The following is a 72,089-nucleotide window of genomic DNA, read 5'->3' as shown; positions in this document are numbered from 1 at the left end:
GTACCGGGAGACAGTTCCCTGTACACTCCAACAGGAGTGGCTGAGGGAAAGACAGCTGGTTGTCCCCTACCAATTCAGGGATGAGTTGTTGCGGATCGCCCATGAAATTCCACTCGCTGGACACTTGGGGGTCAGCAAAGCCAAGGCCCGGCTGTCTCATCACTTTTATTGGCCCAAAATGAGGACAGATGTGGTGAACTACTGTCGCTCCTGTACCACGTGTCAAAGAGTGGGAAAGTCAGGGCCGGCCCCCAAAGCCCCCCTGATCTCTTTGCCAGTGATAGAGGAGCCTTTCCAGAGGATTGCTGTGGACATTGTGGGACCACTGGCCATGCCTAGCAGCTCTGGAAAACGTTTCATCCTTACCGTGGTAGACTATGCTACCCGGTATCCGGAGGCAGTAGCCCTGTCCTCAATTAGGGCGGATAAGGTGGCGGACGCCCTCTTGGCCATCTTTTCGCGAGTAGGATTTCCCAGGGAGATGCTTACCGACCAGGGGACTCAGTTCATGTCACGCTTAATGGAGGCTCTATGTAAGAAAATGCAGGTGCAGCATTTGGTATCGAGCGCGTATCACCCACAGACCAATGGTTTGTGTGAGCGATTCAACGGTACCCTCAAACAGATGTTAAAAATGCTGGTTGAAACCCAGGGTCGCGACTGGGAGCGTTACCTCCCACACCTGCTATTTGCTTACAGAGAGGTTCCACAGGCCTCAACGGGGTTCTCCCCCTTTGAGCTCCTGTATGGCAGGCGTGTCCGAGGACCCCTTGGTTTGATAAGGGAATTCTGGGAAGAAGAGCCGAGCTCCCCAGGAGTGTCCATCGTGGAGTATGTCATGCGCTTCCGTGACAAGATGCAGACCTTGACGCAGTTGGTGCATGACAACATGGCGCAAGCCCAGGCTGACCAGAAGCATTGGTACGACCAGAACGCCCGAGAACGGACCTACCAGGTGGGTCAGAAGGTGTGGGTGCTGGTCCCCGTACCAAAGGACAAGCTTCAGGCGGCCTGGGAAGGCCCGTACGTCATTCACCAACAGCTCAACCCGGTCACCTACGTGATCACACTTGACCACGAGCAGGGTAGGCGGAAGGCGTTTCACGTTAATATGATGAAGGCTCATCAAGAACGTGGAACCTGTGTCCTACCGGTCTGCAACCTGCCCGAGGATGGGGAGGATGACCCCCTCTTGGACATGCTCGCCCAAGCGAAGGCCAGCGGGTCCCTAGAGGATGTAGAGCTAAGCGACTTGCTATCCGCAGACCAGAGGTCTCAGATGCAAGCAGTGCGGAAACCCTTCCAAGCAGTGTTCACCAACCTGCCTGGCAGGACTGAAGTGGCGGTCCATGAAGTGGACACCGGGAATCATACCCCACTCCGGCGGACAGCCTATCGAATCTCCGACGAGGTGCAGCATGTCATGCGCCAGGAGGTCGAGGAGATGCTGCAGTTGGGGGTGATTAAGCGGTCCAAGAGCGCGTGGGCCTCACCTGTAGTCCTGGTGCCTAAGAAGGACCGGACCACCCGGTTCTGTGTGGACTACAGGGGGCTCAACGCTATCACCGCCTCTGACGCACAACCAATGCCACGCATTGAGGAGCTGCTGGAGCGGTTAGCCAGCGCGAGCTATCTCTCCATTATGGATTTGAGTCGGGGATATTGGCAGATTCCCTTGAGCCCCGGGGCCCAGGAGAAGTCCGCCTTTATCACCCCCTTCGGATTGTATGAATCCACGGTCATGCCCTTCGGCATGAAAAATGCCCCTGCCACGTTCCAGCGAATGGTCAACCACCTGCTCCAGGGACTGGAGAGGTACGCAGTGGCGTACCTGGATGACATTGCCATCTTCAGTCCCACCTGGGAGGATCACCTCGAGCATCTGCAGCAGGTGCTCGGGCGCATTCACCAGGCGGGCTTGACCATCAAGCCGGGAAAGTGCCAGATGGGCATGAACGAGGTCCACTACCTGGGGCACCGGGTAGGTGGGGGTACTCTGAAGCCAGAGCCTGGGAAGGTGGACGCTATCGTGTCCTGGCCCACCCCCAGGACCAAGAAGCAGGTGCAGTCCTTCTTGGGCACCGCAGGGTACTATAGACGCTTTGTGCAGGACTATAGTAGCCTTGCGAAGCCCTTGACAGACCTCACCAGGAAGAGCCTACCCTATTCCGTCAAATGGACGGATGAATGCGAGGTGGCCTTTAGGGCTTTGAAGACTGCCCTGAGCAGCTCTCCTGTACTAAAGGCGGTCGACGGCACACGGCCACTCTTAGTACAGACCGACGCCAGTGAGTTTGGCCTCGTTGCGTTACTCAGCCAGGTCGACTCGGGGAACCAAGAACACCCCGTGTTGTACCTAAGCCGGAAACTGCTGCCAAGGAAAGTGGCCTATTCCACCATAGAGAAGGAGTGCCTGGCCATTGTATGGGCCCTTAACCGCTTACAGCCTTACTTGTACGGGCGCCCCTTCACTGTCGTGACTGACCACAACCCCCTGAGTTGGCTGCACACCATGTCAGGTGCCAACGGAAGGTTGTTACGCTGGAGCCTCACCCTCCAGCAGTACGACTTTACCGTTCAACACCGCAAGGGCAGCGAGCATGGCAATGCCGATGGGTTGTCCCGGCGAGGGCAGCCTCCAGACATACGCTTGGAGGAGTACCAGAAGGTCCTACCTCCATAGCGCAGTCTAAAAGGGGGAGGTGTCAGGCAAAAGGTATTTTTGCCCGAGTTTTAAAAAATGAGAGATGTTTTAAAAAGGAAAAAAAAAAAACCCACCCCCTATCTGTTTGTAAGAGAAGACATAGAACTCACTTTTGCTTTTCCCCAAACCAGGAATCTGTATGACCCGCCATAAAACCTCAGTCCAGGGCAAGCACTGGTACAAACCGGAAAATCCGTCCAAAAAATCCCATTGTTTAATTGTACAAACGTTTTATGCCAATTTTAATCATGCACAGGTCTGACAGAAACCTCGGAACCACGTTTTTTGAATGCTTAGCTTTTTCCCATTACAATAGTATAACTTGCATAACTGAGGAATGACCGGGAACTGAGATAATGGATTCTGAGCTTCTGAGCGTCATAGAGGTTTCATATTTAATATCTATCTTCATGAATATTGGTGACGGTCAAGATGATGTCTCCCTCTTGGATGTGGGATCCCCCCACACCAAGATATGGAATCTGAAGGATTTTTTAGGTCTTCTGCAGCTGGGTGGGCTCGCAAAGCCGAGCCCCCTTGTAAGGTAAATAAGGGGTGTTCCCCAGAGTTTTGGCTGCTTGCTAAAAACCAGATCGGCCATTTTTCAAGCCATTCCAACCTGGGATGCCAGACGCATGCACTACACGCTGCGTGAAGGAATCAAGTCTAATTTCCAGGGAGCCGTCCCCCCCACAGAATCTGAGACCATCACCTTGTGAAGCAGGTTTTGCTATTACTTATCCCTTTTATTTTAATAACTGTTTATGCATACATGTAAATTGTCTCCTTTATAATATCTTGTATATATTTTGTAAACACTGCCCCCCTTTGGGAGTAAATCATTAATTATTTACCAGTTTCTTTCTTCTTGTCCTATGTCGAGCAAACACGTTCCTCACTCGCTAATTCACGTTACCTACCAGGTACCCGATCCACCTGTTAAGCGATCGGTGGTGGCAGTATACCAGTATTTATGTGATATTGTGGTTTAAGGGTGGCTGGTCGGAGGTATATATACGTTCCTGGAAGGAACTGGTGGTATATATACATCCTGTCACATCACATGCCGCAATAGTCGACATAAATTAGAGCAGCTGCACCCGTGCTTATCCTCTGTCAATACCGTGTTTGACCAGCAGGATAAGGGGGCGCCAGAGAGCTGCAAGGTCTGACCCAAGAGTGGGTGTTGTTTTCATGACAATATAGCACAATATAACTATATAGATATACAGCACAGTGTATAGAGCACAGTATAACTATATAGATACACAGCACAGAGTATACAGCACAGTATAACTATATAGATACACAGCACAGTGTATACAGCACAGTAGAACTATATAGATATACAGCACAGTGTATACAGCACAGTATAACTATATAGATACACAGCACAGTGTATAGAGCACAGTATAACTATATATATATACAGCACAATGTATACAGCACAGTATAACTATATAGATATACAGCACAGTGTATACAGCACAGTATAACTATATAGAAACACAGCACAGTGTATATAGCACAGTGTAACTATATAGATATACAGCAGTGTATACAGCACAGTATAACTATACAGATATACAGCACAGTGTATACAGCACAGTATAACTATATAGATATACAGCACAGTGTATATAGCACAGTATAACTATATAGATATACAACACAGTGTATACAGCACAGTGCAACTATATAGATATACAGCACAGTGTATACAGCACAGTATAACTATATAGATATACAGCACAGTGTATACAGCACAGTATAACTATATAGATATACAGCACAGTGTATATAGCACAGTATAACTATATAGATATACAGCACAATGTATACAGCACAGTGTAACTATATAGATATACAGCACAATGTATACAGCACAGTATAACTATACAGATATACAGCACAGTGTATACAGCACAGTATAACTATATAGATATACAGCACAATGTATACAGCACAGAATAACTATACAGATATACAGCACAGTGTATACAGCACAGTATAACTATATAAATATACAGCACAGGGTATACAGCACAGTGTAACTATATAGATATACAGCACAGTGTATACAGCACAGTATTACTATATAGATATACAGCACAGTGTATACAGCACAGTATAACTATATAGACATACAGCAGTGTATACAGCACAGTGTAACTATATAGATATACAGCACAGTGTATACAGCACACTGTATACAGAACAGTATAACTATATAGATATACAGCACAGTGTATACAGCACAGTATAACTATATAGAAACACAGCACAGTGTATATAGCACAGTGTAACTATATAGATATACAGCACAGTGTATACAGCACAGTATAACTATACAGATATACAGCACAGTGTATACAGCACAGTATAACTATATAGATATACAGCACAGTGTATATAGCACAGTATAACTATATAGATATACAACACAGTGTATACAGCACAGTGTAACTATATAGATATACAGCACAGTGTATACAGCACAGTATAACTATATAGATATACAGCACAGTGTATACAGCACAGTATAACTATATAGATATACAGCACAGTGTATCTAGCACAGTATAACTATATAGATATACAGCACAGTGTATACAGCACAGTATAACTATACAGATATACAGCACAGTGCATACAGCACAGTATAACTATATAGATATACAGCACAGTGTATACAGCACAGTGTAACTATACAGATATACAGCACAGTGTATACAGCACAGTATAACTATATAGATATACAGCACAGTATAACTATATAGATATACAGCACAGTGTATACAGCACAGTATAACTATATAAATATACAGCACAGTGTATACAGCACAGTGTAACTATATAGATATACAGCACAGTGTATACAGCACAGTATAACTATATAGATATACAGCACAGTGTATACAGAACAGTATAACTATATAGATATACAGCAGTGTATACAGCACAGTGTAACTATATAGATATACAGCACAGTGTATACAGCACAGTGTAACTATATAAATATACAGCACAGTGTATACAGCACAGTGTAACTATATAGATATACAGCACAGTGTATACAGCACAGTATGACTATATATACAGCACAGTGTATACAGCACAGTGTAACTATATAGATATACAGCACAGTGTATACAGCACAGTATAACTATATAGATACACAGCACAGTGTATATAGCACAGTGTAACTATATAGATATACAGCACAGTGTATACAGCACAGTATAACTATACAGATATACAGCACAGTGTATACAGCACAGTATAACTATATAGATATACAGCACAGTGTATATAGCACAGTATAACTATATAGAAATACAGCACAGTGTATATAGCACAGTATAACTATATAGATATACAGCACAGTCTAACTATATAGATATACAGCACAGTGTATACAGCACAGTCTAACTATATAGATATACAGCACAGTGTATACAGCACAGTGTAACTATATAGATATACAGCACAGTGTATACAGTACAGTGTAACTATATAGATATACAGCACAGTGTATACAGCACAGTATAACTATATAGATATACAGCACAGTGTATACAGCACAGTATAACTATATAGAAACACAGCACAGTGTATATAGCACAGTGTAACTATATAGATATACAGCAGTGTATACAGCACAGTATAACTATACAGATATACAGCACAGTGTATACAGCACAGTATAACTATATAGATATACAGCACAGTGTATATAGCACAGTATAACTATATAGATATACAACACAGTGTATACAGCACAGTGCAACTATATAGATATACAGCACAGTGTATACAGCACAGTATAACTATATAGATATACAGCACAGTGTATACAGCACAGTATAACTATATAGATATACAGCACAGTGTATATAGCACAGTATAACTATATAGATATACAGCACAATGTATACAGCACAGTGTAACTATATAGATATACAGCACAATGTATACAGCACAGTATAACTATACAGATATACAGCACAGTGTATACAGCACAGTATAACTATATAGATATACAGCACAATGTATACAGCACAGAATAACTATACAGATATACAGCACAGTGTATACAGCACAGTATAACTATATAAATATACAGCACAGGGTATACAGCACAGTGTAACTATATAGATATACAGCACAGTGTATACAGCACAGTATTACTATATAGATATACAGCACAGTGTATACAGCACAGTATAACTATATAGACATACAGCAGTGTATACAGCACAGTGTAACTATATAGATATACAGCACAGTGTATACAGCACACTGTATACAGAACAGTATAACTATATAGATATACAGCACAGTGTATACAGCACAGTATAACTATATAGAAACACAGCACAGTGTATATAGCACAGTGTAACTATATAGATATACAGCACAGTGTATACAGCACAGTATAACTATACAGATATACAGCACAGTGTATACAGCACAGTATAACTATATAGATATACAGCACAGTGTATATAGCACAGTATAACTATATAGATATACAACACAGTGTATACAGCACAGTGTAACTATATAGATATACAGCACAGTGTATACAGCACAGTATAACTATATAGATATACAGCACAGTGTATACAGCACAGTATAACTATATAGATATACAGCACAGTGTATATAGCACAGTATAACTATATAGATATACAGCACAGTGTATACAGCACAGTATAACTATACAGATATACAGCACAGTGCATACAGCACAGTGTATACAGCACAGTGTAACTATACAGATATACAGCACAGTGTATACAGCACAGTATAACTATATAGATATACAGCACAGTATAACTATATAGATATACAGCACAGTGTATACAGCACAGTATAACTATATAAATATACAGCACAGTGTATACAGCACAGTGTAACTATATAGATATACAGCACAGTGTATACAGCACAGTATAACTATATAGATATACAGCACAGTGTATACAGAACAGTATAACTATATAGATATACAGCAGTGTATACAGCACAGTGTAACTATATAGATATACAGCACAGTGTATACAGCACAGTGTAACTATATAAATATACAGCACAGTGTATACAGCACAGTGTAACTATATAGATATACAGCACAGTGTATACAGCACAGTATGACTATATATACAGCACAGTGTATACAGCACAGTGTAACTATATAGATATACAGCACAGTGTATACAGCACAGTATAACTATATAGATACACAGCACAGTGTATATAGCACAGTGTAACTATATAGATATACAGCACAGTGTATACAGCACAGTATAACTATACAGATATACAGCACAGTGTATACAGCACAGTATAACTATATAGATATACAGCACAGTGTATATAGCACAGTATAACTATATAGAAATACAGCACAGTGTATATAGCACAGTATAACTATATAGATATACAGCACAGTCTAACTATATAGATATACAGCACAGTGTATACAGCACAGTCTAACTATATAGATATACAGCACAGTGTATACAGCACAGTGTAACTATATAGATATACAGCACAGTGTATACAGTACAGTGTAACTATATAGATATACAGCACAGTGTATACAGCACAGTATAACTATATAGATATACAGCACAGTGTATACAGCACAGTATAACTATATAGATACACAGCACAGTGTATACAGCGCAGTATAACTATATAGATATACAGCACAGTGTATATAGCACAGTGTAACTATATAGATATACAGCACAGTGTATACAGCACAGTATAACTATATAGATACACAGCATAGTGTATATAGCACAGTATAACTATATAGATATACAGCACAGTGTATACAGCACAGTATAACTATATAGATACACAGCACAGTGTATACAGCAAAGTATAAATATATAGATATACAGCAGTGTATACAGCACAGTATAACTATATAGATATACAGCACAGTGTATACAGCACAGTATAACTATATAGATATACAGCACAGTGTATACAGCACAGTATAACTATATAGATATACAGCACAGTGTATACAGCGCAGTATAACTATATAGATATACAGCACAGTGTATACAGCACAGTGTAACTATATAGATATACAGCACAGTGTATACAGCACAGTATAAATATATAGATATACAGCAGTGTATACAGCACAGTATAACTATATAGATACACAGCACAGTGTATGCAGCACAGTATAACTATATAGATATACAGCACAGTGTATACAGCACAGTATAACTATATAGATATACAGCACAGTGTATACAGCGCAGTATAACTATATAGATATACAGCACAGTGTATATAGCACAGTGTAACTATATAGATATACAGCACAGTGTATACAGCACAGTATAACTATATAGATACACAGCACAGTGTAACTATATAGATATACAGCACAGTATATATATATAGATATACAGCAGTGTATACAGCACAGTATAACTATATAGATATACAGCACAGTGTATATAGCACAGTATAACTATATAGATACACAGCACAGTGTATACAGCACAGTATAACTATATAGATATACAGCACAGTGTATACAGCACAGTATAACTATATAGATACACAGCATAGTGTATATAGCACAGTATAACTATATAGATATACAGCACAGTGTATAGAGCACAGTATAACTATATAGATACACAGCACAGTATAACTATATAGATACACAGCACAGTGTATACAGCACAGTATAACTATATAGATATACAGCACAGTGTATACAGCACAGTATAACTATATAGATATACAGCACAGTATAACTATATAGATATACAGCACAGTGTATACAGCACAGTATAACTATATAGATACACAGCACAGTGTATACAGCATAGTATAACTATATAGATATACAGCACAGTGTATACAGCACAGTATAACTATATAGATACACAGCACAGTGTATAGAGCACAGTATAACTATATAGATATACAGCACAGTGTATACAGCACAGTATAACTATATAGATATACAGCACAGTGTATACAGCACAGTATAACTATTCAGATATACAGCACAGTGTATACAGCACAGTATAACTATATAGATATACAGCACAGTGTATACAGCGCAGTATAACTATATAGATATACAGCACAGTGTATACAGCACAGTGTAACTATATAGATATACAGCACAGTGTATACAGCACAGTATAAATATATAGATATACAGCAGTGTATACAGCACAGTATAACTATATAGATACACAGCACAGTGTATACAGCACAGTATAACTATATAGATATACAGCACAGTGTATACAGCACAGTATAACTATATAGATATACAGCACAGTGTATACAGCGCAGTATAACTATATAGATATACAGCACAGTGTATATAGCACAGTGTAACTATATAGATATACAGCACAGTGTATACAGCACAGTATAACTATATAGATACACAGCACAGTGTAACTATATAGATATACAGCACAGTATATATATATAGATATACAGCAGTGTATACAGCACAGTATAACTATATAGATATACAGCACAGTGTATACAGCACAGTATAACTATATAGATACACAGCACAGTGTATACAGCACAGTATAACTATATAGATATACAGCACAGTGTATACAGCACAGTATAACTATATAAATATACAGCACAGTGTATACAGCACAGTATAACTATATAGATACACAGCATAGTGTATATAGCACAGTATAACTATATAGATATACAGCACAGTGTATAGAGCACAGTATAACTATATAGATACACAGCACAGTGTATACAGCACAGTATAACTATATAGATACACAGCACAGTGTATACAGCACAGTATAACTATATAGATATACAGCACAGTGTATACAGCACAGTATAACTATATAGATATACAGCACAGTATAACTATATAGATATACAGCACAGTGTATACAGCACAGTATAACTATATAGATACACAGCACAGTGTATACAGCATAGTATAACTATATAGATATACAGCACAGTGTATACAGCACAGTATAACTATATAGATACACAGCACAGTGTATAGAGCACAGTATAACTATATAGATATACAGCACAGTGTATACAGCACAGTATAACTATATAGATATACAGCACAGTGTATACAGCACAGTATAACTATTCAGATATACAGCACAGTGTATACAGCACAGTATAACTATATAGATACACAGCACAGTGTATAGAGCACAGTATAACTATATACACAGCACAGTGTATACAGCATAGTATAACTATATAGATATACAGCACAGTGTATACAGCACAGTATAACTATATAGATACACAGCACAGTGTATACAGCACAGTATAACTATATAGATATACAGCACAGTGTATACAGCACAGTATAACTATATAGATATACAGCACAGTGTATACAACACAGTATAACTATATAGATATACAGCACAGTGTATACAGCACAGTATAACTATATAGAAACACAGCACAGTGTATATAGCACAGTGTAACTATATAGATATACAGCACAGTGTATACAGCACAGTATAACTATACAGATATACAGCACAGTGTATACAGCACAGTATAACTATATAGATATACAGCACAGTGTATATAGCACAGTGTAACTATATAGATATACAACACAGTGTATACAGCACAGTGTAACTATATAGATATACAGCACAGTGTATACAGCACAGTATAACTATATAGATATACAGCACAGTGTATACAGCACAGTATAACTATATAGATATACAGCACAGTGTATACAGCACAGTGTAACTATATAGATATACAGCACAGTGTATACAGCACAGTATAACTATATAGATATAGAGCAGTGTATACAGCACAGTGTAACTATATAGATATACAGCACAGTGTATACAGCGCAGTATAACTATATAGATATACAGCACAGTGTATACAGCACATTGTATACAGCACAGTATAACTATATAGATATACAGCACAGTGTATACAGTACAGTGTAACTATATAGATATACAGCACAGTGTATACAGCACAGCATAACTATATAGATATACAGCACAGTGTATACAGTACAGTGTAACTATATAGATATACAGCACAGTGTATACAGCACAGTATAACTATACAGATATACAGCACAGTGTATACAGCACAGTATAACTATATAGATATACAGCACAGTGTATACAATACAGTGTAAATATATAGATATACAGCACAGTGTATACAGCACAGTTCAACTATATAGATACACAGCACAGTGTATACAGCACAGTATAACTATATAGATATACAGCACAGTGTAACTATATAGATATACAGCACAGTGTATACAGCACAGTATAACTATATAGATACACAGCACAGTGTATACAGCACAGTGTAACTATATAGATATACAGCAGTGTATACAGCACAGTGTAACTATATAGATATACAGCACAGTATAACTATATAGACATACAGCACAGTGTATACAGCACAGTATAACTATATAGATATAGAGCAGTGTATACAGCACAGTATAACTATATAGATATACAGCACAGTGTATAGAGCACAGTATAACTATATAGATATACAGCACAGTGTAACTATATAGATACACAGCACAGTGTATACAGCACAGTATAACTATATAGATATACAGCAGTGTATACAGCACAGTGTAACTATATAGATATACAGCACAGTATAACTATATAGATATACAGCACAGTGTATACAGCACAGTATAACTATATAGATATACAGCACAGTGTATACAGCACAGTATAACTATATAGATATACAGCAGTGTATACAGCACAGTGTAACTATATAGATATACAGCACAGTATAACTATTTAGATATACAGCAGTGTATACAGCACAGTGTAACTATATAGATATACAGCACAGTATAACTATATAGATATACAGCACAGTGTATACAGCACAGTATAACTATATAGATATACAGCAGTGTATACAGCACAGTATAACTATATAGATATACAGCACAGTGTATAGAGCACAGTATAACTATATAGATATACAGCACAGTGTATAGAGCACAGTATAACTATATAGATATACAGCACAGTGTAACTATATAGATACACAGCACAGTGTATACAGCACAGTATAACTATATAGATATACAGCAGTGTATACAGCACAGTGTAACTATATAGATATACAGCACAGTATAACTATATAGATATACAGCACAGTGTATACAGCACAGTATAACTATATAGATATACAGCACAGTGTATACAGCACAGTATAACTATATAGATATACAGCAGTGTATACAGCACAGTATAACTATATAGATATACAGCACAGTATAACTATATAGATATACAGCACAGTGTATAGAGCACAGTATAACTATATAGATATACAGCACAGTGTATACAGCACAGTATAACTATATAGATACACAGCACAGTGTATACAGCACAGTATAACTATATAGATATACAGCACAGTGTATAGAGCACAGTATAACTATATAGATACACAGCACAGTGTATACAGCACAGTATAACTATATAGATATACAGCACAGTGTATACAGCACAGTATAACTATATAGATACACAGCACAGTGTATACAGCACAGTGTAACTATATAGATATACAGCACAGTGTATACAGCACAGTGTAACTATATAGATATGCAGCACAGTGTATACAGCACAGTATAACTATATAGATATACAGCACAGTGTATAGAGCACAGTATAACTATATAGATATACAGCACAGTGTATAGAGCACAGTGTAACTATATAGATATACAGCACAGTGTATACAGCACAGTATAACTATATAGATATACAGCAGTGTATACAGCACAGTATAATTATATAGATATACAGCACAGTGTATACAGCACAGTATAACTATATAGATATACAGCAGTGTATACAGCACAGTGTAACTATATAGATATACAGCACAGTGTATACAGCACAGTATAACTATATAGATATACAGCAGTGTATACAGCACAGTGTAACTATATAGATATACAGCACAGTATAACTATATAGATATACAGCAGTGTATACAGCACAGTGTAACTACATAGATATACAGCACAGTGTATATAGCACAGTATAACTATATAGATATACAGCACAGTGTATAGAGCACAGTATAACTATATAGATACACAGCACAGTGTATACAGCACAGTATAACTATATAGATACACAGCACAGTGTATACAGCACAGTATAACTATATAGATATACAGCACAGTGTATACAGCACAGTATAACTATATAGATATACAGCACAGTGTATACAGCACAGTATAACTATATAGATATACAGCACAGTGTATACAGCACAGTATAACTATATAGATACACATCATAGTGTATATAGCACAGTATAAACTATATAGATATACAGCACAGTGTATAGAGCACGGTATAACTATATAGATACACAGCATAGTGTATACAGCATAGTATAACTATATAGATATACAGCACAGTGTATACAGCACAGTATAACTATATAGATATACAGCAGTGTATACAGCACAGTGTAACTATATAGATATACAGCACAGTGTATACAGCACATTGTATACAGCACAGTATAACTATATAGATACACAGCACAGTGTATACAGCATAGTATAACTATATAGATATACAGCACAGTGTATACAGCACAGTATAACTATATAGATACACAGCACAGTGTATAGAGCACAGTATAACTATATAGATATACAGCACAGTGTATACAGCACAGTATAACTATATAGATATACAGCACAGTGTATACAGCACAGTATAACTATTCAGATATACAGCACAGTGTATACAGCACAGTATAACTATATAGATACACAGCACAGTGTATAGAGCACAGTATAACTATATAGATACACAGCACAGTGTATACAGCATAGTATAACTATATAGATATACAGCACAGTGTATACAGCACAGTATAACTATATAGATACACAGCACAGTGTATACAGCACAGTATAACTATATAGATATACAGCACAGTGTATACAGCACAGTATAACTATATAGATATACAGCAGTGTATACAGCACAGTGTAACTATATAGATATACAGCACAGTATAACTATATAGATATACAGCAGTGTATACAGCACAGTGTAACTATATAGATACACAGCACAGTATAACTATATAGATATACAGCAGTGTATACAGCACAGTGTAACTACATAGATATACAGCACAGTGTATATAGCACAGTATAACTATATAGATATACAGCACAGTGTATAGAGCACAGTATAACTATATAGATACACAGCACAGTGTATACAGCACAGTATAACTATATAGATACACAGCACAGTGTATACAGCACAGTATAACTATATAGATATACAGCACAGTGTATACAGCACAGTATAACTATATAGATATACAGCACAGTGTATACAGCACAGTATAACTATATAGATACACAGCACAGTGTATACAGCACAGTATAACTATATAGATATACAGCACAGTGTATACAGCACAGTATAACTATATAGATATACAGCACAGTGTATACAACACAGTATAACTATATAGATATACAGCACAGTGTATACAGCACAGTATAACTATATAGAAACACAGCACAGTGTATATAGCACAGTGTAACTATATAGATATACAGCACAGTGTATACAGCACAGTATAACTATACAGATATACAGCACAGTGTATACAGCACAGTATAACTATATAGATATACAGCACAGTGTATATAGCACAGTGTAACTATATAGATATACAACACAGTGTATACAGCACAGTGTAACTATATAGATATACAGCACAGTGTATACAGCACAGTATAACTATATAGATATACAGCACAGTGTATACAGCACAGTATAACTATATAGATATACAGCACAGTGTATACAGCACAGTGTAACTATATAGATATACAGCACAGTGTATACAGCACAGTATAACTATATAGATATAGAGCAGTGTATACAGCACAGTGTAACTATATAGATATACAGCACAGTGTATACAGCGCAGTATAACTATATAGATATACAGCACAGTGTATACAGCACATTGTATACAGCACAGTATAACTATATAGATATACAGCACAGTGTATACAGTACAGTGTAACTATATAGATATACAGCACAGTGTATACAGCACAGCATAACTATATAGATATACAGCACAGTGTATACAGTACAGTGTAACTATATAGATATACAGCACAGTGTATACAGCACAGTATAACTATACAGATATACAGCACAGTGTATACAGCACAGTATAACTATATAGATATACAGCACAGTGTATACAATACAGTGTAACTATATAGATATACAGCACAGTGTATACAGCACAGTTCAACTATATAGATACACAGCACAGTGTATACAGCACAGTATAACTATATAGATATACAGCACAGTGTAACTATATAGATATACAGCACAGTGTATACAGCACAGTATAACTATATAGATACACAGCACAGTGTATACAGCACAGTGTAACTATATAGATATACAGCAGTGTATACAGCACAGTGTAACTATATAGATATACAGCACAGTATAACTATATAGACATACAGCACAGTGTATACAGCACAGTATAACTATATAGATATACAGCAGTGTATACAGCACAGTATAACTATATAGATATACAGCACAGTGTATAGAGCACAGTATAACTATATAGATATACAGCACAGTGTAACTATATAGATACACAGCACAGTGTATACAGCACAGTATAACTATATAGATATACAGCAGTGTATACAGCACAGTGTAACTATATAGATATACAGCACAGTATAACTATATAGATATACAGCACAGTGTATACAGCACAGTATAACTATATAGATATACAGCACAGTGTATACAGCACAGTATAACTATATAGATATACAGCAGTGTATACAGCACAGTGTAACTATATAGATATACAGCACAGTATAACTATATAGATATACAGCAGTGTATACAGCACAGTGTAACTATATAGATATACAGCACAGTATAACTATATAGATATACAGCACAGTGTATACAGCACAGTATAACTATATAGATATACAGCAGTGTATACAGCACAGTATAACTATATAGATATACAGCACAGTGTATAGAGCACAGTATAACTATATAGATATACAGCACAGTGTAACTATATAGATACACAGCACAGTGTATACAGCACAGTATAACTATATAGATATACAGCAGTGTATACAGCACAGTGTAACTATATAGATATACAGCACAGTATAACTATATAGATATACAGCACAGTGTATACAGCACAGTATAACTATATAGATATACAGCACAGTGTATACAGCACAGTATAACTATATAGATATACAGCAGTGTATACAGCACAGTATAACTATATAGATATACAGCACAGTATAACTATATAGATATACAGCACAGTGTATAGAGCACAGTATAACTATATAGATATACAGCACAGTGTATACAGCACAGTATAACTATATAGATACACAGCACAGTGTATACAGCACAGTATAACTATATAGATATACAGCACAGTGTATAGAGCACAGTATAACTATATAGATACACAGCACAGTGTATACAGCACAGTATAACTATATAGATACACAGCACAGTGTATACAGCACAGTGTAACTATATAGATATACAGCACAGTGTATACAGCACAGTGTAACTATATAGATATGCAGCACAGTGTATACAGCACAGTATAACTATATAGATATACAGCACAGTGTATAGAGCACAGTATAACTATATAGATATACAGCACAGTGTATAGAGCACAGTGTAACTATATAGATATACAGCACAGTGTATACAGCACAGTATAACTATATAGATATACAGCAGTGTATACAGCACAGTATAATTATATAGATATACAGCACAGTGTATACAGCACAGTATAACTATATAGATATACAGCAGTGTATACAGCACAGTGTAACTATATAGATATACAGCACAGTGTATACAGCACAGTATAACTATATAGATATACAGCAGTGTATACAGCACAGTGTAACTATATAGATATACAGCACAGTATAACTATATAGATATACAGCAGTGTATACAGCACAGTGTAACTATATAGATACACAGCACAGTATAACTATATAGATATACAGCAGTGTATACAGCACAGTGTAACTACATAGATATACAGCACAGTGTATATAGCACAGTATAACTATATAGATATACAGCACAGTGTATAGAGCACAGTATAACTATATAGATACACAGCACAGTGTATACAGCACAGTATAACTATATAGATACACAGCACAGTGTATACAGCACAGTATAACTATATAGATATACAGCACAGTGTATACAGCACAGTATAACTATATAGATATACAGCACAGTATAACTATATAGATATACAGCACAGTGTATACAGCACAGTATAACTATATAGATACACATCATAGTGTATATAGCACAGTATAAACTATATAGATATACAGCACAGTGTATAGAGCACGGTATAACTATATAGATACACAGCACAGTGTATACAGCATAGTATAACTATATAGATATACAACACAGTGTATACAGCACAGTATAACTATACAGATATACAGCACAGTGTATACAGCACAGTATAACTATATAGATATACTGCACAGTGTATATAGCACAGTGTAACTATATAGATATACAACACAGTGTATACAGCATAGTATAACTATATAGATATACAGCACAGTGTATACAGCACAGTATAACTATATAGTTATACAGCAGTGTATACAGCACAGTGTAACTATATAGATATACAGCACAGTGTATACAGCACATTGTATACAGCACAGTATAACTATATAGATACACAGCACAGTGTATACAGCATAGTATAACTATATAGATATACAGCACAGTGTATACAGCACAGTATAACTATATAGATACACAGCACAGTGTATAGAGCACAGTATAACTATATAGATATACAGCACAGTGTATACAGCACAGTATAACTATATAGATATACAGCACAGTGTATACAGCACAGTATAACTATTCAGATATACAGCACAGTGTATACAGCACAGTATAACTATATAGATACACAGCACAGTGTATAGAGCACAGTATAACTATATAGATACACAGCACAGTGTATACAGCATAGTATAACTATATAGATATACAGCACAGTGTATACAGCACAGTATAACTATATAGATACACAGCACAGTGTATACAGCACAGAATAACTATATAGATATACAGCACAGTGTATACAGCACAGTATAACTATATAGATATACAGCACAGTGTATACAACACAGTATAACTATATAGATATACAGCACAGTGTATACAGCACAGTATAACTATATAGAAACACAGCACAGTGTATATAGCACAGTGTAACTATATAGATATACAGCACAGTGTATACAGCACAGTATAACTATACAGATATACAGCACAGTGTATACAGCACAGTATAACTATATAGATATACAGCACAGTGTATATAGCACAGTGTAACTATATAGATATACAACACAGTGTATACAGCACAGTGTAACTATATAGATATACAGCACAGTGTATACAGCACAGTATAACTATATAGATATACAGCACAGTGTATACAGCACAGTATAACTATATAGATATACAGCACAGTGTATACAACACAGTGTAACTATATAGATATACAGCACAGTGTATACAGCACAGTATAACTATATAGATATAGAGCAGTGTATACAGCACAGTGTAACTATATAGATATACAGCACAGTGTATACAGCGCAGTATAACTATATAGATATACAGCACAGTGTATACAGCACATTGTATACAGCACAGTATAACTATATAGATATACAGCACAGTGTATACAGTACAGTGTAACTATATAGATATACAGCACAGTGTATACAGCACAGCATAACTATATAGATATACAGCACAGTGTATACAGTACAGTGTAACTATATAGATATACAGCACAGTGTATACAGCACAGTATAACTATACAGATATACAGCACAGTGTATACAGCACAGTATAACTATATAGATATACAGCACAGTGTATACAATACAGTGTAACTATATAGATATACAGCACAGTGTATACAGCACAGTTCAACTATATAGATACACAGCACAGTGTATACAGCACAGTATAACTATATAGATATACAGCACAGTGTAACTATATAGATATACAGCACAGTGTATACAGCACAGTATAACTATATAGATACACAGCACAGTGTATACAGCACAGTGTAACTATATAGATATACAGCAGTGTATACAGCACAGTGTAACTATATAGATATACAGCACAGTATAACTATATAGACATACAGCACAGTGTATACAGCACAGTATAACTATATAGATATACAGCAGTGTATACAGCACAGTATAACTATATAGATATACAGCACAGTGTATAGAGCACAGTATAACTATATAGATATACAGCACAGTGTAACTATATAGATACACAGCACAGTGTATACAGCACAGTATAACTATATAGATATACAGCAGTGTATACAGCACAGTGTAACTATATAGATATACAGCACAGTATAACTATATAGATATACAGCACAGTGTATACAGCACAGTATAACTATATCGATATACAGCACAGTGTATACAGCACAGTATAACTATATAGATATACAGCAGTGTATACAGCACAGTGTAACTATATAGATATACAGCACAGTATAACTATATAGATATACAGCAGTGTATACAGCACAGTGTAACTATATAGATATACAACACAGTATAACTATATAGATATACAGCACAGTGTATACAGCACAGTATAACTATATAGATATACAGCAGTGTATACAGCACAGTATAACTATATAGATATACAGCACAGTGTATAGAGCACAGTATAACTATATAGATATACAGCACAGTGTATAGAGCACAGTATAACTATATAGATATACAGCACAGTGTAACTATATAGATACACAGCACAGTGTATACAGCACAGTATAACTATATAGATATACAGCAGTGTATACAGCACAGTGTAACTATATAGATATACAGCACAGTATAACTATATAGATATACAGCACAGTGTATACAGCACAGTATAACTATATAGATATACAGCACAGTGTATACAGCACAGTATAACTATATAGATATACAGCAGTGTATACAGCACAGTATAACTATATAGATATACAGCACAGTGTATAGAGCACAGTATAACTATATAGATATACAGCACAGTGTATACAGCACAGTATAACTATATAGATATACAGCACAGTATAACTATATAGATATACAGCACAGTGTATAGAGCACAGTATAACTATATAGATACACAGCACAGTGTATACAGAACAGTATAACTATATAGATACACAGCACAGTGTATACAGCACAGTGTAACTATATAGATATACAGCACAGTGTATACAGCACAGTGTAACTATATAGATATGCAGCACAGTGTATACAGCACAGTATAACTATATAGATATACAGCACAGTGTATAGAGCACAGTATAACTATATAGATATACAGCACAGTGTATAGAGCACAGTGTAACTATATAGATATACAGCACAGTGTATACAGCACAGTATAACTATATAGATATACAGCAGTGTATACAGCACAGTATAATTATATAGATATACAGCACAGTGTATACAGCACAGTATAACTATATAGATATACAGCAGTGTATACAGCACAGTGTAACTATATAGATATACAGCACAGTGTATACAGCACAGTATAACTATATAGATATACAGCAGTGTATACAGCACAGTGTAACTATATAGATATACAGCACAGTATAACTATATAGATATACAGCAGTGTATACAGCACAGTGTAACTATATAGATACACAGCACAGTATAACTATATAGATATACAGCAGTGTATACAGCACAGTGTAACTACATAGATATACAGCACAGTGTATATAGCACAGTATAACTATATAGATATACAGCACAGTGTATAGAGCACAGTATAACTATATAGATACACAGCACAGTGTATACAGCACAGTATAACTATATAGATACACAGCACAGTGTATACAGCACAGTATAACTATATAGATATACAGCACAGTGTATACAGCACAGTATAACTATATAGATATACAGCACAGTATAACTATATAGATATACAGCACAGTGTATACAGCACAGTATAACTATATAGATACACATCATAGTGTATATAGCACAGTATAAACTATATAGATATACAGCACAGTGTATAGAGCACGGTATAACTATATAGATACACAGCACAGTGTATACAGCATAGTATAACTATATAGATATACAACACAGTGTATACAGCACAGTATAACTATACAGATATACAGCACAGTGTATACAGCACAGTATAACTATATAGATATACAGCACAGTGTATATAGCACAGTGTAACTATATAGATATACAACACAGTGTATACAGCATAGTATAACTATATAGATATACAGCACAGTGTATACAGCACAGTATAACTATATAGTTATACAGCAGTGTATACAGCACAGTGTAACTATATAGATATACAGCACAGTGTATACAGCACATTGTATACAGCACAGTATAACTATATAGATACACAGCACAGTGTATACAGCATAGTATAACTATATAGATATACAGCACAGTGTATACAGCACAGTATAACTATATAGATACACAGCACAGTGTATAGAGCACAGTATAACTATATAGATATACAGCACAGTGTATACAGCACAGTATAACTATATAGATATACAGCACAGTGTATACAGCACAGTATAACTATTCAGATATACAGCACAGTGTATACAGCACAGTATAACTATATAGATACACAGCACAGTGTATAGAGCACAGTATAACTATATAGATACACAGCACAGTGTATACAGCATAGTATAACTATATAGATATACAGCACAGTGTATACAGCACAGTATAACTATATAGATACACAGCACAGTGTATACAGCACAGTATAACTATATAGATATACAGCACAGTGTATACAGCACAGTATAACTATATAGATATACAGCACAGTGTTTACAACACAGTATAACTATATAGATATACAGCACAGTGTATACAGCACAGTATAACTATATAGAAACACAGCACAGTGTATATAGCACAGTGTAACTATATAGATATACAGCACAGTGTATACAGCACAGTATAACTATACAGATATACAGCACAGTGTATACAGCACAGTATAACTATATAGATATACAGCACAGTGTATATAGCACAGTGTAACTATATAGATATACAACACAGTGTATACAGCACAGTGTAACTATATAGATATACAGCACAGTGTATACAGCACAGTATAACTATATAGATATACAGCACAGTGTATACAGCACAGTATAACTATATAGATATACAGCACAGTGTATACAGCACAGTGTAACTATATAGATATACAGCACAGTGTATACAGCACAGTATAACTATATAGATATAGAGCAGTGTATACAGCACAGTGTAACTATATAGATATACAGCACAGTGTATACAGCGCAGTATAACTATATAGATATACAGCACAGTGTATACAGCACATTGTATACAGCACAGTATAACTATATAGATATACAGCAGTGTATACAGTACAGTGTAACTATATAGATATACAGCACAGTGTATACAGCACAGCATAACTATATAGATATACAGCACAGTGTATACAGTACAGTGTAACTATATAGATATACAGCACAGTGTATACAGCACAGTATAACTATACAGATATACAGCACAGTGTATACAGCACAGTATAACTATATAGATATACAGCACAGTGTATACAATACAGTGTAACTATATAGATATACAGCACAGTGTATACAGCACAGTTCAACTATATAGATACACAGCACAGTGTATACAGCACAGTATAACTATATAGATATACAGCACAGTGTAACTATATAGATATACAGCACAGTGTATACAGCACAGTATAACTATATAGATACACAGCACAGTGTATACAGCACAGTGTAACTATATAGATATACAGCAGTGTATACAGCACAGTGTAACTATATAGATATACAGCACAGTATAACTATATAGACATACAGCACAGTGTATACAGCACAGTATAACTATATAGATATACAGCAGTGTATACAGCACAGTATAACTATATAGATATACAGCACAGTGTATAGAGCACAGTATAACTATATAGATATACAGCACAGTGTAACTATATAGATACACAGCACAGTGTATACAGCACAGTATAACTATATAGATATACAGCAGTGTATACAGCACAGTGTAACTATATAGATATACAGCACAGTATAACTATATAGATATACAGCACAGTGTATACAGCACAGTATAACTATATCGATATACAGCACAGTGTATACAGCACAGTATAACTATATAGATATACAGCAGTGTATACAGCACAGTGTAACTATATAGATATACAGCACAGTATAACTATATAGATATACAGCAGTGTATACAGCACAGTGTAACTATATAGATATACAACACAGTATAACTATATAGATATACAGCACAGTGTATACAGCACAGTATAACTATATAGATATACAGCAGTGTATACAGCACAGTATAACTATATAGATATACAGCACAGTGTATAGAGCACAGTATAACTATATAGATATACAGCACAGTGTATAGAGCACAGTATAACTATATAGATATACAGCACAGTGTAACTATATAGATACACAGCACAGTGTATACAGCACAGTATAACTATATAGATATACAGCAGTGTATACAGCACAGTGTAACTATATAGATATACAGCACAGTATAACTATATAGATATACAGCACAGTGTATACAGCACAGTATAACTATATAGATATACAGCACAGTGTATACAGCACAGTATAACTATATAGATATACAGCAGTGTATACAGCACAGTATAACTATATAGATATACAGCACAGTGTATAGAGCACAGTATAACTATATAGATATACAGCACAGTGTATACAGCACAGTATAACTATATAGATATACAGCACAGTATAACTATATAGATATACAGCACAGTGTATAGAGCACAGTATAACTATATAGATACACAGCACAGTGTATACAGAACAGTATAACTATATAGATACACAGCACAGTGTATACAGCACAGTGTAACTATATAGATATACAGCACAGTGTATACAGCACAGTATAACTATATAGATACACAGCACAGTGTATACAGCACAGTGTAACTATATAGATATACAGCACAGTGTATACAGCACAGTGTAACTATATAGATATGCAGCACAGTGTATACAGCACAGTATAACTATATAGATATACAGCACAGTGTATAGAGCACAGTATAACTATATAGATATACAGCACAGTGTATAGAGCACAGTGTAACTATATAGATATACAGCACAGTGTATACAGCACAGTATAACTATATAGATATACAGCAGTGTATACAGCACAGTATAATTATATAGATATACAGCACAGTGTATACAGCACAGTATAACTATATAGATATACAGCAGTGTATACAGCACAGTGTAACTATATAGATATACAGCACAGTGTATACAGCACAGTATAACTATATAGATATACAGCAGTGTATACAGCACAGTGTAACTATATAGATATACAGCACAGTATAACTATATAGATATACAGCAGTGTATACAGCACAATGTAACTATATAGATACACAGCACAGTATAACTATATAGATATACAGCAGTGTATACAGCACAGTGTAACTACATAGATATACAGCACAGTGTATATAGCACAGTATAACTATATAGATATACAGCAGTGTATACAGCACAGTGTAACTACATAGATATACAGCACAGTGTATATAGCACAGTATAACTATATAGATATACAGCACAGTGTATAGAGCACAGTATAACTATATAGATACACAGCACAGTGTATACAGCACAGTATAACTATATAGATACACAGCACAGTGTATACAGCACAGTATAACTATATAGATATACAGCACAGTGTATACAGCACAGTATAACTATATAGATATACAGCACAGTATAACTATATAGATATACAGCACAGTGTATACAGCACAGTATAACTATATAGATACACATCATAGTGTATATAGCACAGTATAAACTATATAGATATACAGCACAGTGTATAGAGCACGGTATAACTATATAGATACACAGCACAGTGTATACAGCATAGTATAACTATATAGATATACAGCACAGTGTATACAGCACAGTATAACTATATAGATATACAGCAGTGTATACAGCACAGTGTAACTATATAGATATACAGCACAGTGTATATAGCACAGTATAACTATATAGATATACAGCAGTGTATACAGCACAGTGTAACTACATAGATATACAGCACAGTGTATATAGCACATTGTATACAGCACAGTATAACTATATAGATATACAGCACAGTATAACTATATAGATATACAGCACAGTGTATACAGCACAGTATAACTATATAGATATACAGCAGTGTATACAGCACAGTATAACTATATAGATATACAGCACAGTATAACTATATAGATATACAGCACAGTGTAACTATATAGATATACAGCACGGTGTATACAGCACAGCATAACTATATAGATATACAGCACAGTGTATACAGTACAGTGTAACTATATAGATATACAGCACAGTGTATACAGCACAGTATAACTATACAGATATACAGCACAGTGTATACAGCACAGTATAACTATATAGATATACAGCACAGTGTATACAATACAGTGTAACTATATAGATATACAGCACAGTGTATACAGCACAGTTCAACTATATAGATACACAGCACAGTGTATACAGCACAGTATAACTATATAGATATACAGCACAGTGTAACTATATAGATATACAGCACAGTGTATACAGCACAGTGTAACTATATAGATATACAGCAGTGTATACAGCACAGTGTAACTATATAGATATACAGCACAGTATAACTATATAGATATACAGCACAGTGTATACAGCACAGTATAACTATACAGATATACAGCACAGTGTATACAGCACAGTATAACTATATAGATACACAGCACAGTGTATAGAGCACAGTATAACTATATAGATACACAGCACAGTGTATACAGCACAGTATAACTATATAGATATACAGCACAGTGTATACAGCACAGTATAACTATATAGATATACAGCACAGTGTATACAGCACAGTATAACTATATAGATATACAGCACAGTGTATACAGCACAGTATAACTATATAGAAACACAGCACAGTGTATATAGCACAGTGTAACTATATAGATATACAGCACAGTGTATACAGCACAGTATAACTATACAGATATACAGCACAGTGTATACAGCACAGTATAACTATATAGATATACAGCACAGTGTATATAGCACAGTATAACTATATAGATATACAACACAGTGTATACAGCACAGTGTAACTGTATAGATATACAGCACAGTGTATACAGCACAGTATAACTATATAGATATACAGCACAGTGTATACAGCACAGTATAACTATATAAATATACAGCACAGTGTATACAGCACAGTGTAACTATATAGATATACAGCACAGTGTATACAGCACAGTATAACTATATAGATATACAGCACAGTGTATACAGCACAGTGTAACTATATAGATATACAGCACAGTGTATACAGCACAGTATAACTATATAGATATACAGCAGTGTATACAGCACAGTGTAACTATATAGATATACAGCACAGTGTATACAGCACATTGTATACAGCACAGTATAACTATATAGATATACAGCACAGTGTATACAGTACAGTGTAACTATATAGATATACAGCACAGTGTATACAGCACAGCATAACTATATAGATATACAGCACAGTGTATACAGTACAGTGTAACTATATAGATATACAGCACAGTGTATACAGCACAGTATAACTATACAGATATACAGCACAGTGTATACAGCATAGTATAACTATATAGATATACAGCACAGTGTATACAATACAGTGTAACTATATAGATATACAGCACAGTGTATACAGCACAGTTCAACTATATAGATACACAGCACAGTGTATACAGCACAGTATAACTATATAGATATACAGCACAGTGTAACTATATAGATATACAGCACAGTGTATACAGCACAGTATAACTATATAGATACACAGCACAGTGTATACAGCACAGTGTAACTATATAGATATACAGCAGTGTATACAGCACAGTGTAACTATATAGATATACAGCACAGTATAACTATATAGATATACAGCACAGTGTATACAGCACAGTATAACTATATAGATATACAGCAGTGTATACAGCACAGTATAACTATATAGATATACAGCACAGTGTATAGAGCACAGTATAACTATATAGATATACAGCACAGTGTAACTATATAGATACACAGCACAGTGTATACAGCACAGTATAACTATATAGATATACAGCAGTGTATACAGTACAGTGTAACTATATAGATATACAGCACAGTATAACTATATAGATATACAGCACAGTATAACTATATAGATATACAGCAGTGTATACAGCACAGTATAACTATATAGATATACAGCACAGTATAACTATATAGATATACAGCACAGTGTATACAGCACAGTGTAACTATATAGATATACAGCACAGTATAACTATATAGATATACAGCAGTGTATACAGCACAGTGTAACTATATAGATATACAGCACAGTATAACTATATAGATATACAGCAGTGTATACAGCACAGTGTAACTATATAGATATACAGCACAGTATAACTATATAGATATACAGCACAGTGTATACAGCACAGTATAACTATATAGATATACAGCAGTGTATACAGCACAGTATAACTATATAGATATACAGCACAGTGTATAGAGCACAGTATAACTATATAGATATACAGCACAGTGTATAGAGCACAGTATAACTATATAGATATACAGCACAGTGTAACTATATAGATACACAGCACAGTGTATACAGCACAGTATAACTATATAGATATACAGCAGTGTATACAGCACAGTGTAACTATATAGATATACAGCACAGTATAACTATATAGATATACAGCACAGTGTATACAGCACAGTGTAACTATATAGATATACAGCACAGTGTATACAGCACAGTATAACTATATAGATACACAGCACAGTGTATACAGCACAGTGTAACTATATAGATATACAGCACAGTATAACTATATAGATATACAGCAGTGTATACAGTACAGTGTAACTATATAGATATACAGCACAGTATAACTATATAGATATACAGCACAGTGTATACCGCACAGTATAACTATATAGATATACAGCAGTGTATACAGCACAGTGTAACTATATAGATATACAGCACAGTATAACTATATAGATATACAGCACTGTATACAGCACAGTATAACTATATAGATATACAGCACAGTATAACTATATAGATATACAGCACAGTGTATAGAGCACAGTATAACTATATAGATATACAGCACAGTGTATACAGCACAGTATAACTATATAGATACACAGCACAATGTATACAGCACAGTATAACTATATAGATACACAGCACAGTGTATACAGCCCAGTATAACTATATAGATATACAGCACAGTGTATAGAGCACAGTATAACTATATAGATACACAGCACAGTGTATACAGCACAGTATAACTATATAGATACACAGCACAGTGTATACAGCACAGTGTAACTATATAGATATACAGCACAGTGTATACAGCACAGTGTAACTATATAGATATGCAGCACAGTGTATACAGCACAGTATAACTATATAGATATACAGCACAGTGTATAGAGCACAGTATAACTATACAGATATACAGCACAGTGTATACAGCACAGTATAACTATATAGATATACAGCACAGTGTATAGAGCACAGTGTAACTATATAGATATACAGCACAGTGTATATAGCACAGTATAACTATGTAGATATACAGCAGTGTATACAGCACAGTATAACTATATAGATATACAGCACAGTGTATACAGCACAGTATAACTATATAGATATACAGCAGTGTATACAGCACAGTGTAACTATATAGATATACAGCACAGTGTATACAGCACAGTATAACTATATAGATATACAGCAGTGTATACAGCACAGTGTAACTATATAGATATACAGCACAGTATAACTATATAGATATACAGCAGTGTATACAGCACAGTATAACTATATAGATACACAGCACAGTATAACTATATAGATACACAGCACAGTGTATAGAGCACAGTATAACTATATAGATATACAGCACAGTATAACTATATAGATATACAGCAGTGTATACAGCACAGTATAACTATATAGATACACAGCACAGTATAACTATATAGATATACAGCAATGTATACAGCACAGTATAACTATATAGATACACAGCACAGTATAACTATATAGATATACAGCACAGTGTATACAGCATAGTATAACTATATAGATACACAGCACAGTGTATACAGCACAGTATAACTATATAGATATACAGCACAGTGTATACAGCACAGTATAACTATATAGATATACAGCACAGTGTATACAGCACAGTATAACTATATAGATATACAGCACAGTGTATATAGCACAGTATAACTATATAGATACACAGCACAGTGTATACAGCACAGTATAACTATATAGATATACAGCACAGTGTATACAGCACAGTATAACTATATAGATATACAGCACAGTGTATACAGCACAGTATAACTATATAGATATACAGCACAGTGTATATAGCACAGTATAACTATATAGATACACAGCACAGTGTATACAGCACAGTATAACTATATAGATACACAGCACACTGTATACAGCACAGTATAACTATATAGATATACAGCACAGTGTATACAGCACAGTATAACTATATAGATATACAGCACAGTGTATATAGCACAGTATAACTATATAGATATACAGCACAGTATAACTATATAGATATACAGCACAGTGTATACAGCACAGTATAACTATATAGATATACAGCACAGTGTATACAGCACAGTATAACTATATAGATACACAGCACAGTGTATACAGCACAGTATAACTATATAGATATACAGCACAGTGTATACAGCACAGTATAACTATATAGATATACAGCACAGTGTATATAGCACAGTATAACTATATAGAGATACAGCACAGTGTATATAGCACAGTATAACTATACAGATATACAGCACAGTGTATACAGCACAGTATAACTATATAGATATACAGCACAGTGTATACAGCACAGTATAACTATATAGATACACAGCAGGATTCCCACGAGTCAGGATCGCTCCCTCCCAATCTCCCTCTACTGGACCCAGCTGGTATTGCACCTTTGCTGTGACGTCCCAGTTTCACTTTCTTTGGCAGGGAGGGCTCCGTCCCTAAGTCTGGTGATGATCTGTCGGCCGATACCAGGAGTCGAGCGATGATCCCCCGGTACCGACCATGTGAGTACTTGATGTATAGCTGCTCCTATTCCCACAGTGAGTCCCTTATGACAGCAGAGGCCGGGGGCGGCTGCACTGCTCGGGGGTCTGTGTAATAATATTGGGGGCAGTACCGGATGTGTTACAGTTTGGGGTCACAGATATTGGGGGATTGATAATAATGAACCTCTTGCAGTGTGTCCCAGTGAGGAGTATGGCAGCCTGTGATGCCAGGGGACAGCCCGCTGGCACCGCCTGAACAGCAGCCAACCTGCTGCTCCTCCTGGCAACCAATCACCTCTCAGCTGCTAACTTTATAAACACAACAGGGACCATATTGGTTGCTATGGCAACGTGTAAAGTGTTTACAAATTAAAAAAAAAGCTTTCAAAAATATTTTAAAAAGTAAATCGTGAAAACTAAAATTGACTGCGGAGACAAAGGGTTAACAGCATTCAGAGGAGCGGATGTGACCGCAAATATAGAAATCACATATTCGTGGCCACGTGACAGCGGCTCCAACTAGATAGCAGAGACGAATCCTTCGTGTTCTGCAAGCTGAACTTTTTGCCAAAAGTGTGCCCAGGGGTAAAAACCTCTTTAACCCCTTCACGCCGCAGCCCTTTACTGTTTCTGCGCTTTTATTTTTTGCACCCCTCCTTCCAGGAGCCAGAACTTTTTTATTTTTCGTTTTATATGGCCATGTCAGGGCTTATTTTTTGTGGGACAAGTTGTACTTTTAAACACCATCACTGGTTTTACCATATCATGTACCGGAAAACGGGAAAAAAATTCCAAGTGTGGTGAAACTGCAAAAAAGTGTGATTCCACAGTTGTTTTTTGGGTATTTTTTTACCACGTTCACTGAATGCTAAAACTGACCTGCCATTCTTATTCTCCAGGTCATTACGAGTTTGTAGATATCAAACATGTATAGGTTCTTTTTTATTTAAGCTGTGAAAAAAAAATTCCAATATTTGTTTTAAAAAAAAGTCACCATTTTCTGAGTCCCGTAGCGTCTCCATTTTTCATGATCTGGGGCCTGGTGAGGGCTTATTTTTTTGCGCACCGTGCTGACATTTTTATTAATGTTTTGATCGCCGTTATTGTATTTTATTGTAATGTTGCGGAGACCAAAAAAACGTAATTCTGGCGTTTTGATTTTTTTTCTCATTACGCCGTTTACTGATTGGATTAATTATTTTTGTATATTGATAGATTGGGTGATTCTGAACTCGGTGATATCAAATATGTGTATATGTGATTTTTTTTATTGTTTGATTTTGAATGGGACGAAAGGGGGGTGATTTGAACTTTTATATTTTTTTAATTTTTTTTATATTTTTAAAAACTTTTTTTTATTTTTGTTACTTTTTACCTGCTTGAATAATCTCCATGGGAGACTAGAAGCTGCAACATCAGATCTCCTGTGTGTAGCAGAAATGCTCAATGCCGCTGGGCTGCGCTCGTAGCATCCTGGTAATGACAACCGCAGGGGTCTCCTGCAGACCCCGGTTGGCGACCCACGGCCATGTGACACACACGCCTATGGGCGGGACTAGTGATGTCCTTACGCCACGGCCATGTTAAATGTCGCTGTCAGAGATTGGCTGTTAGGGGCACATGACAGCTGATCAGATCAGCTGTCATGTCCCTTGAAAGTTGCGGGCTCAGAGACACGCTATGTGCCGTACATGTATGGGGTTAATTGAGTTAATCCATGGCCCTCAGTGCTTCATACAATATTCTATTTTTATTATTATGTTGACATCTGTATTTTTCACTGACTTACTATTGAATTGATGTTTTTCCACCAATATCCCCTTAGTCCACGTTCACACGTTCAGTATTTGGTCAGTATTTTGCATCAGTATTTGTAAGCCAAAACCAGGATTGGGTGATAAATACAGAAGTGGTGACGTGTTTTTATTATAACTTTCCTCTGATTGTTTCACTCCTGGTTTTGGCTTACAAATACTGATCAAATACTGAGCGTGTGAACGTGACTTTAAAGGGAACGTGACGTCAGAAAAAGACCTAGTGTTTAAATAAGGTTTTTCTGTTTCCTTTTTTTTTTTACTAATCTTTAGCAATGTTTTATTTTTTCAACATCACAATGTTTATTAAAATCCCCATTTAGTATTCTTGCAATTTTTACACTGGCCCCTGGGGCTTTTTTTTTCCTTGTGGTGGACTTTCTTTAGACTCATATTTCCTGACTTTTCAGGAAGAGGTTGAATGGAAGATAAACTGCTGTATTCAGCAGCGACCACTAAGCTTCCTCTACATATATTGCTCAGTTCCAGCTGCTGCAGGAGCAATGTCTCCCCTGATTGGTTAGGGGTGCCGGGTGTCGGACCCCCACTAATCTCATATTAATGATTTATCCTTAAAGTGAATCTGTCAGTGAGATCAAACTTCCTAAGGCTATGTGCCCACGTTGCATTTATGAAGCAGAAAATTTCTGCTGCATAAATGCAAGTCCTCTCCCGGAAAAACGCATGCGGAATTCCGCACGCGTTTATCGCGCATTTTTCGCGCGTTTATCACGCGTTTTCCACATGCGGAATTGCCTTGCGTTTTTTATGCATTGGACAAAGGCAATTCCGCTTGCGGAAACGCAAAATTAAATGACATGCTGCGGATTTTTTAACGCGGCATAAACGCTGCGGAAAAATCCGCAGCATGTGCATAGAACTTGCGGAATCCCATTGGGGACCATGGGGTGCGGATATACATGCGTTTTTCAAGCGTTTACGCTGCGGAAATTCCGCAGCATATACGCTTGAAAAATGCTACGTGGGCACACAGCCTAAGACGTCTATATGGGCATGTAGGTCATAGGAAGCTGAATAAAGTGATACCTTGATATCCGAGGTCTTATTCCAGAGAAATCCACATTTTTCTTAATATGTAAATGAGCTGTTAATATCTATGGGCCGGACATAGATCTCCCTGAGAATCTGCCTACCATGAATCGCTGTATGGGAATATTGGAGAAAGCGGAGTACAGCACTTGCCTATTTCCATCAGTCCAATAGACAATGGGGGTCGAGCATGTGCACCTCTGCTGTGTTCAGATGGGGTTCACAGGATCCAAAAAATGTTACTAGGATCTCTAGGGGTCTGTTATCCCCTTTCTATAGCTAATAGATAACTCTATGCACTTTCATTATGAGTCTGCCCCTTTGAGATAGATAGATAGATACCAATTTTTCATTTAATTTCCTTCCTTGCTGGTCAGTGGGTGCAATTACCATTGCTGTAGGATTTTGTACACCACTTTACCAGGCCCCTGAATGACAGTTGTATAAAGGTACATTCCACCTTGTTCTTACATTATAAAATAACTAGGTACATTTTCCATTCCGGAGGCCGGGAATGTTTGATGACAAAGGAAAGCTATAGTGGCAGCCATGCAAGTTCTCACCTAGTAGGTGAGAGTTTTGAAGGCGCGAGACAGTAATTAATGCCGGCTTATTTTTCCAGCCATTCCCTAAAATAATCTGCTGACATGGGTATCTGGACTGAGCAGGATTAAACATGTTCAGAGGAGAAGTAATGTTTTCCTTCCCTTCTTTGTGCACTTAAAGGGTTAACCTTTCCCAAATTGTAGTATTGTTGACTGTTTCACTGAGCTGTGTAGGGAAACCACAAGCAGAAATGCCAGTTCCACCTTAACAGGAGGGGAGTGTTCTCTGGGTGTAACCCAAGCTGGGAGCTTGCTGCTGCGCCTGGTCTCTTGCTGCTGTCACTGACAGTCATCCCAGGCATGGAAGTGCTGGAGGAGGGACAGACAGACAGACAGGCAAACAAGGAAGTCCTCTGCTTCAAAACTGCCTTATCAACCAGACAAGGTTGCAACATTTCCTAATCTCAGCATGTCAGGTCAGTGATCCCCCCAACAGACCACTGGTGTGAGACCATGTGGCTCAAAGTTATTCTGTGCAGGGAGGAGGGGAAAGTGACATTGAGTAACTTTGTAACCTGTGATTTACGTATAAACATTGTATCAATGGATTGTTATAAATGAATACATGTGAAAAATGAAATTGGCTCAGTCATCAGTCAGGGGTGATGTGAGGACAAGCTCCTGACACAATAGATCTGACCGCTGGATTATGTCTCTAACATATATATATTAAGTTTGATCAGTTTACCAGCTCAATGTCACATCAGAAAGCTCCTGAAATGCAAGGAAGGATGCATCAGATTAGAACTAGCAGATCTATTCCCAGAAACAGAGAATTGTCAATATTTACGTTTTTGTATCTATTATTATTAGACAGGATTTTGACCTCATCTGCGCTGCAGGCTCGGTCACAGATTCTGTCAGCATGTTACTCCACTTTTCCTGGTAAAATGATGGACCCCCATTATTCCCATAGTCAATGGGGTCCGTCATGTGACAGAACCTTGACACAGGTGTATAACATTCAGCCCCTCGCCTTCCGTCTGCCTTTACTAATGTTTGTGAAAGAATGGCTCCTTCTAAAGACCTTGCTGATACCAACGCGGCCCTGTAACGGGTCCGTTCATGACATTTCTTCCCTCCGAAATCTTCCCCCATCACCTGTGAGTGATATTATTGAGACGTGGAAGGAACCGCAGCAACTCAGCCACGAAGTGGAGACCCCGTAACGTTACAGAGCGGGGAGCAGAGGGCAGGAAAGTCGCCAACACTCTGCTGACTCCATAACTGCAGAGTCCAGACCTCCTCTGGTAATAACATCAGCACAAACACTGCATCCCTGCCGGGAGCTTCTTTGCATAGGAGAGCAGCTGTATGCAGCCTTACATCACCAAGCACAATGCTGAGTGTCGGCTGGAGTGATGTATAACATGTTCTGTTTAGTAATGGATCACACTTCTCTATCTGGTGTCTGATGGACGAGTCTGGATTTGGTGACTCCAGGAGAACGTTACTGCCTGATCGCATTGTGCCGTCTGTACTGTTTGGGAGGGACAAGATTCTGAGTCTGCAGCTTCTTCCCACCTCCAGGTGATTGATAAGTCTCCCCGTATGTTTACATAGGGAGATATTGTACATCACCTGGAGGCAGGGACAAGCTACAGCATTCTCACTTCGCCTCTACTGGCCAACTTTTAAAAAAAATATAGTTTTTCGCAAACGCCAGAGTGTTTCAGAGAAAACAAAATACCAGGCTGCAGTCAGGCTGCAGTCAGGCTGCAGTCAGGCTGCAGTCAGGCTCCGATTCATGCTCCAGTGATTTGGGCAGCATGAATCATGTGACATGTTCCCTTAAAGTTCCTCTCTCGTAGTCTAATAATTTTGTGTTGCACTTTGCGTCTCCAGACTCCTGAATCGCAAATGTTGCTGCTTATGCATTGATGGAAAGAGAAATGTAACATATTTACCATTAATGCATTTACAAAGTAAGGGTAGTTGTCGTGAATTATTTGCAAGAAAAGCTTGGTGTTTTAGAAGGATCGCCTAAAGGTTTTGCATTTTTAAAGGGTCTTTTGAGCTTGTCGGTTGTCAGCACTATTACGCCTGAGGTTTACAGGATTCCAAGACTTTGATTTTAGTAAAGCAGCCTGTTTAGCATATAAAAGTGTACATGAAATGGGAGAAAGAGGATGAATTGACGTGAAGCTCCATAACCTTCACTCTATAATATATCTTTATCTTTTGTTTCTGCGTTTTTATACATAATTTTCAGTTTTTACTCAATAGAGTATGGCAATAATACAACTTTCTATATGGAAATTGTCAATAAACTGTTATTAATTCACTATTCCTCTTATCCTATTCTAAGGCCTCATTCATATATCCATTGTTTTCTTTTTTTCGTTTTTGCATATGAGAAAAAGCAGACGGATTTTGCTCAGTGTGTGTTTTTCATCCATTTTTGATCCGTGTGTCCGTTTTTACCATCAGTGTCTTCCGTTTTTCTCACATGAAAAATACGTTTCCAAGCTTCTCCTAACCATTAAACTGTAAAAAAAATTGAAGGACAGTAATCAGATGACACAAGGATGGCATCTGAGTGCTAAATTTATTTTATTTTTTTCATATACTCATTCACATAGGCCTTTAATCAGACGGGGTTTTTTTTTGTACGTGCAAGAATAATGTACCGATTTTCATCATTTTTTTTCACTGATGAGAAATAAAAAGTGTTTTTTTTTCAAGGACAATTGGTCTATCAAAAATTTGGACACATGAAAGGCTCCATAGACTATAATGGGCACTTGTTCTAGTTTTGAGAAAAATAGGTGAAACATGGATGTCTGAATGAGGCATAATTTGTACTCTGTGCATAATGGTTTAAAGTTAACTCCTTTTTCTGCTCTTACATATAATTATAGGGGTTGTGTGACAGTTTGGAAAGAAGAGAAAAAAAGTAATGAATATATAATGCAAAGCTACCAGATTTATCATTTTCTGTCATTTGTAACATCCACATAATGTCCTGAAGTTCCTCTCAACCTTGTTTTGCATTTGTCTAACCCTGCAGAGAACTAATTGTTTATGAAAACATTAATAAGTCTTGTATCAAGGTCATGGAAGGTGTCTAGATGTGAAAACATAAGGAGTCAGCAGTTACCTCTTCAAATAACATACTTGGCCTCATGCTTAAAAACTGTTCCAATGCTAGCTTCAGTGCATTCATGGCTTCTAGCCAAGGCTTCTGTCTGGATCCCTGAAAAAATGGGATCCAGATGTGTATCCTTGACGGAAGCATTCAGTACAGTAAGACAAGCCTTCCTTACTGTCAGAGCCTGCTCCATGACTGACATCCTGTTCTGCGCAGGATCGGGGGCACTGAGTGCTGACTGCTCACAGCCCCTGGCACCGCCCTGATGACTTGAAGCAATAGCCAAGGGAGAATATAACTTCATTTTCTCTCTGCCCCCGAATTTCAAGTTAGACTGTTGCATATATTTAAAGCTGCATTTACCTTCAGATTGGCACTATGGCTGTAGGTAAATTCTTTCCTAAATGATGAGATGTTGCATGCCGCCTCTGTATATAGTGCAACAAGTGCACTGTGCTAAGCATTGCTTGTATAGGGATGTTGGGTGTTCACTCATGTGCAGGGATCCACTGGGAAATTCACCTGCTGCCCTGTGGGTTAGACTGACTCTGCACCTGCCAGCTGCTAGTAAGAGCTGAAAGGGAGAAACCTATCACAAGCAGAAGGCAAGGAGACAGGCTGCATCACATAGGATATACTGAGATTCTGCAGTGTGAATCAGAGAAAGGCATTGATTTATCACTACTGCTCACAGACCAGACTGAGAACAGGAGAAGTGCTATGTGATAAGACTCCTCCCTGTCTGTATAGTAAAAGGCATTGTGGGAAGGCGTCTGTCAAGACAGAGAGAAACAAGTAGCCAACTCCAAAATTATACATCAGCTAAAACAGACATAAAAAAGGCATATGAAAAATAATGCAATATGCTGCACTTAAAAAATACCAGAGTTCTACATTATCGCAGTGTTAAGATCCCCATATACAGTACAGACCAAAAGTTTGGACACACCTTCTCATTTTAAGATTTTTCTGTATTTTCATGACTATGAAAATTGTACATTCACACTGAAGGCATCAAAACTATGAATTAACACATGTGGAATTATATACTTGTGTGTTGTGTGCAACAGCTGAAAATATGTCTTATATTCTAGGTTCTTCAAAGTAGCCTCCTTTTGCTTTGATGACTGCTTTGCACACTCCTGGCATTCTCTTGATGAGCTTCAAGAGGTAGTCACCGGAAATGGTCTTCCAACAATCTTGAAGGAGTTCTCAGAGATGCTTAGCACTTGTTGACCCTTTTGCCTTCACTCTGCGGTCCAGCTCACCCTAAACCATCTCGATTGGGTTCAGGTCTGGTGACTGCAGAGGCCAGGTCATCTGGCGTAGCACCCCATCACTTTCCATCTTGGTCAAATAGCCCTTACACAGCCTGGAGGTGTGTTTGGGGTCATTGTCCTGTTGAAAAATAAATGATGGTCCAACTAAATGCAAACCGGATGGAATAGCATGCCACTGCAAGATGCTGTGGTAGCCACGCTGGTTCATTATGCCTTCAATTTTGAATAAATCCCCAACAGTGTCACCAGCAAAGCACCCCCACACCATCACACCTCCTCCTCCATGCTTCACGGTGGGAACCAGGCATGTAGAGTCCATCCGTTCACCTTTTCTGCGTCGCACAAAGACATGGTGGTTGAAACCAAAGATCTCAAATTTGGACTCATCAGACCAAAGCACAGATTTCCACTGGTCTAATGTCCATTCCTTGTGTTCTTTAGCCCAAACAAGTCTCTTCTGCTTGTTACCTGTCCTTAGCAGTGGTTTCCTAGCAGCTATTTTACCTGCTGCACAAAGTCTCCTCTTAACAGTTGTTGTAGAGATGTGTCTGCTGCTAGAACTGTGTGGCATTGACCTGGTCTCTAATCTGAGCTGCTGTTAACCTGCGATTTCTGAGGCTGGTGATTCGGATAAACTTATCCTCAGAAGCAGAGGTGACTCTTGGTCTTCCTTTCCTGGGGCGGTCCTCATGTGAGCCAGTTTCTTTGTAGCGCTTGATGTTTTTTGCAACTGCACTTGGGGACACTTTCAAAGTTTTCCCAATTTTACGGACTGACTGACCTTCATTTCTTAAAGTAATGATGGCCACTTGTTTTTCTTTACTTAGAATTTGTATTATGGCAAGAAAAAAGCAGCTAACAGTCAATTCAGTAGGACTATCAGCTGTGTATCCACCAGACTTCTGCACAACACAACTGATGGTCCCAGCCCCATTTATAAGGCAAGAAATCCCACTTATTAAACCTGACAGGGCACACCTGTGAAGTGAAAACCATTTCCGGTGACTACCTCTTGAAGCTAGTCAAGAGAATGCCAAGAGTGTGCAAAGCAGTCATCAAAGCAAAAGGTGGCTACTTTGAAGAACGTAGAATATAAGACATATTTTAAGTTGTTTCACACTTTTTTGTTAAGTATATAATTCCTCATGTGTTTATTAATAGTTTTGATGCCTTCAGTGGAAATGTACAATTTTTATAGTTATGAAAATGCAGAAAAATCTTTAAATGAGAAGGTGTGTCCAAACTTTTGGTCTGTACTGTACATTAATGTTGGATCAAGCAGCCAAAAGACTAATTTGTATGGTTGCTTCCCATCTTTTCCCGAACAGATGATGAGAGAAAAAAAGATTGGGTTTCTTAAATTTCAACACCACTCTCTCCTTTGCTGAAACTATTTGTACCATTTCAGACCAACTGTGCTATAGTATTAATCCAGCTATAAACCTTTGACCGTCGGAGTCGTCCTGGTTAATATGGCTTCCACTTCTCTGCAAATGCCGACTTCACACATTAAAGATGTTGGATTCTGACAGTAAACCCTTCTCTAGCTGTTTATTGACGATCTTCAGAAGAGGAGTTGTATAGGGGAGAACAACGATGTATGTTTTATAGCATTATAAAGAGCATACCGTACGGTAATTATATTTTATTACGTGTACAAACACAATAAAGGCCCAAAACCGAAGCCAGAAATTCTATATAGGTCAATATAACTTCTGTTTATGAGGCTTTTCTTCCATAAGGTATGTACAGTGATGGTATGGTGAAGTCGTCAGAACATCTCTCATCAGTACAAGATCAGTTCTTCACTCCCGGCTCCCCATTTAAGCCAATGATCTATACAATTTATAGGATCCACTTGAATTAGAGGTAGTTCCTCCAGGACGTCCTTCGGGACAGTTCCTTGTGCCTTTTTCCACATCAAGATGTCAATTTCCATACGACTTTAACATTTTTTTTTTCAAAAGGAACTGTTTAAAGGGGTTGTCCATCTATCCCAACACTTTCCACCAGTCTTTGTATTGTTCCATCAGAACTGGCATGTGACCGCTGCAAGTAATCACTGACTGCTGTGGTTACCAAAATGTCTTTGTTGCAACCAGTGACTAATGTCTGTCTGGTAGTGGCATAGTGTGAAAGGACCACAGGCGCAATTGCCCTGGCCTTGGGGGGGTGTACCAGTATTTAAGAAAAAAATTAAAAGTACTACTTTTTTTTTTTCTTATGGAGTTTTGTGCCCCTAAGTCCACGGCCCCACTATCAGTATTTGGTCAGTATTTTTTCTCAGGAGTGGGTGATAAATGCAGAATTGGTGACTTGTTTCTATTATACCTTTTCTCTGATTGTTCCTCACCTGGTTTCGGCTCCCACTCCTGAGAAAAAATACTGACCAAATACTGATAGTGGGTCTGTGGCCTAAGAAGTAGTGTTGCTAGCGTCAAAGATCTGGGCAGTGTACATGCCTCCACCTTCTTGGCAAATGTCCCAGATTTCCAATGATGGAGCATGGAGCTCTATGTTCTGTAAGTCACAGGCAGCCGTACGCTGTCACTGCATTGTGCCGCCTGTGCCCGCCCGCCCTGTGTGCAGGGAAGTAGATATTCAGCTGCTCGTATTAAGTGAGCTTGGGGAGGGGGTGCATAAAGATGGCACTCTGTAGGCATCATTATATTTTATGGGGCTCTACAACTTCCTAAATAGGGCAGTTTGTTTTAAAGGGAACCTGTCAGCAGTTTTTCCCATATAACCTACGGCCACCTCTTTTCAGCCCCATGTGACAGTATTCTATAATGCTTCATATATGACTCCAATTCGCACTGCATGTCAAAAAAAGACATTTTATTCTATCTGCCTATGGCGCGGTCCAGTCCGATGGGTGTCACTGGTCTTGGTCCGGTGCCTCCTCTCTTCTGGCAGTGCCGTCCTCCTTCTGTTCTTCATGTGGATGACGCATCCTACGTCATCCACACAGTGTTCCCCTTCGCACTCCTGCGCAGGCGTACTTCTCTGCCCTGCTGAGGACACAGCAAAGTACTGCAGCCAGCGCATGCGCATTACTGTACAGTAATGCACCTAGGATGGAGTAATCCTGTTGCTCCATATACATTAAATGGGAGTATACTCAGGACTACAGAACAGGAGAAGGACTTGGGTATTCTGGTTACAAGTAAGCTGAGCAGTGGTACTCAATGTCAATCAGCAGCCGCAAAGCAATCAAAATTTTAGGATGTATAAAAAGAGAGAGAAAATCCCACGATCCCAACGTACTGTTACCCCTTTATAAATCACTAGTGAGGCAACATCTAGAATATGGGATCCAGTTTTGGGCTCCACATTTTAAAAAAGATATTCAGAAGTTAGTCAGTTCAAAGGCGGGCAACTAGGTTATTACAAGGGATGGAGGACCTCTCATATGATGAGAGGTTGGAAAAGTTGGGCTTGTTTAGGTTAGAAAAAAGACGTCTCAGAGGAGATCTCATTTACATGTATAAATATATGTGTGGTCAATACAAGACACTAGCACATGACTTATTCCTTCCAAAGACTATAGTAAAGACCAGGGGGCACTCATTACAGGTGGAAGAAAGGCGATTCCGGCACCTAAACAGGAAAGGGTTCTTTACAGTCAGAGCAGTCAGACTGTGGAATACCGACCACAAGAGGTAGTGATGGCTGACACTATAACAGCTTTATACAAGGGCTGGATGATTTCCGGAGTACACATAACATTGTGAGTTATAGATAATTTAGTGACAAAAACGTATAATTGGTGGAGGAAGGTGGAACTTGATGGACCTAGGTCTTTTTTCAACCTATGTAACAATTCCATATTAAAGGGGTTGTGTCCTAAAAACTATACCTGCCCCTGTGGTCTCTTACAGCATATAGAGGGGTCTCTCCCATCCAGAATCTCTCTCTGAGCCAGAACGGAGTGCGCCCCCAGCCAGTCCTTACATTACATAGACAGTGTGTACGGTAGTTTGGTGAATGCCTCAAGATCGGCCAAACATGGAGTTAGAGAAGCTGGATCCACCGTGATTACCTGACTTCTTTTTAAAAAAGGGTCTCTCAATATGAAACAATAATGTTTAGTTGTAAAGCTGACCATACATTGGTTGATAGCTGTCAGCCAATCGATCTTTTGTCTGACAGCCATCTTTCTTAAAGGGGTGGTCCAGTACTTTTATATTGATGACTATCCTTAGGATAGGTCATCAATATCTGATCCATGGGGGTAAGATATCCTGCCGATCAGCTGTTCCCAGTGGCGGCCGGATGTGATCAGTTGTGGAGCAGAACAGCACAGCGCCATTAACTATAGTGGCCGAGGCCGGGTACTGCAAGTTCGCCCCTATGTGAAAAAAGCTGCGCTGTTCTACCCCGAAACTGATCACATCCGGAATTAGCTGATAGGTGGGGGTGCAACACCTGGCACCGCTGCCAATCTGACATTGATCACCTATTCTAAGGATATACCAACAATATAAAAGTACTGGACAATCCCTTTTAAGTCTCACGTAGAGAGGAAGGCTCGAATTGACCAAGTGCTCTTGTATTACCCTATGAGGGAGATGCTGGCAGAATTATCTGGCAGCGGCTTATTTTATCTCTAACCAAAAGGATACCAAGCACATGATCCTTATGTCTCCCGATATACTGTAAGAGGACAGTCAGGATTTTGGCCACACCCCAATCCACGCCCATTTACCATTTCTTTCTCCCAGGGCCGGCTCCAGGTTTTTGTGGGCCCCGGGTGAAAGAGTCTCAGTGGGCCCCTTAACACATACCACGATTCATGATGCACAGATACCGAAGAGAAATATATATATATATATATATATATATATATATATATATATATATATATATATATATATATATATATATATATATATATATATATATATATATATATATATAGCAAAGATTTCACTTACTTTTTCCATTACTCGGTGTTTCTGGAGCACGGACTCTCAAGGGACCGCTTGCAAACAAGGATTACAAAAATATTCCAGCTTCCATCGTGGATAAAAAGAGTTTTATTTAAGTAATGGCAATTCCATATAAAAATATTTTGCCATAGCGACACGTTTCGAACGCAGTGTGCGTCCTTTGTCAAAGCTATATGACTAATGAACAGACTTGATTAAATACAAAAAATACACCAATCCAATGAGAGATAAAAGTCACATGATTAGCTGCCAATCGGAGCGCTGAAGAACACCTGATTGAAGCAAAATGTACTCTAATAAAGAACATACAAAAGGATTTCTGCTGTGCATTATAAAAACAATTACATGAAAAAAAAACAAAAAAACACATGTACGTGAGCCCATACCAAAAGCAATTTAAATATCAGTAATGATACATCAGTTCACGCCGCAGATTGAGGCCAGTAGGATTACAGGTGTCAAGATTCATTATCCAATATGCCTCGCGGTTTAGCAGACGTTTCCTTAAGTCTCCTCCTCTAGGATTCGGAGTAACCTTCTCAATACCCATGACTTGGAATAAGGATACATTTCTATTATGATATTGTATAAAGTGCCTGGAAGCATGAGACATATTGTGATTATTCATAGAAGCATTGATTATATCAGAGACATGTTCAGAAATAATTTTTTTCAGTTATCTGATTGTACATCCAACATACATTTTGTCACATAAGGTGCAATAGATTATACAGTCATGGCCAAAAGTATTGAGAATGAGACAAATAGTAATTTTTCCAAAGTTTACTGCTTCATTTTTTGTAATGGCAATTTGCATATTCTCCTGAATGTCAAAGAGTGATCAGCTTAACAGCAATTACTGTACTTGCAAAGTCAATATTTGCCCAGAAAATGAACTTTAACCCCCAAAACACATTTCAACATCATTGCAGTCCTGCCTTTAAAAGGAGCAGTTAACATCGTTTTAGTGATTGATCAATTAACACAGGTGTGGGTGTTGATGAGGACAGGGCTGGCGATCAATCAGTCATGATTAAGTAAGAATGACATCACTGGACACTTTAAAAGGAGGCTGGTTCTTGGTATCATTGTTTCTCTTCAGTTAACCATGGTTATCTCTAAAGAAACACGTGCAGCCATCATTGCACTGCACAAAAATGGCCTAACAGGGAAGAGTATCGCAGCTACAAAGATTGCACCTCAGTCAACAATCTATCGCATCATCAAGAACTTCGAGAGAGCTTCCATTGTTGTCAAAAAGGCTCCAGGGTGCCCAAGAAAGGCCAGCAAGCGCCAGGACCGTATCTTAAAACTGTTTCAGCTGCGGGATCGGACTACCAGCAGTGCCGAGCTTGCTCAGGAATGGCAGCAGGCTGGTGTGAGTGCTTCTGCACGCACTGTGAGGCGGAGACTCTTTGAGCAAGGGCTGGTTTCAAGGAGGGCAGCAAAGAAGCCACTTCTCTCCAGAAAAAACATCCGGGACCGACTGATATTCTGCAAAAGGTACAGGGAGTGGACTGCTGAGGACTGGGGCAAAGTCATTTTCTCTGATGAATCCCCTTTTCGATTGTTTGGGACATCTGGAAAACAGCTTATTCGGAGAAGAAGAGGTGAGCGCTACCACCAGTCTTGTCTCATGCCAACTGTAAAGCATCCTGAAACCATTCATGTGTGGGGTTGCTTCTCAGCCAAGGGAATCGGCTCACTCACAGTCTTGCCTAAAAACACAGCCATGAATAAAGAATGGTACCAGAATGTCCTCCAAGAGCAACTTCTCCCAACCGTCCAAGAGCAGTTTGGTGCCCAACAATGCCTTTTCCAGCATGATGGAGCACCTTGCCATAAAGCAAAGGTGATAACTAAATGACTCATGGAACAAAACATAGAGATTTTGGGTCCATGGCCTGGAAACTCCCCAGATCTTAATCCCATTGAGAACTTGTGGTCAATCATCAAGAGACGGGTGGACAAACAAAAACCAACAAATTCTGGCAAAATGCAAGCATTGATTATGCAAGAATGGACTGCTATCAGTCAGGATTTGGTCCAAAAGTTGATTGAGAGCATGCCAGGGAGAATTACAGAGGTCTTGAAGAAGGGGCAACACTGCAAATATTGACTTGCTGCATTAACTCATTCTGTAACGGGTCTGGGAGGCGGAACCTCTGGGCTACTATACAAGGGAGCGGTCCTTGTAAGGGAGCGGGTGGCGACCAGGCAGGCAGTCACAGCAGGTGACCGGGACAGTCTCTGGGTGTACGGGCAGGAGGTCACGGCAAGTGATCAGGGCAGTCTCTGGAAGAACGGGCTGGAGGTCACGGCAAGTGACCGGGGCAGTCTCTAGGTAAAGGGTAGGTACGACCTGTGATGGCTGAACCTCCAGGTAGGCTAGCAAGGCAGATGGAGGATGTGTGCTCCCAGGTGAGCAAGCGAGAGTCTCTGGAATAGCAGGTGGTCACAGCACGTGACGGCGGAGCCTCCAGGTAGGCAAGCAGGCAGGTAGCGGAGAAGCGCTCCCAGGTGAGCGGGCAAGAGTCTCTGGAATAGCTGGTGGTCCCAGCACGTGACAGCGGAACCCCCGGGCAGGCAAGCAGGCAGGTAGCGGAGAAGCGCTCCCAGGTGAGCGGGCAAGAGTCTGGAATAGCTGGTGGTCACAGCACGTGACAGCGGAGCCTCCGGGCAGGCAAGCAGGCAGGTAGCGGAGAAGCGCTCCCAGGTGAGCGGGCAAGAGTCTGGAATAGCTGGTGGTCACAGCACGTGACAGCGGAGCCTCCGGGCAGGCAAGCAGGCAGGTAGCGGAGAAGCGCTCCCAGGTGAGCGGGCAAGAGTCTGGAATAGCTGGTGGTCACAGCACGTGACAGCGGAGCCTCCGGGCAGGCAAGCAGGCAGGTAGCGGAGAAGCGCTCCCAGGTGAGCGGGCAAGCTGGTCCATAGACGGACTGACCGGAGTTGTAAGGCAGACCGTCGGACCTCAGGCAAGCAGGCAGGTAGCTGATGTGCGCTCCCAGGTGAGCGGGCAAGTTGGTCCTTAGACAGACTGACCGGAGTTGTAAGGCAGACCGTCGGACCTCAGGCAGGCAACAGGAAATCAGGCAGGATTAGGACAGCAAGCTGGCAGGAATCTGGCAGGTAACTGGCAACGGGACCTGAGGGCTGAAGCAGAGTAGAACGGTGCAACAACATTGCTCGGGCACCTCCATTTTGGAGGAGGTGCCTTATATATGGTAAAGTCCTCCGGCCATTGGCCGGGGACTCCTTAGGACGGCGCGCGCGGCCCCTTTAAGAGGGAGGGAGGGCGCGCGCGCGCGCCCTAAGCACAGTGGCCGGGAAGGAGCGCGCGCTGCCAGCAGAGCGGGAGAGGGACGCCGGGCACGGAGCAGAGCGGTGAGGGGAACAGCGTCCCTGCCTAGCAGAGGGCAGGGACGCCGGCACTACAGTACCCCCCCCTTTAGGCCCCCCCTTTTTTAGGCCAGATAGAAATTTAGCTAGGATGAGAGGGGCATGGATGTTCTCCCGGGGCTCCCACGTTCTCTCCTCAGGACCAAACCCCTTCCAATCTACCAGAAAAAAGGTCTTTCCTCTTACCCTTTTGGTGGCAAGAATGTTCTCTACCTCAAACTCGTCCTCAGCAGAAACCGGAGCAGGAGGCGTACCTGTAGACTTGGAAAAAGAGTTAAGCACCACGGGTTTGAGGAGAGATACATGGAAGGAGTTAGGGATCCGTAAGTTGGCCGGGAGTTTCAATTTATAGGCCACCGGGTTGATCTGACTGATGACCTCCAGAGGACCGATGAACCGAGGCCCTAACTTGTAAGAAGGTATCTTGAGTCGAACATATTTAGATGAGAGCCAGACTTTATCTCCTGGACGAAATTGTGGAGGATCCAGGCGTTTTTTGTCAGCGTGTCTTTTCATACGCTCGGATGACAGAAGGAGTGCGGACCGGGTACTCTCCCATATGGAGGAAAATTTGCTAACGAGAGATTCCGCAGCCGGGTTGTCCACAGAGGTGGAGACAGGAAAAGGAATCCGAGGATGCTGACCAAAGACTACAAAAAACGGGGATTTGGAGGAGGATTCGCTCTCGTGATTATTATAAGAGAACTCGGCCCATGGTAGGAGATCCACCCAGTCAGAATGGTGGGCATTAACGAAGTGCCGGAGGTAACTGGTCAGGTTCTGATTGATCCGCTCCACTTGACCATTGGACTGTGGGTGGTAAGCGGAAGAGAAGTCCAGGGTGACGTCTAGTAGTTTACAAGTGGTTCTCCAGAAACGTGAGGTGAACTGTACCCCACGATCCGACACGATGTGGAGGGGCAGGCCATGAAGACGGAAGATGTGGCGGATAAAGTCTTTAGCCAGCTCGGGTGCAGACGGAAGGCCTGGCAGGGGAATAAAGTGAGCCATCTTGGAAAAGCGGTCAGCGACCACCCAAATGACCGTACAACCGGCAGAGACGGGGAGATCAGTTATGAAGTCCATTGCTATATGCTGCCAGGGGGCAGCAGGTACAGGAAGCTGAAGGAGGCGTCCGGCTGGCAGATGTCTCGGGACTTTGTTGCGGGCGCAGGACACACAGGCAGAAACAAAGTCTATTATGTCCTTGTGCAGGGTAGGCCACCAATAGTGCCGGGCAATAAGCTGGAGGGTCTTTTTCTGACCGGCGTGGCCAGCTAGTTTAGACGAATGGCCCCAGTGTAGGATCTTCTCCCGATCAGGTACTGAAACAAACGTCTTACCGGGAGGGAGACGATTTAGACTCACGGGAGCCACCTGCATTACTCTGGCGGGATCGATGATATGTTTAGGTTCTTCCTCGAGATCGGACACCAGAAAGGATCGGGACAAGGCGTCTGCTTTGACGTTTTTGTCAGCCGGGCGAAAATGAAGAACAAAATCAAAGCGAGCAAAAAACAAGGACCACCGGGCTTGGCGCGGGTTAAGTCTCTGGGCATGCTGGAGGTAAGCCAAGTTCTTGTGGTCAGTGTAAATTATTACCGGATGAAGAGCCCCCTCGAGTAGGTAACGCCACTCCTCCAACGCCAGCTTGATGGCCAATAACTCTCGGTCTCCTATGGAATAGTTGCGCTCAGAAGAGGAGAAGAGTTTGGAGAAGAAGCCACAAGTTACCATTCTCCCGGAAGATGATTTTTGAGTAAGTACCGCTCCGGCTCCAGAGGAGGAGGCGTCAACTTCCAGGAAGAACTGCTTGTTGCCGTCCGGGCGATGCAGCACCGGGGCGGAAGAGAAGGCCTGTTTTAGGGAAAGAAAGGCCTCCTCTGCTTCGGGCGGCCACTCTTTGGGATTAGTACCCTTACGGGTGAGCGCGGAAATTGGGGCAGTCCGGGAAGAGAAGTGCGGGATGAAGAGGCGGTAATAGTTGGCGAAGCCCAGGAACCGTTGAATAGCCTTCAACCCCTCTGGTCGGGGCCATTTCTCGATGGCAGACAGTTTCTCAGGATCCATTTGTAGGCCGGTCTGAGAGATAATGTAGCCCAGAAACGGAAGCGAGGTCTGCTCAAAGAGGCACTTCTCATATTTAGCGTAGAGATGGTTCTGCCTGAGCCTGAGCAGGACCTGACGAACATCCCTCCGGTGAGTCTGGAGATCCGGAGAGAAGACCAAGATGTCGTCCAGGTACACCACTACGCAGGAGTAGAGAAGGTCCCGGAAGATGTCATTGACCAACTCTTGAAAGACGGCAGGAGCGTTACAGAGGCCAAAGGGCATTACCAGATATTCATAGTGGCCGTCCCGGGTGTTGAATGCCGTCTTCCATTCATCCCCCTGACGGATACGAACCAGGTTGTACGCCCCACGGAGGTCCAGTTTGGTGAAGATTCTAGCCCCCCTCAGACGATCAAATAACTCCGGAATGAGCGGAAGGGGGTACTTATTCTTCACCGTGATCTGGTTAAGGCCTCTATAGTCTATACAGGGACTGAGAGAGCCGTCCTTCTTTTTGACGAAAAAGAAGCCTGCTCCCGCCGGGGAGGTAGATTTCCGGATGAATCCCCTGGCCAGATTCTCCTCAATATATTTGGACATCGACCGGGTCTCAGCAGCGGATAATGGATAAATACGCCCACGGGGAGGAGAAGTACCAGGTAACAGGTCGATAGGACAGTCGTATGGTCTATGAGGGGGTAGTGTCTCTGCCTCCTTTTTATTAAAGACATCAGCATAAGACCAATAAGGAATCGGAAGTCCAGGTAGATTAGCTGGGGTAGGAGAAGGACGGACGGGATGAACGGGAACCAGACAGGTCTTATGGCAGCCCTGTCCCCAGCGAAGGACTTCTCCGGTCTGCCAGTCAAGAACGGGTGCATGTTTCTGGAGCCAAGGTAGGCCTAGCAAGAGGGCGTGAGAGAGTCCAGGCAGAACATGGAAGGAGATACTTTCAGAATGCAGCATTCCCACCTGCAGAGTAATGGATTGGGTGATGAGTTGGATGGGGCGTGGTAAGAGCCCCCCATCCACGGCAGCAACAGACAAGGGTACAGCCAGAGGTTTGGTGGGGATGCGGTATTTCTCTACCAGGGACTGTGAAATAAGATTCCCGGCTGCTCCAGAGTCCAGTTGGGCTAGTTCGAAATAACGGTTCTCCCCGTAGACGATTGAAACTGACAACAGCAGGGATGGAGAGGATTTATTCTTGTCTAGGTGGACCTCTCTGAGCAAACCTAGACACAGGCGTTTCCCGACCTCTCCGGGCAGGCACGGATCCGGTGCTCCTTACTGCCACAGTAGAAGCAGGTCCCCTCGGCACGGCGTAAGTCCTGACGGGTCTTGACCATCTTGGTCTGGTCGACCTGCATAGGCTCAGGAGGGTGTACCTGGTTAGAGACAGAAGGAGTGATGGGTTTCTGAAAAGTAGGAGCTAGACGTGGTAACCTCCTCTCACGGGTGACCTCTCTGGCACGCTCCTGGAACCGTAGGTCAATCCGGGTGGCAAGAGTTATTAAGTCATCGAGAGTGGTAGGAATGTCCCGACCGGCAAGTTCATCTTTAATACGGCCGGACAGACCCTCCCAGAAGACGGAAACCAGAGCGTCGTTATCCCAGGCCAGCTCCGAGGCAAGGGTACGGAACCGTATGGCATATTGGCCCACGGTGAGACTTTCCTGACGGAGGCGTAGCAACGATGATGCGGATGAGGTCTTCCGTCCGGGTTCGTCGAAGACTTTCCGGAAAGCCGTGAGAAAAGCAGGCAAGTTGGACACCAGGGGGTCTCCTCTCTCCCATAGAGGATTTAGCCAGGCCAGGGCCTCCCCGGTGAGATGGGACATGATGAATGCAATTTTGGCTCGGTCGGAGTTAAACTGGTGGGACAATAGTTCAAAGTGCAGGGTGCACTGGTTTATGAAGCCCCTAGCTTGAGCGGGGTCGCCTCCGAAGCGTGGAGGTGTAGAAAGCCGGGGTCCGGGGCAGGATGCCATGGTATTGGTGGGCAGCGGCGCTGCCGGGCTGCGAGTCATGACACTAGCGATGGTTGCTGGTGGAGCAGTCAGAGTGTCCAGGAAAGAGTTGACATTCCGCAGATGATTCAGGATGGACTCCTGTTGGGACCTCTGACGGGACAGTTCATGACGTAAGTCCGAAAGCGAGAGAGCTTGGGTGCCACCGGGTTCCATGGCCCGAGCAAACTGTAACGGGTCTGGGAGGCGGAACCTCTGGGCTACTATACAAGGGAGCGGTCCTTGTAAGGGAGCGGGTGGCGACCAGGCAGGCAGTCACAGCAGGTGACCGGGACAGTCTCTGGGTGTAGGGGCAGGAGGTCACGGCAAGTGATCAGGGCAGTCTCTGGAAGAACGGGCTGGAGGTCACGGCAAGTGACCGGGGCAGTCTCTGGAAGAACGGGCTGGAGGTCACGGCAAGTGACCGGGGCAGTCTCTAGGTAAAGGGTAGGTACGACCTGTGATGGCTGAACCTCCAGGTAGGCTAGCAAGGCAGATGGAGGATGTGTGCTCCCAGGTGAGCAAGCGAGAGTCTCTGGAATAGCAGGTGGTCACAGCACGTGACGGCGGAGCCTCCAGGTAGGCAAGCAGGCAGGTAGCGGAGAAGCGCTCCCAGGTGAGCGGGCAAGAGTCTCTGGAATAGCTGGTGGTCCCAGCACGTGACAGCGGAACCCCCGGGCAGGCAAGCAGGCAGGTAGCGGAGAAGCGCTCCCAGGTGAGCGGGCAAGAGTCTGGAATAGCTGGTGGTCACAGCACGTGACAGCGGAGCCTCCGGGCAGGCAAGCAGGCAGGTAGCGGAGAAGCGCTCCCAGGTGAGCGGGCAAGAGTCTGGAATAGCTGGTGGTCACAGCACGTGACAGCGGAGCCTCCGGGCAGGCAAGCAGGCAGGTAGCGGAGAAGCGCTCCCAGGTGAGCGGGCAAGAGTCTGGAATAGCTGGTGGTCACAGCACGTGACAGCGGAGCCTCCGGGCAGGCAAGCAGGCAGGTAGCGGAGAAGCTGGTCCATAGACGGACTGACCGGAGTTGTAAGGCAGACCGTCGGACCTCAGGCAAGCAGGCAGGTAGCTGATGTGCGCTCCCAGGTGAGCGGGCAAGTTGGTCCTTAGACAGACTGACCGGAGTTGTAAGGCAGACCGTCGGACCTCAGGCAGGCAGGCAGGTAACAGGAAATCAGGCAGGATTAGGACAGCAAGCTGGCAGGAATCTGGCAGGTAACTGGGAACGGGACCTGAGGGCTGAAGCAGAGTAGAACGGTGCAACAACATTGCTCGGGCACCTCCATTTTGGAGGAGGTGCCTTATATATGGTAAAGTCCTCCGGCCATTGGCCGGGGACTCCTTAGGACGGCGCGCGCGGCCCCTTTAAGAGGGAGGGAGGGCGCGCGCGCCCTAAGCACAGTGGCCGGGAAGGAGCGCGCGCTGCCAGCAGAGCGGGAGAGGGACGCCGGGCACGGAGCAGAGCGGTGAGGGGAACAGCGTCCCTGCCTAGCAGAGGGCAGGGACGCCGGCACTACACATTCTAACTGTCAATATAACCTATTGGTACTCATAATATGATTGCAATTATATTTCTGTATGTGATATAAACATCAGACAAACACTAATAAAAACCAGAGGCCAGCAGATCATGTGAAAATATAATTTTGGTGTCATTCTCAAAACTTTTGGCCATGACTGTATATACCACATGATCACAGTTGCAGTTAATAAATTGATTTATATGAAATGTCTGGGATTTATCCGCATTAAAAAAATTTTTTTGTAACTTTTACATATTGACAGAGATTGTACCTGTTTTGGCCACACTTGTAAAATCCTTGGCACTGCAACCATGTATGTCTTCTTTGGAGAGAGTTTGTTGAGGAGGGGGAAAGAATATTCCCCAGATTCTGTGTTCTTTTGGCCACTACCCTAATACTTGGGGAGAGAACTTGCGCTAACGTAGAATCCTCATAGAACATGGGTAAAATTTTAGTACTATATTTTTGATGCTGTTAAATTGAGGGCTATACTGGAGGGATAATGTTACTTGTTGATTACCCTAATTGTTATCCTAAATGTACCGATCTTGTAATAGATCAGATCTGCTTTTGTTCTCTGCAATTTTACTTGCTCTGTTTAATATCCACTCTGGATAGCCCCTTTGCTTCAATTTGTTTAAATAATTAGAATTGCTACAGTTGCTTTTTATTCTGACCATTTCTCCTACTGGTATGGCCTTAATAGTGTGTAACGGATGTCCACTCCTGGCATGGAGAATTGTGTTACCTGACATGGGTTTGAAATATGTGGATGTTGAAATTCCATTCTCAGTCCCCTCCAATTGTAAATCCAAAAAAGAGATACACCTTGAATGAAAAGAAAAGGTTAACCCCAAATTCAATGCATTACTGTTTAGATATTCTACAAATGATGGAATATCCGATTTGTTTCCTTTCCATATGAAAAGTTGATCGTCTATGAATCTGGCATACCATTGAATACTATTTGAAAACGGATTGTCAACAGATTATAAAAATTTTTGTTCCCAATAAGACATAACTAAGTTAGCTAATGAGGGGGAAAACTTAGCCCCCATAGATACGCCCTTACATTGTAAGTAATATTCATTACAATAGGTGAAACAATTATGGAACATTAGGAATGCAACCACCTGTTTGATGTAATTACATCAATCTGGTGTGTAGTTACTAAAAGGACTAAGATGATACTCAACAGCCAACAATGCAACATCATCTGGTAAGCTAGTGTATAGCGATACAACATGGCAACTGAGCAAGTAAATTTACAATCCCAGGTGATGGTGGACAGTTGGCTTAATACAGCCTTGGAACCCGATATAATGCTCCATACAGAATAATGGGCTCCATGTACTGCTCCGTACAGAATAATGGGCTCCATGTACTGCTCCGTACAGAATAATGGGCCATATATATATATATATATATATATATATATATATATATATATATATATATATATATATATATATATATATATATATATATATATATATATATATATATATATATATATATATGACACATATGCATGTTTTTCTCAATATCTGACATGAAATCAGAATAAACCTTTCCCATTTTAGGTCAATTAAGATTACAATCCTTTTTAATATTTGCCAAATGCTAGAATAATGGGTGAGAGAGAATGTTTAAGGAATTATTATTACTTACTGTAAAGCCAAAAGTTTACATACATTTCATTAGTATTTGGTGCCATTGTCCTTAAACTGAATGTCTTGCGTCAAACGTTTGGGATATCCTTCCACAAGCTTCTCAAAATAGTTGGTCTTAATTTGGGCCCATTCCTCCTGACAAAACTGGTGTAACTGATCCAGGTTTGTAGGTCTCCTTGCTCGCACCTGCCTTTTCAGCTTTGCCCATAAATTTTCAATAGGATTGAGATCAGGGCTTTGTGATGGCCACTCCAAAACATTTACTTTGTTATCCTTAAGCCACTTTGTTACCATTTTGGCAGTATGCTTCGGGTCATTGTCCATTTGGAAGACCCATTTCTGCCCCAAGCTTTAAATTCCCGGCTGATGTCTTGAGATGTTGCTTCAATATTGCCACATAATCTTCTTTTCTTAAGATGCCATCTATTTTGTGAAGGGCACGAGTCCCTCCTGCAGCAAAACAACCCCACAACATGATGCTACTACCCCATATTTCACAGTTGGGATGGTGTTCTTAGGCTTCCAAGCTTCTCCTTTTTTCCTCCAAACGTAACGATGCTCATTATGCCCAAAAAGTTCAATTTTAGTTTCATCAGACCACAGGACATGTCTCCAAAGATTAAGGTCTTTGTTCCTGTGTGCATTTGCAAACATTAATCTGGCTTTTTTGTGTTTTATTTTGGAATAATGGCTTCTTCCTGGCAGAGTGGCCTTTCAGCCCATGTTGATACAGTACTCATTTCACTATGGTTATTGACACAATCTTACCAGCTTCCGCCATCATCTTCACAAGGTCTTTTGCTTTTGTCCTTGGGTTGATATGCACATGTCGGACAAAAGCACGTTCATCTCTCGGACACAGAACCCATCTCCTTCCTGAGCGGTATGATGGCTGGACATTCCCATCTTGTTTGTACTTGCGTATAATTGTTTGTACAAATGAATGAGACACCTTCAGGTATCTTGAAATTGTACCCAAGGATGAGCCAGACTTGTGCAAGTCCACAATTCTCTTCCTGATATGTTGCCTGATTTCTTTAGACTTTCCCATGATGCTACACAAAGAAGCAGTGTGTTTCAGGTGGGCATTGAAATACATCCACAGGTGTGTCTCTAACTCAGATGTTGCCAAAAAAGGAAGCTTCCAAACGCATGACATCCTCATATGGGCAGTCCAGAGTTGTTTAAAGGTATAGTAATCTTAGTGTGTGTAAACTTTTGACCTTGCAGTAAGTAATAAAAATGCATTAAAACATTCTCTCTCTCTCATTATTCTGGCATTTGGCAAATACTAAAAATTATGGTAATCCCAATTGACCTAAAACGGGAAAGGTTTATTCTGTTTTCATGTCAGATATTAAGAAAAACATGCAGATGTCTTTTTATATAGTGTATGTAAACTTCTGGTTTCAACTGTATATATAAAAGAAAAACAAATACTCGCCTCTCCTCGCTGGCGGCAGGTCAGGACTCCTCAGCGTCTTCCCACACTCTGCCTTGACACGTCACAGAGTCAGGAGATGCGGAAGACACCAGAGCAGCTGGGGAATGGGGAGAGGTAAATTACTATGGCAAGTGCCGGGGGCCCTGAGGAAGCGGGGAGGGTGGCACTCATGGGCTAAGGCACCGGGCTCTCCGAACTCACCGGGACGTCAGTCTGTCTCTAGCACCCCATAAACTGCAGCAATAAACGTCAGTCAGTATTCTGCTGAGAGAGCCAGGAGTGGAACAATAATATGCAAATTGCCTCGTCAGAGAGGAAGAGGACTAGAACTCTATAGCGCCACCTATTGGAAATAGCAATCCTAAAAGTCACTATCGACCCTTTATCGAGTCTTGCAATATGACTTTGGATAAAAGCCAAATCAGAATCTCAATTTGCAGACGCGGTGTTTTGTGGTATTGCCCCTCGTCAGTGCAAAGTATGAGAACTGATTTGGCCAGGTGAGAGGCTCTAGACGAGCAATTATGGGTCACCACTCACCATAGCAAATTTTGGGATGAAGCAAGTCAATTCTGAGCACAACAAGACTGTATTTTTTTAATGCACTGATTAAATGCACACAGTGATGTCACAGTATGTAAGGCTGTGTGCCCACGTAGCATTTTTCAAGCGTATATGCTGCGGAATTTCCGCAGCGTAAACGCTTGAAAAACGCATGTATATCCGCACCCCATGGTCCCCAATGGCATTCCGCAATGTCAATGCCCATGCTGCGGATTTTTCCGCAGCGTATATGCTACGGTCAAAAATCCGCAGCATGTTCATTAATTTTGCGGAAGCGCAGCGGAATTAATGTGCGGATGGTACCCAAGTCTGGATGAGAGGAGACTCTCATCCAGACCTGGGTACCAAAGAACCTGTAAAAAAAAGAATAAAATAAAGTTTATACTTATCTTCTGATGTTTTCCCTCCGTCGCGCTGTTGTCTGAAGGACCTGCCACGTCATTGAGTCATGTGACCCACCACATGACTCAATGACGTCACCGCAGGTCCTGCACACAACAGCGTGAGCCGCTCAAGCCTCCGGACGGGGCAGAGAATGCATCAGAAGGTGAGTATAAAGTTTATTTTTTTATTTTTTACCATTCTGAACAAGTTGTCAAGCACTTTTCCAAGTGATGCTTGGAGAAGTGCTTGATAACCCGCATGCGGAAATGCATGCAAAGACGCCTCACAAACGCTTCTACCTGGCGGGAAAACCGCATGTAATATCCGCATGCGATTTTCCCGCCAGGGAGAAGCGTAAAAAATATGCTTCAGGTCCGCAACGTGGGCACATAGCCTAAATATCAATGTAACAATGCAAGCTTAATGCACAAAGTCAGGGCACACAAATCATGCACATATTCAAGCCTACGGTAAAGGGATGATGCACATAGTGATGTCACAGCGTAGAAATAATGCAAAAAGTAATATCACAGTGCAAATATAATGTTGGCTGATCTGCATTTCATTCATCAAGCTCCCGATTTATCATCCGTAGTCATCACTTGCTGCCAATTTACACATTCATTCCAAAAGGGGGCAGATGTAAGGGGCAAGTACACGGGCACGACCACTGTACAGTTGACATAGCTGTGCAGGGAAACCATTGAACATATGCTTGCTGATTGGTGGGGGTGCGGGGTGTTGCACCTCTCACTGACCTGGCATTTCATGACCTAGTCTAAGTATAGGCGATCAATATAGAAATACCAGATAACTTCTTTACCGTAAATGCTCTAACCTTTCATTCTCCAGGCAGATAAGTGGCTGCTAGAGATGTATGGCAGCAACTTGCTCCTTTGTCCCCATGAAGAACACATGGTTGTTCATCTGTTTGTGAACAAGTGTTTTGCCCCCATGTATGTAAGGTTATTGGGCACATTTAGGCAAGTTGTGTCAAACTAACATGAGTTGACTCTTGAGTAGATGAGCTCACAAAAGAAGGTATGGATCTGTGATGTTTCGCCCCGTACATTGTACACATCTGCCTTCTGGAGGTGATTAAGCTGGTTGGTGGTAGTGCCGGGTGTCAGACCTCAATGGATCTGATATTGATGACTTATCCTATGGATAGATCATCTGTGCCATAGTGGAAAACCCCCTTAAGGGTATGTGCACACAATGTCTTCTTCAGGTGGATTCCTCCTGGAACCTCCTGAAAAAGCGCTAAAAAATACCAAAAATAATGCACATCAATGGAAAAATGACTTGCTGTGCACATGTTCTTTCTTCTTGAAGAAGTGAGTGATTCATTCTTCAGGCGAATTCTGCTTTGGAGCCTCACTATTAATAAATATATTTATTAAGAAAAGCACTGGTGGCAAAGGCGCCGAAAAAGACATTTAAAGAAAAATGCTGCCTTCGGTTTCCTGAAGCATGTCTTGCAGCAAAAACTCAGCAGGTACGATGGCATCTAAAAGACGTTGTGTGCACATACCCTAAGGGTGCTGGCCATGTGAATGCACCAATATCTACAATTGTCCCATCTGTACAGGTTGATGGATGGCAGGGATACATTTGATTAGAAAAACTGTGTTCTTACAGCTTTTGCAATCCGTCGATAGTCCAGAAGTGCTTGAGTATACCATGAAGAGATGTCGCTGGGCTAGATCTTATAAGTCCCCACAAAGGAATCGGTAATTGCCGTATTTAATACACATTTGTAGCACAATCGCTGTCAAATGTAATTGTCTTGCCTGAGTGCATGTGGCATCGGCTAATTGATTCCTGGGAGTCTCCTGGGTGTCGTAAAAGGATTTTGATTGTGAAAATATAGGAAAACGTGGGTTTTCCTATGGGAAGATTGAAAGAGTGATTAAGACTGAATGAAGCACAGTCAATTATGGAAAAAAAATATTGAAACAAGCAATTTTACACACATTACATCTCTGCTGTTCCTGGGACTGTTCACCTTATTTTTTTTTATTTGCAGTTCATTGTGGGTTAAGAGTTGTACACTTTTTGGACAAATGTTTTTGCTCAAAGAGGTTGTCCACTACTTGGACAATCCCTTCTAAATCCCTATGCCCCCCCCCCCCCAATAAAATAATAACACTTTTATACTCCCTGCCGGTGCCGTTCCAGTGGTCTTGGCTCTGGCTCTCCTTGGGATTGCATGACATTATTATGTAATGCAGTATCTGCGGCCAATCAGCACTGGCTTCACTTTCTTCTCCTGTGAATGTAATTGGGGGGGAATTGAGCTCTGCAGCTACTCTCTCACTCTCTCTGGATATCTTGATTTTTCTGAAGGAGAGAAGAGTAAAGCCAGAGCTAATTGGATGCAGGATCGCATGACATAACAATGTCACACAAGTCCTGGGAGAGCCAGTGCCGACACCGCTCCAACGGCACTGGCATTGGAGTAAAAGTTTTATTTTACTGCAGGGAATCTAGAGATTTAGAGTAGTGGACAACTCCTTTTAAGACTGCATTCACATGAAGTGGCCCAGTACCGCAGCACCATTATTTCTAATAGTGCAGCAGAAAGTCACAATAATATTGCGGATACAGCAACTCTACTAGACACACCTTAGATGCATGCTGCATGTGTACCGGGCAGTATATGTCACCCCAGCCTCAATGGGCCTATATGGATGAGTAGCATTTAAACAACCAAATCTACTTTTTATCACGTCACTTTGACTGTTCTTGAGATGATTCAGTGTTACAAGATTATTCCGACTTGCTCTTACTCTTCTGCCATTGTGTTTATATTGTTTTCAGATCACACTTTCTCCGAGCGGCTCCTGCAGGACATAGCGCACCTCAAAAGTAACAAGAATTTGACTGAAAGGGTTGTAGACAAAATCATTCTGCAGCTGAATCGTGTCTATCCTCAAGTTCTTTCCAATAAAGAAGCTGAAAAGGTAACGTAAACCTTGTGTTACCAGTGTAAGGAGAACTTGCCGTTGCTCTGGTCATCATACTGGAGACAGGAGTCAGATGGGAGGTCAGCAGGTTAACATTCAGACCGACTTTAAACCTGGTTCTCTACAGTTTAGGAATCTGAAAACCTCTCTGCGCACCCGTCTGTCTGATCTACTGACGCATATACAAAGAAAGGGTGAACGAGAATGTCAGGAGTTCTACAGGGCTCTCCAAAACAACGCAGACGCGGTGTACGCCACCCTGCCCAGCAGAAGCAACCTGAGTAAGTGACAGCGAGCAGCTCCAACACCACTGCCCAGGAAGCCATCGTGACCGTGTCAGTTGTTAGTAATTGCAATGCTCTTAAGGAAACCAAATGGACTAAATCGTCACACTTTCTTAATTGCAATGTCGTTGGTGTGTCTCCTGGTGCTCACTGCCATAGGCTGCAGCGCTCACGTAGCATAACAATCAGCGCCCGTTGATGGGCTGCAGCTTTAACACTTCCCTTGGATGTCCTAGTTCCGTCTCAGGGAAGTGTGAGCACTGCAGCCCATCAGGGGCCACCGATAGGCTGCTGCACTCATAACTGTCGCGCAAGCACTAAGAACGCCGCCAGTGCAAAAGGTGAGTGTTAATTTTTTGGGGGTTTTATCTGTCTCACATGGGGAATTACAGCATTTAAGAAGGGGTTACCAAGTTTTGGACAACAAGTTTTAAAGGGCACCTGTCACCAGTTTTTGCCGATATAACCTATGGCCACCACCTTTCAGCCCCATATGACAATATTCTATAATGCCTCACATATGACTCCAATTCATCCTGCAAGACAAAAAAAATACCTTTTATACTCACCTGTCGTTCGGTCCAATGGGTGTCACTGGTCTTGGTCCAGTGCCTCCTTCTGTGCTTCATGTGGATGACGCATCCTACGTCATCCACACAGTCTTCCTTTCAAGCTTCTGTGCAAGTGCACTTCACTCTGCCTTGCCGAGGGCAGAGCAAAGTACTGCAGTGCAGATGCATCGGGAAAGGTCAAAACAGTGACGGCGAATGCGCACTGCAGTACTTTGCTCTGCCCTCGACAGGGCCGGGAGAGATGCGCCGGAGCGCGATGCCGGACACTGTTTGGATGACGTAGGATGCGTCATCCACACGAAGCACAGAAGGAGGACGGCACCGGACCAAGACCAGCGATGCCCATCGGACCAGACCGTCCCATAGGCGAGTATAATAAAAGCTCTTTTTTTTGCCTTGCAGGGTGAATTGGAGTCATATGAACAGCATTATAGAATACTGTCACATGGGGCTGAACTGTGGCTGCCGTAGGTTATATCGGGAAAAACCTGGTGACAGGTTCCCTTTAAGGGGTATTCCAGTTCCACTAGTCGCTGCTAGAATACCCCTTTAAAAGCTATGAACACCTTTTACCTAGAGAAAAAAATGATTTACACATGTTAGTGGTTACTTTTAGTTAATAAAATTGCACTAAGTTTCAGTCTGCAATCTTCATTCCTTCATTCATTTTCAGACCCCGATATGCAGTTTGCACTCGCACGCAGATTTGATCGACCGACGTGTAAAGCCGATTGGACAGTGTGACACCGACACTGTCCAATCACAGCTGTCCATGTCAGATTGTGTAGAGACACGCCCTTTTGACAAGGAGAATGGTAACGCCCAGTTGCTAATTTAATTCAGATATTTCTAGGAGGAATGGCACAGGACAAAGTTATAAGAAAAGTTGTTGCAAAATTATACGTTTTCCTCATATTTAGGTATTCTTTTTGTTACAACAGATACCTCAGATCCCCTAGAAATCAGCCCTGACCTGGAGAAAATTATCCTCAATGACCGTGGTAAGTAACTAGCAGGTAAAGTAGGTGCCCGGTATAGGTGAAGAACGTGAATGTGGTGCAGGATATCTAGATCCGAGGTTCTCGCTCTGTGGTGCTTGTACATACACCCTGTCTCCAGGGAGTACTTGCATTGTCCCTGCGGCATGCACTGCAGCATATGATCATAGCCCCAGGAGCATTTGGCGTAGAAACATCAAACACTGATCCCACATTATTTGATTCATTCAAGTCCAATCTCATTGTCGGTAATGATGGGGGTCCTAGAAGATGCCCCCCACCCATCATACGTGTATCTCGCTAGTGTGATGTTTTCTGACACCTGTTTTCCATTCGCAGGACCCGTCTTTTTCCTGGCTTGCTTCAGCGTTGCAGCAGGACTGGCATTAATAATGTATTACAATAACGCAGGTAAAAATCTAAGAAAGCCCAGCTGTGAGGTTATGCAACATGTACAATTTTTTTTGCATAAAGGGGTATTTAAATAATTAATTTAAAAAATAACCCCTATCCATAGGACAAGGGTGTATTACTGATCGCCGGGGGTTTGGCCGCTGGGACCGAGATCAGGGCTCTGGCTTCCAAGAACGATGCTCTTCAGAGCTCCACCATGAATGAGGTGTGCTCAACCTTTGCTTCATTCATTGTCTACGGGACAGATGGAAATATTGGAGTGCTGCACTCTGCTTTTCTTCCAGTCTGTGGCCGGGTTCGGATGCTCCAATTTTTGGTCAGGACCGAATTAGACCACACAGTGGCCGATGGTAGTCAGTGTATAAGTGCCCATGAGTGATTTTCTACATGGAACTATGCACATTCATTGTATTGGCCACTATTAGTCTCTGTTCTGTCTAATCTCATGCTCCCTGCCTGTTGTCAAGTGTAATCTGTCTATGGAAGCTGAGATGCCAAAATGGATTATAGGTGGGGATGCGCAGACCGGTGGAAGTTCGGGTTCTGGTATCCGACCTAAACTTTAGTCCAAAGTTTGGTTCAGGTACCAGAACTGTACTCGATCTTCAGCCACAACCTGAAACCCATTGAAAACATTGAGGACTCAAACTGGAAAAAAAAATCTCTCCTGTTATGACACGAGACTAGGGACAGCTCCTGGACATATTAGACTGGGGTGTGTCCCAAAAGTAGTTTTAACTTGTGGGGGACCAGGACAGAAAGATGATGATGATTTTTTAATGTACCTTCTAATAAATCTACACTTCAGATTACTGTAAGAAAAAGGTACAAGCTTTCAAATATCACTTAGTTTCTTTTCGGTGTATTTTTAATTCTCGACATGGACCAATCCTTTTGATGTATGTTTTTCCTTCTAGAGGTGAAGTCACCCGACTCGGCCAAGAAAGTATTTGGCTTTTCTGCTATTGGATTTGGGCGACACATCAGAAACATCTTAATATCTTTTCTGGAGGACACGGCGCTGAGTCACTGAAGACCTCAACCACTAAGTGACCATGTACTTGAAGCAATCTGCCGTGCACGACGCTTACATTTACCAAAGATTAGGATTCTTCTCTGTCCATGGTGTTCATGGGTCGTCTTCCATCATGTAAAGGAAAGGCGGCAAGTATATTATGGAAGAGAAGCATTTTGTATGGAGTTTTCCAAAAATATTGCCGTCCAAAGATTTATTGTGGACCAAAGGCGAATACAAACGGTTATCTTCTATGTGTACATGAACAGTTACTGAAGAAAACGCCAACGTGCTCAAGATGGGTCAAACTCAGTTGCCTGCATTTCTAAGTATTCAGAAGCTCCTTTGTCTTCTCATTAACAGGTTTTTTTTCTTTAGTTTAAAAAAGTGTTTTCCCATTGTTATGACTTATGAAACGGTTATCACTTGACCATAGTATTCTGACATTTTCATGTCTGACTGTTGCATGTGTTTTATGTTATAAATATTTTAATCTTTATTTGCTTTTTTCTCTTGTTGGGGGTTACGGTTTCTTTTTGATTATTTTAAACTATTTTGGGGCTAAATCACATAAGCAGTTTATCTACTATGATGTGCAAGCACACCGGTTGGATTGGGGGGGGGGGGGCATTTTTGGAGATAGATGCAGGTCAGAGAGTTGGGTCCTACATCTATTACACAGATCATTGCCTTCTTCTCTTCCCAGCACTGTTCTAGTACTTTCTGTTCCACTTAACTGCAGTTCTACCCAGCAAGCTCAGACAATATCTTCTATGTGGCTGGAATCACTTTCTCAAGGTAAACCTATGAGACTCACATTGAGGATTTATAGATTTCCATTGAGAAAGCAACTTCCAAAGACAGCCGGCAAGTGAGAACTGCGATCATGTGGTGCGGAAGAGGACAGGAACTGCGCTGGAAACGGGAGAGGACGGCGATTGGTAAGTGTTTTAATGCACACAATAACTATAATTAACAGGGGGGTAGGTATTGCAAAAACATCGCTTGAGTGCTACCTTAAATTCTTCCGACAGAAGTAGGAAGGGCTTATAGTCATGATCCAGAAGAAGGAGGCACCTTCTGTAGAAAGCACATAGGTTTCATTCAGAAGAATGGGACAGTCGTAGAAATGTCTGCAACAAATTTGATACATGTGCACATGTGATGAATACTTTCGGGATATCTTTTTTTTTTTTTTGTCCGGATTTGCGGGTGAAAAATCAGCAGCGTATTACAGTAAAAGCAAAGTGGATGATATTAAAACAAATCTCATCTACACATTAGAGAAAAAATCCACATTGAAAATTGACCTACAGTGGGGGAAATAAGTATTTGATCCCTTGCTGTTTTCGTAAGTTTTCCTACTGACAAAGACATGAACAGTCTATAATTTTATGAGTAGGTTAATTTTAACATTGAGAGATAGAATATCCCCCCAAAAAATCAAGAAAATCACATTGTATAAATTGCTGTATTTTTCAGACTGTAAGATGCACCGGACCATAAGACGCACCTAGCTTTTAGAGAAGGAAAATAGGAAAAATAATGTAAGCAAAAAATGTGGTCATGATGCCCTGTTATGGGGGAGGGGGTCTGCTGCTGACACTGGTATTGGGGTAATGTCCCCCAATTCTGTTAATATCCTCTATCCTGGTATGTATGGCCCCTCCTTGCTGGTATACGTGGCCCTCATCCCCATCCTGGTATGCATGGTACCCCTCATCCCCCATCCTGGTATGCATGGTACCCTTTGATCCCCCGTCCTGGTATGCATGGCACCCCTTGATCCCCCTATCCTGGTATGCATGGCACCCATTGATCCCCCTATCCTGGTATGCATGGCACCCCTTGATCCCCCTATCCTGGTATGCATGGTACCCCTTGATCCCCCATCCTGGTATGCATGCCACCCCTTGATCCCCCATCCTGGTATGCATGCCACCCCTTGATCCCCCATCCTGGTATGCATGCCACCCCTTGATCCCCCATTCTGGTATGCATGGCACACCTTGAGCTCCCATCACGCTGCCCACAAAAAAAATAAACAATACTCTCTCCTCCTTCGCTGTCCCGCTCTGCTGCCAACACTCACTGTGTGAGCCGCCCATAGAGTCCCTGCCATGCGCCCTCACACAGTGTTTGATGCTGTGCCGGAATAGTCACTGCTCCCCATGCTGGAACTCTGTACGCTGTACCGCATTGCGGCTCCTGCTGCGGCCGGCGGTCTGTGTGCCCGCTATTAAAGACCATGAATATTCCCTACAACCCATGGGAGTGGGTTCTAGGGAATATTCATGAGTTTTAATAGCGGGCACACAGAACGCAGAGCGGCAGCAGGAGCCGTGGTGCGGTACAGTGTGCCGGCTATTAAGGAAAATGAATTTTCATTTCTCTCCAAGCCCATGGGCTTGGGGATCAGGGAATATTATTTTTTTTTAGTAGTGGGCACAGTGTAGGCTGCAGCAGGCGGCTGCTGCCTCCTGTTCCACGCTAATCTGCCGCTGCCCCACACCCACCACCACACAGCCATACAGTATATAGTATTAGGACTATAGGACTCATCCCCCCACTTTCCTCCAAAATTTAGGAGGAAAAAAGTGCTTCTTATAGTCCAAAAAATACGGTAGATAATTTTTTTTTGCGTTTTGCAGTGAGAAATAAGTATTTGATCTCTCCTTGCAGATCATCTCTAAATCATTAAGATTTTGAGGCTGTCACTTGGCAACTCAGAGCTTCAACTCCCTCCATAAGTTGGTTTGGTTGGTTGATTAAGGTCTGGAGACTGGCTAGGCCACTCCATGACCTCACTGTGCTTCTTTTTGAGCCACTCCTTTGTTGCCTTGGCTGTATGTTTTGGGTCATTGACTTGCTGGAAGACCCAGCCACGACCCATCTTCAATGCTCTTACTGAGGGAAGGAGGTTGTTGGCCAAAATCTCGCTATACATGACCCCATCCATCTTCCCTTCAGTACGGTGCAGTCGTCATGTCCCCTTTGTAGAAAAGCACCCCCAAAGTATAATGTTTCCCCCACCATGCTTCACGGTTGGGGTGATGTTCTTAGGGTTGTACTTATCCTTCTTCTTCCTTAAACACGGCGAGTTGAGTTAATGGCAAAGAGCTCAATTTTTGTCTCCTCTGACCACAGCACCTTCTCCCAATAACTCACCCAATAAGAATCATCCAGGTGTTCATTGGTAAACTTCAGACGGGCCTGCACATGTGCCTTCTTGAGCAGGGGGACCTTGCAGGCACTGCAGGATTTTAAACCTTTAAGGCATAATGTGTTACCAATATTTTTCTTAGGGACTGTGGTCCCAGCTGCCTTGAGATCATTAACAAGTTCCCCCATGTGTAGTTTTAGGCAGATCTCTCATCTTCCTCATGAACAAGGTATACCCCACGAGGTGAGATTTTGCATGGTGCCCCAGATCGATGTCGATTGACAGTTGTTTTTTATTTCTTCCATTTTCTTACTATTGCATCAACAGTTGTCTCCTTCTCACCAAGCGTCTTACTTAGGGTTTTGTAGCCCATTCCAGCTTTGTGCAGGTCTATGATCTTGTCCCTCACATCCTTAGAAAGCTCTTTGGTCTTGCCAATGTTGTAATGGTGAGAGTCTGACTGATTAATTGAGTCTGTGGACAGGAGTCTTTTATACAGGTGACTATATAAGACCGCTGTCTTTAATGCAGGTAACGAGTTGATTAGGAGCGTCTAACTGGTCTGTAGGAGCCAGAACTCATAATGGTTTGTAGGGGATCAAATACTTATTTCTCACTGCAAAATGCAAAAAAGAATTATCTAATTACACAATGTGATTTTCTTGATTTTTTGGGGGGATATTCTATCTCTCAATGTTAAAATTAACCTACCCTTAAAATTATAGACTGTTCATGTCTTTGTCAGTGGGCAAACTTACAAAAACAGCAAGGGATCAAATACTTATTTCCCCCACTGTATACTGTGAATTTAATGGGGTTATCCAGGACTATTTAAAATTTTTTTTTTTACCATGGGCTTTACTATTAACAGGCCGTACTTGCTTGTTGTGCCGGCGCCGATCTTTGCCAGAACAAAGCGGTCACAGGCGATTCAGCAGCTTTCATTGACCTCACATTGACAAAGAAGCGGCTTTTTTTCCAATCTTCTGTCGACGGGTCGTTACTGCAGACATCTTGTTAATTGACAGACTGCTCCCTGCTGCCTAACTACAGAGAGTCAGCTGTCAATCAGCAGTCACACCCCATTGACAGAACAGCCGTGAAGAGGAAGAGCTGCTCTGTTGACGTGGAGCAGCTGAATTACCAGCAGGAGCAGTCCGTGACCGTTCTGAGCCTGCGCTGTGTAAAACAAGCAGGTAGTTGCCTCTGTTTAGAAATGACCTGTCTGTTAATTTTTTTTTTTTTACTATGGGCCTAAAAACTAAATAATCCTGGATAACCCCTTTTTAAAGTCAACAGCATTTCGACATGCGGATTTTGACGCGAACCTGGCAAAATCTACAGCGGAATTTTTTTTTCTAAATGTTAATGTACCTTTTAGGGAATGTTAACCTCAGAAAATCTGCAGCTGATATGTCCCTTATGGAGGAACCATTACACTTCCATTAGTCCATCTCAGTTACAGATTTTAAGACCGACCAGAAAATAATAGTTTTTTTAATTGGGGTTGTATTCATTACATCTGACTTCTGTGCAAACATTCGAGAGTCGCCCAACATCTAATATGTCGTCTTGGGATAATGCGCTCCGGCCAGTCTATTTGTCTTTTTTGCCCAAGAAAATTGAATAGTATCACATTATAGATGGACATTAGACCCAAGCATTGACAGCTCTGATCTCTCAGGTGACCTGCGTGTGCTCCTAGATTACCGAGCGGTTATTTTGACAGTATTCATCTCCTGTGGCCACCATCGGTGGATGTGGTTTCGGCGAGGCTTTGGTGCTGGACCATGTGCTCTTACCTGTGTACTCAGGTGAACTGTATGGTCTTCTCTCTGAAATCCCAATGATTGCAGCTACAGATCACTGTGCACATCACCTTTCATATTGTATATAGGAAGGTACCTTGGGTTTTATTCACACTGCCGTATTACGCTTCCATGAGCGAGATATATTGAGCACCAAGAAAAGTCATTAGATCCCATCACGCAGGAGTTTCTTTTTTTGGCAGGAGGAATTTTCTTCTTGGCCTGAAAGATAACCCATATATATAATGGAACAAAGACATCTGAAGTCTTCTGTAATAGAATTTTTATACAGCTTTTTTTTGGCCTGCATGGTGAATGCAAGAAGAAAACACATTAAAAAAACAGGCCTACAGATCGATGCAAAAACCTGCCAAAAAGGCAGAAAAATCACAAAAAAAATAAGCTTCACATTTTTTTTGTACAGATAGTACCTTAAAGGCTATAATGCACTACAACACACAATACGTTTTAATACATGTCCTTTTTGGTAACGTTAGTGGCTTGTTTTTTTTTTATGTGAAAAATACTCTTTTTGTTTTGTTTTCGGTTTAGTAACAAAACGCTAAAAACATTTTTAAAGAATGCAATGAATTACAGAGGCATTTTTTTTACATATAAAGGAGGACCTCTTTCAAGCTCCTTGCTAAACACATGCTGTCCCCATGCCACTGATTTGTAAGGTTCCATGCACAATACAAAAAATTGGTCAGAACCTGACAATTTTGGCGCAACCAGCTGATGTGCATGGGGGGCCTCCCGGTAGATGGTACCGGCCAGTTGGAATTTCAGTGTCCAATGTTTTTGTGTTCAGGGGAGATAAGCTGCTGCCAAAAGATTCTGGCAGCGGCTTTCTCTTTTCTCCCCATTAAAAACACATGCAGTCTCGTGTAAGGATAGGGGAGAGTGAAAACTGTTCGATGAACACCTCTCTCATGTACAAGCTCTATTGACCTCGACAGCCTCCTATATGGATGTGTGAATTCAGCTAAATAACCACTGCACTCATTTGCAACGTGATCCCATTGATACCTGGTTCTATTCTAATACAGCTCGCTAAAGTGGCTTATCTCACTGTGCACAGTGCTCTGGAGCTGAAATCACTGTTCAGTTCTTGTAGTGTTTTTTTTTATTTTTATTTTGTTGTGGAATTTCATACCAATCTGTAAAACAAGATGTTGTACACAATATTATCACGTGCCTACTGTATATGAACTGCACCTATTATAGCCGGTGGCTGATGTTTTATTTTTCTATATTAAAAACTTTGCTCAATAAAGTGTCTGATTATTTTATTTATTATTATTCTGGCATCATCATCAAATTTGCATAAACTGAGATGATCCAAAGAATTATGTAGTTAGTTCATTATGTAGTTTTGTAGTGTAAGGATAGTGAATATCCTCTAAACACTAGTGATTGACATTGTTCTGGTCAGTAGGACGAATGCTTTAAATGGGTTTTCTATCTTCATAGTTTTTCCTCATTTTCCCTTATGTACAAGTATTACAGTCAGCTGTACTCGCCTTTCCCAGCTCTGGCTCTTCTCCTTTGCTCTTGGTTACTGTTTACAGGGTGCAGCGGTATTGTGATGACTGCTGCAGCCAATCACTGGACGCAGCGGTTCTCATACCATCTACATTGGCATCACTGCTGAGCTCAGCAGTCACATCTGTGGTAGTCATAATGTTACCGCTGCAGCTTGTAAACCGTCACCAGGAGCGGCGGCAGGGCTGAGAAAGGCGAGTACAGCTGATTGTGTTATTTGTACGCAAGGCAAACCGATGGGAGTGAAAAACTGTGCACACTGCGCCTTTAAGACGTTAGCAGAACTGCTGAGTTTTAGGCCACGTTCACACGTTCAGTATTTGGTGAATGTTTTACTTCAGTATTTGTAAGCCAAAACCAGGAGTGGGTGTAAAATACAGAAGTGGTGACGTGTTTCTATTGTACTTTTGTTCCACTCCTGGCTTTTGCTGACAAATATTGAGGTAAAAAACTCACCAAATACTGAACATGTGACCGTGGCCTAATAAGCCGAAAACTCTTCCTGAAAACGTCAGCAGTGGTTTTCCTGAAATGTCATCATCGGCGTCACTTTAGCCATTTTTGTGGTGGCTCCGCCGCTGGCGTCTTTGCTCTGTACTTTCAAGAATTAACAGGTTGCTTCTTTTAATCACTTCAAGGTTTCCAAACCGTGAAGTAGTTAAAAGAAGTGACGTAAGGCCACGTTCACACTCTCAGTATTTGGTCAGTATTTTACCTCAGTATTTGTAAGCCAAAACCAGGAGTGGAACTATCAGAGGAAAAGTATAATAGAAACACGTCACCACTTCTGTATTTTTCACCCAATCCAGGATGTGCCTTAATACTGACGTAAAAAACTCTCCAAATACTCACAGCACAGCAATGTCCGTTTTCTCCTTCCCCCAAGATGGCACCACGGAGAGAGGGGATCCGCCCTTCAAGGACAGGAAACCTACAGATAAAAGGGCGGTACCTCTCTCCCGCATCAGTTGGTTTCCGGTCCTTCACGGGATCCTACAGTTCCTAAAGGAGGCATACCTGCGGGGTGCCAGAAGATGAATGTCGTGGGAAGCCAGGCCCGGCCATTCCGATCCAGGCAGCAAGGGTTCCCTTCCTCGGCTGGTGCGGTGCCCTGAAGCGCCACCGCTGGGGCCAGAAGCCTTTAGGGTGTGCAGGGGGGTCCAGACGAAGAGGACCGGGCCCACCAAGGCCTGCTGCGCTGGACCCCCCTGGTTGCAGCAGGTGTGATTGCGGCGCTGCCCGGCAGCGATCTAAAAAACTTCCGGGTACTAACATGTATGCGCGAGTGCTCCGGGGCGCCTCCTGATGACGCGGCGCCGCAAAGCATGACTGGGAAACCAGTCTGCTCAGGCGCGAGCGTCCCAGAAGTCTTACCCGCTACTTGGGATAAAAGACTCTGCAGTTCCTGTATTGAGCAGACCATATGTGAGGAATCTCTGAAATTTGCCTCAGAACTTAGATACCTGATAAAATCGCAGGTTGAAGATACCATGTCCCTTCGGGAGGGGGGGATTAAAAAAACTAAAAACATATCCCCCCGAGTCCGGGTCTAGCAGCTCCGAGAACGGCAGAAATTCGGACTCGTCCGTTTCTTCATCATCCTCTTCCTCATCTACAGATAGGGGAGGACGGAGCTGTTTTCCTATCGAGGAAACAGCCTCATTAAGGCCATCAGGTCCACCATGGGGTTAGCAGATCCCCGGCCCAAGAGATCTATCCAGGAAGTAATGTTCAGCGGTTTAGAACAAAAAAAGAGGAGATCTTTTCCACTTAACAAGCAAGTTCACTCTTTAATTAAAAAAGAGTGGAAAAGACCAGAGAGGAAGGGCCTCCTTTCCCCAAAAAGAAAGTACCCGTTCGATGACCCTGCGTGTTCCTTTTGGGAGAAAGCGCCAAAACTGGACGTCGCGATTGCTAAAACCTCAAAGAAGTTCTCCCATTTGAGGACATGGACGTCTTAAAAGACCCCATGGATAAAAAAGCAGACACCTTACTAAAGGGTTCCTGGGAAGCTGCTGGGTGGTTTAAAACCTGTGGTAGCTGCCACATGTACGGCCAGGTCATTAATAGTCTGGTTAGACCAGCTTGAAACGGAACTGCGACAGAAAACGTCTAGAGACACAAT

The 72,089-nt window shown here is 40.9% G+C and overlaps 1 protein-coding gene across 3 annotated transcripts; it reads left to right on the top strand.

Moving 5' to 3' along the window:
* The first annotated feature begins 31,241 nt into the window (after nucleotides 1-31,241).
* Nucleotides 31,242-69,695, top strand: CARD19 (caspase recruitment domain family member 19). 3 transcript variants are annotated; one of them, XM_073644551.1, is made up of 6 exons: nucleotides 31,242-31,378; nucleotides 60,020-60,162; nucleotides 60,293-60,446; nucleotides 61,963-62,022; nucleotides 62,359-62,430; nucleotides 63,351-69,695. In XM_073644551.1, exons 1-6 carry the CDS (start codon nucleotides 31,357-31,359, stop codon nucleotides 63,464-63,466), a joined length of 567 nt encoding a protein of 188 aa, XP_073500652.1. In that variant the 5' UTR covers nucleotides 31,242-31,356; the 3' UTR covers nucleotides 63,467-69,695. The 3 variants fall into 3 exon arrangements, with proteins under 3 accessions (XP_073500652.1, XP_073500654.1, XP_073500653.1); XM_073644553.1 differs by lacking the exon at nucleotides 31,242-31,378 and adding an exon at nucleotides 35,060-35,245; XM_073644552.1 differs by lacking the exon at nucleotides 31,242-31,378 and adding an exon at nucleotides 56,298-56,362.
* Nucleotides 69,696-72,089: the final 2,394 nt, after the last annotated feature.

This window comes from Phyllobates terribilis, unplaced genomic scaffold, assembly GCF_046119375.1.
Source record: "Phyllobates terribilis strain yellow unplaced genomic scaffold, ASM4611937v1 Scaffold_8__6_contigs__length_399053987, whole genome shotgun sequence".
Classification (NCBI taxonomy): Eukaryota; Metazoa; Chordata; class Amphibia; order Anura; family Dendrobatidae; genus Phyllobates; species Phyllobates terribilis.
This window is presented reverse-complemented; position numbering and strand designations above follow the sequence as displayed.

Coding starts and splice junctions, on each gene's coding strand:
- CARD19 (XM_073644551.1), top strand. CDS start 31,357: ATGATCCCCCGGTACCGACCAT. Junction 62,023..62,358: donor AATTATCCTCAATGACCGTG/GTAAGTAACTAG, acceptor TTCCATTCGCAG/GACCCGTCTTTTTCCTGGCT. Junction 62,431..63,350: donor AATGTATTACAATAACGCAG/GTAAAAATCTAA, acceptor TTTTCCTTCTAG/AGGTGAAGTCACCCGACTCG.